At 43.3% G+C, this 72,089-nt stretch overlaps 1 protein-coding gene and 1 pseudogene across 1 annotated transcript; both read right to left on the bottom strand.

The window, feature by feature from the left end:
• Window positions 1–5,561: 5,561 nt before the first annotated feature.
• LOC122659194 lies at window positions 5,562–6,994 on the bottom strand. Its single transcript, XM_043854332.1, has 2 exons — window positions 6,255–6,994; window positions 5,562–5,712 (listed from the first exon to the last, which is right to left on the bottom strand). The coding sequence occupies exons 1-2, from the start codon at window positions 6,992–6,994 to the stop codon at window positions 5,562–5,564; spliced, it is 891 nt and encodes a 296-aa protein (XP_043710267.1).
• Window positions 6,995–17,623: 10,629 nt separating this feature from the next.
• On the bottom strand, window positions 17,624–25,719 carry LOC122659912 (annotated as a pseudogene).
• Between the last annotated feature and the right edge of the window lie 46,370 nt (window positions 25,720–72,089).

Genomic DNA, 72,089 nt, shown 5'->3' with positions numbered 1-72,089 from the left:
AGATACCTTGATGTGCTTGAATACTTGAATAAACTCACCATGGCTTCCTCTTCTAAATCTCCATATCTTGTCATCAACATAGGAACTTAGACTAGGAAGCTTTAAACTAAAACTATTACAACCATTAAACTAGACTTATGAAATCAAAACTAAGAACTTGAAATCAAAACTAAGAACTTAAGCCAAAAAATAGGAAAAGAAGAGAAAATTTCACTAAGTGAATGAAATAAAAATTACACTAAAAAACTGAATTAAAATTGAACTAGAAACTAACTAAAAACTGAACTAAAACTACTAACTAACTCCTTACAACCCGTAGGGTAAGGGGTATTTATAAGAGGAAGAGAGGAGAAGAGAGAAGAGGGAAGTGTAGGAGAAATATTCCCTAAGAAAAGAGAATATTCTCTTCTCCTTCCTCCTTTACAATGCCTTGAATCCTAAGAAAAAGAAAAAAATAGAAAGAAGAAGAAGAGAAGATTGTTTACATAGACTTTCTATTTCTAGAAAAGTAAACTTCCAATTCTAACAAGTGCTTCATTTTCTTTGTAGATATCTTCTCCAAGCAATAAAATCAAAGCATCTTTGATTGTTCAACTTTCCATAGGTGAGAGAATATCTTTCAAAATAAATCTATCCCAAATAGAATTTCAGAAGTGCCCTTGAGAAGTTGGAGGAGAGAGAGAGTAAGGGTGATGACTAGGATTCCTTCAAGAATAAATAAAATATCCATTCTGTCTTTCAGAAAACGTGGAGCATGGGGTACTTATATAGTCCTCACCATTGTGTTCCTTACGAAAAATCACCCAAAATAGACCCAAATTTCGTCCAATTTGGAGTTCGGGAGCCCAAGATATCTCAAGTTGAAGTTGGACTGTCCAGAGCCCTCCAAATGGAATCTTTCGGGTACAGGAAATATAACTTCTGGTTATTGCGTTAAGGCTCCTAGAATCCGAACTTTCGCTTCACTTTATCTCCGGCCGACTGTCAATAATTGCAAATAAACCCCTACAGACCATTTTCACGCCGTTACGGAAACGGCCGTAACTTCTTCGCTTCAACTCGGAATCAAGTGTCGTTTGAACCGTTACAAAGCTGACTCGATGGGCTACCCATCCAAGCCATTAACACCTTTAAACAGCTTAAAAACATTTCCTTAGCATCATCTCTTCCATTTTCACAAGAAATCACCTACAACCTGAAAAGCACAAGAAAGCACCGAGTAACTCTGTCCAATGTGATAAAATGTATGCTTTATGCCCTAAGATTTCACACATAAATGTGCTCATCAGATGAGATGTGGAGCGGCTTGGATTCCATGCCACCAGACCTCGTCTAAAATAGGTTATACCACAAGCAAAATTGTTATATTGGTCTAGACACACCAGCAAGATCTGTTTGCAGCACCCTAGCGGATGGAGGCTGGTAACCGTAATACACGTGCGTAGATTTTGGATCCCGGGATCTGAGGAAAGGATCTCCCTTTTTTGAAGGGTTTCCTAATCCGAGCGCAGAGGGACCACCTTATAAAGACAAAAAGCCATCTGGTGGATCCAAGAAAGGATCGGAGAAAGTAGGCTGGGGAGAGAAACTTGAATAAATAGGGGTCCTTGTACCCATGTAGTTCAATTCGAGTATTCCATTAATAGAGAAATCAAGAAACCCTAAAGAGTGATCTTCGTTTTCCATAATCGTTTCTAGTCTGATCCTACTTTTAAGGTTGCAGTGTTTGAGGAACTCCCTCGAGCACATTTTGTGAAACATTACTCAACTCATTTTTTAAGCAAACCGACTTTATGGTTTTTTGAAAAATAAATAAACACGCTAAGTTTGTTTTGACTCGGGTAAAAATACTGAGTTTAATTTAACTTGGATGATCTATGACCCAGTCTCATCATTTTTAACCTTGACCTACTTTACATGACTCTTGACCGGATTTTCAAAAAATTTGACTCGATTTGGATGACTCGCCTAAGTCAAAACCCAGTTTTCCAACTATGAAATGTTGTACTGAAAATCCCTCAGCCAGCGTGGTGTGGCTGGAATAAAACATGACACCCTTGCAAAGTTCTGGCGGCTTAGAGTTCTACTCGTGCCCCGGTACTCCGAGGACTTCTCAAGGATAACAGACCAAATGACCTTGACAATGGACTGGAATTGCACTTCAAATTACTTGATGTGAACAATCTATAGTGCAAATCGTAAGGGTGCATAAAGCAAAAACAAGAAAAACCTTAAGTTCACACCATCATAAAAGGAAAAGAAAACAGTACAAAGAAAATAAAGATAAGTAAAATGCAGGTTTGTTGTGTGATTGATTGATGCCCTCTTCCTTGCTCCTCCTGCTTATTTTATATGGTAAGGATAACCATAAGGAACGGTTTCCTTGATTACCGGCCACAACCGCGCCATGTTCAGGCTAACATACCTTCCCAGCCCAAATTACTGAAAACCACCAATGGTAACCGTCTATCATCTTAGCCGATGAAACCAACCTTGACCGAAAAGCACCATGATGCCTCGGTCAACCCACTTGGTCGGGGTGCCCTGTGGCCAAGTGCCCTCACTTGACCGTGAAGTAGTGGAGTAAAATTTGGACGTAAACAATGACCCTCCCGAGTTGGGAGTTCGATTCAAGGAGCCCTCGAAACTCGTGCCTGCTCCAATTTTGCTCAAAATATCTTCTACTGTGCCGTAGTCTAATGTGATTGTAACCGCTAAAAATTGCTAGCTTGGGCATGTAGCCCAATCTTGTTCTGGCACTCTCGCCTTTTGGGTTATCCTCGCTGTTTCCCAAGGCAATCATCATTCCTCCTTCGAGTTTCAAAAATGAAACCCTTCTTAAACCACTTGGCATTCCTGGTTGCGTGATAACCTTTCACCTTCCCTCTCATTCTCTCTTCTTCCTTAGACCATCGCACTTTCCAGCCTAATCCTCTACAACTTGTAGGAAGATGACTCCAAAGGAAGACATCGGCGACTCCCAAATGGCCGCTGATAAGCTCTAGCCAAAACGTGCCGACTTGCACCCTATCGTGAACCTGGAAGTACTCATTCCGTGTTTTGGAAACTTCATGCTGAGTCTAATCTTTCAAGATCCCTCAACCACTCAGTTCATCAAGAACTTCCCCTCTCACCCAGACAACCGTCTTTTGTTCCATCAGGGTATCCCAATCACTCTGAAATACAAGCCTGTCGCTGTGAAGTGACACTGGGCTGGCATGTACACTGAATGGAATGACTGGGTGAAGAGAATTCTGCTGCTAAAGAGAAAGTCTAGAAGGAGCTTGGCATTTATGATGCCATTCTCATGTCCACCGTCCACTATCCCTGTGATGGTGACCTTCTCCATGCTGCTCTTCATTTCTGGTCCCGTTCGACCAACTATTTCCATTTTAGTTTCGGGGTGATGAGCCCAACTCTTCTGGACGTGGGAATACTCCTGGGCCTAAAATCTGCCGGAGAAGAGATCAACGATAGCTTTGATTGTTCTAGGGTAGATTGCGATTTGAACCTTACGAAGAATGCCAGCTACACTTCCTATCTCATTCAGTTCCAGAAGCAAAGCGGCCCAGTGAACAAACAAGAGTATGTAGGCTTCCTGCTTTCCTGGATCTATCGCTGCCTTATCTGTACTCGGGCCGACAAGATCACCAAGGCTTACCTCGGCCTTGCAAATACCCTGGCCGCTGGCCAACTTGTAAATCTTATTGCGTTTATACTCTCCTCTCTATATAGAGGATGTAATGGCCTTGTTGAGTTTGGCTTCGCCCATGATGGAGGCCCACTTTAGGTTCTGCAGTTCTGGCTGAACGCCTATTTTCCAAAGTTCAGTCCTTCCTCGCTGGCCAAAAATTTTCCAGCCATTGGCTTTAAGTTACTTCGCCCGCCATTGTTACGTTCTCCCACAGATTGTTTTCATTTCTTCTTTTGTCTCAAGGATACTCGCCCTTCAACCTCTTTTACCCCATTTCACTCATCTAAGAGTTTGCTTGACTGGCTGGGTGAAGCCATTGCTGATCCGATCGCGCATGGGGATCTTTGGGGCTCCTTTCTAACATGCCGAGACCTCCATTACAGGGTGTTTCTTGAGCATAACAAGAATAACATGTGTAGCACGAAGTCGTACAATCCTCAATTTCTGGCCCGTCAATTTGGTCTTACACAAGCCATTCCAGTCCCCTGTTACTTTTCAATTTCTGAAGGTGGCCCTGACCGGCACCTCTTAAAGGATTATGATAGTATTGGAGATGTGACTCTCCTGAGCGGCATAGCCCTTTCCGCTTTTCGGCCATGCTATTTCTCTCCTTTGCCTGCTACTACTGAAAGCTTTGATGCCTGATGGACCCAATACTACTTTCGGTCCAGTGATGATGATGCTGAGGCCTGGGAGGACTGCCAATCTTCTACCTCTGGCCAAGTCGACTCCAAGAGTTCAGGTCTTCCATCAAAATCAAAAAATGGCCGGTAACAAGTGAAGGTAATGCCTCTTTCATGTCCTTCAGATTACTACTAAGTATAAGATCCTTTCCTAACTGCCTTATACCTTTGTCGATTGGCCTCTTGCTGCAAATGTACTAACCTTGACCATGGATTCTGAGAGTGAAGAAAAAGACGAGAAAGGAAAAGAGAAAGTGAATGAAAAAAAAATAGCAACCCCTCAAACGGCTTTGCTGGGGAACGGTCAGCAAGAAGGCCGACAATGAAGAAGCCATTGATAGTGAGGACCACATCCCACTAAAAGCTGTGATGAAGCGCCGCTTGCTACTCAGGCATGACTCTTAGCCGAGTCAGACGAAGGTGAAAAAGTAGCAAGACGAAGAGGTCGATAAAGCCATCTTATCCAACCTTTCTCGGTCGAGTTCAAGCAAGTCCACGTCCTCAACCCTCAAATCTGGTGTGCAGAAGGATCCTCCTGTGCCAGCTGCCCCACTCTCACCTCCTGTCAAGCAAAGCTTCAGTACGGCCTCCCCTGCGAAGTCTATTGGGGAAAAAAGTCTGCTTGCCCCTAGAGAGTTTTCTTTTCCAGTCGCTCCTCACTCTTCTTTGGCAGGATAGATCTGAGTGTGGCCTCCCCTATGAAAAGTGTTGGGGAGCAAAGCCTAATGAAGCTATCTCTACCAGCGTCAGGGCTGACTGTCGCTGTTGAATCCATTATCCACCTTGCTGTGGTCGCACCCAGCACTGTCAAGCCATCTTCCTCCAATGAAATAGAAACTATGATTCCGCAGATAGCCCAAGCCTCAGAGAACCAGTCACCCTAGTTGCTTCCAATCCGGGAGGAAGAAGAAGGTGAAGCCATGCCTCCAACGAGGATCGCCTCACAGGTACCTCTTTTGTCCTTGTCTTCATCTTGGCAGTAGGACTGGAGCAATCCTAACTTTTAAAATTTGTTGTAGGAAGAGAAAGAAGATGATCTGGTAACCCTACTGTTAAACTCCCTGGATGACCTCCTTGCTATGGGTTCTCCTGCCGCCCTCACTGCTAAAGAAGTTGAACTTACACCACCAGGCATGCCTAAGGTTGTGGTGGCGTGGAGAACCTTGGGCGAAAGCAGCATCCTCTCAGTTGAGCAAATCCTTGCCCAGAATAAGGCCAAAACCATGATCGACGCTCTCTAAACCATCATACCCAATCCAAGCTCCAGCCTCGAACAACACATCATGGCTCAAAGCTACATGGAACTCCTGCACCTGATGGTCAATAGCGTGCCCCCTGCATTTCAGGCATTAAAGGACAAAGGGAAAAACTCCAGGCTGAAGGCTGAGAAAAATGCATAACTCATAACCCTCACGACCGAGTTGCGTGGATACCGTCAAGAGTTGACAGGGCTCGAGGCTGAGTTGGCCAATTTGGAGCGCCGAAGAAAGGTTGTGTCAGAAAAACTAGAGTGGGTCAAGGGTGCTCTAGCCACCGAAATCTCCTTGGCCACTACCAAAAAGAAAGTATACCACACCATCCTGGCAACAGAAGAGAAACTCTGGCGCCAGGTAACCTTTGCCCGATAGGAGATAGCCAGGGTTGAGAAGCTGCTGGAGCAAGTCCAGGGAGACCTGGAAGGCAAACCTGGGACCGTATGATGTCATTGAGAGCTCACTCTTTTGCTTGGCCGATCTACCATGATCTGGCTCTTGGTACTTGTTATCTTGTGGTGGCCGATTCTGTCTCAGCTTGAACAATCTTCTTTTTTATTTTTCCTACGTGGCCGATTCTCGGCCTTAGGTCATTTTGTTGCCTCCCACATTGTTGGGTGGTACCTTTTTAAGTACTTGCCGTTCAATGGCCTTAATTGCACTTGGCCATCCACTGTTCTCAAATGATACGCCCTACCCTTCAAGACCTGATGCACAACAAATGGCCCTTCCCAGGTGGGCGACCATTTCCCAAATCTTGGATCCTTGCATCCGATAGGTAATATGGCTTTCAATACCAGGTTTGACTCAGCGAATGCCTTAGACCTGACCTTCTTGTCATAGGCCTTAGCCACTTTGACCTTTTGAGCCTGAACCCGGTTGAGGGCCAACAAACGCTCTTCCTTTAAATAAAGTTCAGCCATTATGGAATCCTCATATTGATTGGGGATCATCTTGTATTGCCTTGCCACCCGTAGAAATTTTATGGTCAATTCCATAGGCAAAATGGCATCATGACCAAAAGTTAGCGCATAGGGGGTAGTCCCTATTGCTATCCTCTTTGAGGTCCTAAAAGCCCAAAGAACCTTTGACAACATCTCTGCCCAAGACCTTAGATTATCATTAATGACCTTGGATAAATTCGCCTTAATAACCTTGTTGCTTGCCTCGGCCTGATCGTTGCCTTGCACATAATAAGGAGTCGAGAAGGTGATGGTCATACTATACTCCTGAGAAAATTGAGATACTTCTCCCCCAGAGAAGACTAACCCATTATTGCAAGGAAGGGTCTCAAGCAGACCGAAATGGTGTATTATCTTGCGCTTCACAAACCTTATCACATCAGTCTGGCTAACTGACTTCATTGGCACGGCTTTCACCCATTTGGTAAAGTAGTCAGTTGCCACGATAACGAATACGTGCCCCTAAACCGATGGGGGAGTAACCTTTCCAATCAAGTCAAGAGCCCATCCTCTGAACGGCTATGGCTTAACGATGAGATGGAGCAGTGTCGCAGGCACTCCTTGCATGGGCGCATGCCTTTGACAAGCTTGGCACCCCTTCGCATACCTGATGTAATCCTATAGAATAGTTGGCCAATAATAACCGTGGCGCCTAAGCAGCCATCTCATCTTAATTCCAGCTTGGTGGGAGCCACAAATCCCCATGTGTGCTTCGGCCATAACAAGCAGAGACTCATTCAGACCTAGGCATTTGAGAAGGAGATCGTCCTAGCTGCGTTTAAATAATTCTTCTCCCAATAACAGATAATTCAATGCATGATACCTCATCTTCCAGTCTACTTTGGCATCAGGGTTCTGGAGGAAGTGAATGACCAGAGACCTCCAATCTGGTCGAACCTCATCCAAATACCCTACCTCAAACGCTTCATCCTCCAAAACGGATGAGAAAGTCTTTCTTTGGATGATGAACACTTTTTCCACCTCGCCTTTTGAAAATGAAAAGCTTGAAGCAGCTTGGGCTAGGCCGTTTGCCACACTGTTCTCTGCTCGTGGAATATGCTTGACCGTGGTGTCATCGAACTTGCTCAAACATTGCTGAGCCAAAGATAAATATGGAAGCAAAGTTTGGCTTTCACAATGGTATTCTTTGGCCAAATGCCTAATGACTAACTGGGAATCGCCGATGATTTTGACATTCCAGACTCTCATTGCACTGACGGTCTTAAGGCCAATTATCAAGGCTTCATACTCGGCCTAATTATTTGTGCATGGAAAACAAAGCTGGAAGGTGAGGTGGGTCTCAACGCCAGCGGGGAATACCAGCGCTATCCCTGCCCCTGCTGAGGCGTTAGTCCTAGAGCCATCAAAGAATAATTTTCAGGGTGTCTCTGCGACGGCGTTCACTCCCTCACTTACGCCTACCTCCCCTAACTCTAGTGGGGGATGCACTGCGAGGTAGTCGGCTAAGGCCTAACGTTTGACCAATTTTTGGGGAACATACTGAAGTGAAAACTTTGTTAAGGCCATCATCCAATTTCCTATCCGCCCCCTTATAATCGGCCTAGAGAGCATATACTTGATGACATCTGCTTGACAAAGAACTAACACCCTCGTGGGTAACAAATAGTACCTAAGTTTGGTACAGGCGACATACAATGCCAGCAAAACTTCTCAATGGGCACGTACTTCCTTTCCACATCGGTCAAGGCACGGCTTAAATAATAAATAGCCTGTTCAAAACCGATCTCATTGTCCTGAGCGAGTAGACTGCCGATCGACTCAGTTGAGGCCGAGATATACAACTTGAGTGGCACTCCTTTCCATGGTGGCATCAATACAGGGGGTTGGTCAAATAGCATTTAAGCTCCTCAAAAGCCAGCTGGTGCTCAGCCCCCAACGAAATTCGTCAGTTGACTGAAGTCATAACAACAGAGATAACATCCTGACCCGACCAGTGGAGTTGGAGATAAACCTCCTAAGAAAGTTGATCCGCCCCAAGAACTTCTGAAGCTCCTTCTTGTTCCTGAGAGCTGACGTCTGCATGATTACCTTAGTCTTATTCTTATCGACCTTAATTCCTTTCTGGTGAATGAGGAAACCGAGGAAATTCCCTGCTGACACCCCAAAAGCACACTTAAGGAGATTCATCTAAAAGGTCCTCCGGAGGTGCTCGAGGCGCTCCCCTTGACTTATAGACTTGACCACGACATCATCGATATATACCTTCAAGAAAAGGCCAATCATGTCGTGGAAAATGAGGTTCATTCCCCTTTGGTAGGTGGCCCCAGTGTTCTTCAAATCAAAGGGCATCATAACCCACTCGAACGTCTCAAGGGCCCCGGGATATCTAAAGGCCGTTTTGGACACATCCTCTTCGGCAATGAATATTTGATTGTACCCTGAGTGACCATCCATAAATGATAGAATTTGGTGTTGCGGCCGAATCGACCATCATATCTACCATCAGCATTGGATACTCATCCTTGGGTGTCGCAGTATTCAGGTCTCGGAAGTCTATACAGACCCTCAACTTCCCATTCTTCTTAAGGACGGGGACGACGTTCGCTAGCCACTAGACATAGCGAATTGGCCGAATAAACCCTGCCTTAAGAAGCCTCTCAATCTCGTCCTTAATTTTTTCTACCACCTCAGGCGCCCTGCGCCTAGGGAGTTGCTTGACCGGTTTACATCCTTCCAGGATGGGTAAGCGATGCTCTACAAGACTCCGGTCTAATCCAGAAAATTCGGTATAATCCCAAGCAAAACAATCTTTATATTCCATTAAAAGGTTTACAATTGATGCCCGAAACCCTGGATCGAGTAAGCCACTAACAAACGTCGCCCTCTTGACATCCCCAGAGCCTAAATCAATCTCCTGGAGTGGATCTTGGACCTCGGCTAGCGTCTCCTCCATCTTGGGTGGCGCCGGCCGGAGGTGCTTCAATTCCAAACCTTGACTTGGGCCCTCACCATTTATAGAGCACTAGCCATATGGGCCGAAGCCGGAACCAAGCATTGTTCCAGATTGTAGAGGCTCAGCCTTTTTATATATCTACTGCTATGCCTTCCTTCTTAGATCTCCTATCCATCAAACTTCACTTTGCAGTGCAAGCCCGTCAATGCCTGACGGCCTAACGATCCCAGAAAGGGCGTACCTCAACTGTTCAGCATCCTCGGCCATTGTCTAGGACGTTGCCATTGACATCGGTCTTCCGTCCTGGTCCTGACCAAAGAACGTAATGGGGGTAATCTCTCCACCATAAAGCCTAGTTCTGCGTGATTCGCGTTGATGAGGAAAGGCCTGCTGTCGGTACTCACCCACTCAATCTTTCGTTTGTCATTCCAGAAGACCAACACCTAATGGAGAGACGATGGGATGCAGCTGTTGGCGTGGATCCAATCTCACCCCAATAAAGCATTATAGTTAGCATCGGCATCCATGACAAAGAAAACGGTTAAGGACTCTTTTCCCCCAATCCTGAGATTAATCGGGAGTATGCCTTTTGTTTTGAAAGCCCCGCCCAAAAATTTGGTAACTGAGACGTCTGCCGACAAGAGCTCAGCCTCGTCATGGCCCAGACGCTTTAACATCCTTGAGGGGAGTATATTTACCGTGGCTCTATTATCAACCAAAACTCGCGAAATAGACTTACCGTTCATCTGGACGTTGATGTACAAAGGCTTCAAATGTTGTGTCATCTCTTTGCTTGGCTTCTCAAAACTCACGCTCCACTGGGTGGACTGCTGCCCCTTGGCCAAAGGTCCTGGGTCCGTCACGCCGACCGTCAACAAACCATGAGAAGCGGGGCCTTCGACTATGCTTTCAGGGTCAACACCCATAATCAGAGGACCACCGTCCTCTTCCTCAAACTCCTCATCAACGATATCCACCACCTCACAACTTGACTGGTACATTTGTGGTAGAACGTAAACCATGTTGGTCTGGGCCTTGAACGGGATTGGGGTCTTAACCGGAATCGTACCGATCATCATGGTTTGGATGTATCGTTGAAGCTCTGAATCATCGGTGTGCTCCTGCTCTGAATAATTGGATGTCCCTTTCCTGGGGGAAGAGGACCCGGACTCAGTCAACCCCTTCTCTTCTCCTGCCAAGGCAAGACAACCCAAGGCCAGCTGTTGATCTACTTCAAAATGTACCTCAGATTCTTTGCCCCGTTCTGGGGCCACAGGCTTTGTCTCGGCCAACACCTTCTCCTTCCCCTTTGAAGGGGGCTTGACTGTCTGTTGGCTGCTTCCTTTGCCGGCCTCAGGATGGCCCACGGAGAGCGAGGCCCCTTCATGGTCATCCCTCTCCCTCGGAGCCCTGTGTGTCTGTCACCTCCGCTCTTCCTTGGATGGGAAGGCTTCTATGCGACCGGGCGGTTCTTCAAACTGGCGACGCGCTGCTGCTTGCTACCTTTGCCATCTGCGTTTCTGGGTTCTGGTCATCCTCCTCCCTTGATTGAAAGGGAACTTTGGATGTCTCACCACATTCTAATGATAGTCCCTCTTAGTATTTGATCGGGGAGTCACCATCCTAGGTGGATAGGGAGTGAAAAACCTTCTTGGTGAGCCCTCTCGTGCCACCTACTTTGGTATGGTGATAGCAAATTGCAAATCCGTTGGCACCACTGCTGACGGCCTTGCCACACGGTCCTTAGTTGATGACAGTGGCCACTGCCTTCCTTTCGGTCGCTGGTTGGTCGGGCGGTGTGACCTCTTTAACGGTAACCGGCCTTCGCATCCTGCTCCTGTTGTTGGTAGGGACTCTCGCCCGACTGCTCATGTTAGACCAAGTGGTGGGATACCTGCCTGACGACTTAGTCGTAGGCTCCCGCAGCCCGTGCTTAGCCTCACCGCTTGGCTAATTGTCCACCGAAGGAGCGCTTGACTCCGGCCTAAGGCTTATTCTCGTACAACTTCTTATAATGCACACAAACCCCCCATTGGAACCATTGGTCTGGCAGTGGGTCAATGGCCTCCGGGCCGACTCCTTTCTTCTTCTCCTCGGACAAATGCTGGAGATGCTTCAACGTGACTAACGGCTCCTTCCTCTTGAGTAGGCGCAGCTTTGATAGGTGATGAGCACATTTATGTGTGAAATCTTAAGGCATAAAGCATACATTTTACCACATTGGATAGAGTTACTCGGTGTTTTCTTGTGCTTTTCAGGGTTTAGGTGAATTATTATGAAAATGGAGGAGATGATGCTAAGGAGATATTTTTAAGCTTTTTCAAGGTGTTAATAGTATGGATGCATAGCCTATCGAGTCAGTTTATAGCGGTTCAAACGACACTTGATTCCGAGTTGAAACGAAGAAGTTATAACCGTTTTCGTAACGACGCGCGAAAATGGTGTACAGGGGGTTTATTTAAAATTATTAACAGTCGGACGGGGACAAAGTGAAGCGGAAGTTCGGATTCTAGGGGCCTTAACAAAATTATCAGAAGTTACTTTACTGTACCCGAAAGATTCCATTTGGAAGGCTCGACAGTCCAACTTCAACTTGAGATATCTTGGGCTCCCCTAACTCCGAATTGGACAAAATTTGGGTCTATTTTGGGTGATTTTTTGCAAGGAACACAATGGTGAGGCCTATATAAGCACCCCATGCTCCACGTTTTCTGAAAGATAGAATGGGTATTTTATTTATTCTTGAAGGAATCCTAGTCATCACCCTTACTCTCTCTCTCCTCCAACTTCTCAAGGGCACTTCTGGAATTCTACTTGGGATAGATTTATATTTTTTCATCTATGGAAGGTTGAAAAATCAAAGATGCTTTGATTTTATTGCTTGGAGAAGATATCTACAAAGAAAAGGAAGCACTTGTTAGAATTGGAAGTTTATTTTTCTAGAAATAGAAGGTCTATGTAAACAATATTCTCTTCTTCTTCTTTTTTTTTTTTTTTTTTCTTAGGATTCAAGGCATTGTAAAAGAGGAAAGAGAAGAGAATGTTCTCTTTTCTTAGGGAATATTTCTTCTACACCTCTATCTTCTCTCTTCTCTCTTCTCCTCTCTTCCACCTATAAATACCCCCTACCTCTCTTGTAAAAATTGCTCATTCACTTAGTGAAATTTCTTCACTTCTTCTCCTTCTAATTTGTGATTTTTGGCTTTTCTAAGTTCTAGTTTGCTTTTAAGATTTTTAGTTAATGGTTATAATAGGTTTAGTTTATGCTTTAATTTCAATTTAAGTCTTCAATTGGATTGTAAGTTCTTAATTCTAGTTTAGGTTTTAAGCCTTCCAGTCTAAGTTCTTAAGTTGATGACAAGACTTGAAGATTTAGAAGAGGAGGCCATGGTAAGTTTATGCAAGTATTCAAGTTTTTCATTCATGCAAGCACATCCAGTTTTACTATCTAAACTCTCAATCTCATTCTCCATCTCATGCAAGCACATCCAGGTTTTACTATCTAAACTCTCAATCTCATTCTCCATCTCCTCTATCTCTCTCTATCTTCTTCTTCTTCCCCCTCTATTTCTTTTATTTTAATTTTATATGGTTGTGGTTTATGGATGCATTTTTATTCCCTTATTCTTTTTATATGGTTAGTATGTATGGCTGCATTTTTATTCCTTTCAATTCGCTTTAGTTTGATAGGTTAGATGCTCATGTGTTAGGACGCCGATTTAATCCCTTAATTTTGTTAGATGCTTATGAGTTAGGATGCATTGATTTTCGTTAGTTTAATTAGTTTAATTTAACACTTTAATTTGGTTCACTTTGCATTACTTTTAAGTTAGTTAAATAGAGTGGCGTATATTTCCTCGTGTTCGACCCGTAGCTACGATTGACCCGTACGCTTGCGGTTTTATTTTAACTCAAACAACAGGTTATCATCCACCATGTTAACCGATGGGAAAGGGTCCTCATCCACCAGCATGACGCCTTTCCCCTTGTCTGGGAACTTCAGGCGCCTGTCATTAATAGCTTTCTGCAATGCCATACACAAATCGATACAGCCATTAGTATTATGAGTAAAAGAATTGTGCCACTTACAATACCTTTCACCCTTGATCTCCCCGATTGAAGGTATATGATGTCCTTCTGATAGCTTGATCTGCTTGTCCTTAAGGAGATGGTCAAAAATCGACTTGGCCTTGGATATGTCGTAAGAATATTGGGTCCTACTATCTAGATTCCTGGCCGGAGTCGGCTTTGGCAGTGGGCTTGCCCCTATGCATTTGCCCATGGGAGACAAAGCCTTGCACATGTAGGGCTTCCCCGAGACGATTTCGGTGATGCTAACCTCGCATTCCTCATCGGCCTTAAAATCCAAAAAGTTAACTGAACTGGGAGTAGTAGCCCCCATAATTGCCAAAGCCGGTTGCTTATAGTAAGTTCCTAAGGACGAGGCCCTTCGGTCTTCCTCCTCCTTGAGGGGCAACTCGTAGCTGGTTGCTTGGTATATAAGTTGACTGAGGTCTGGGATTTCTTGACTAGCAAAATGCTTCCACAGTTCGAAGGAAAGCCCGCCGAGAGCCATCTTAGCGTATTCTGGCTCTTGTAAAATAGTTGGGCACTTGTATCGTGCCAACTTGAATCTATTGACAAACTTAACAACTTATTCGTCCGACAATTGGCACATACTTGCCAAATCCACTATGGAGACGAGGGGGTCAATCCGGTAAAACTGAGCATGGAACTGATCCTCCATCTCACACCAAGTTTGGATCGAATCAGCCGGTAGGTTGATGTACCAAGTGAATGCTGATCCGGTCAGAGAGTTTGGGAACAACCTAAGTTTCATGACTACGTTAGCCCCGAAGTTCCCACACTGGACAACAAACCTTGCTATGTGCTTGACGGTGGACATATTGTCCTCTCCCGAGAACATAGCAAACTCTAGAATCTTCTGATTATACCCAAAATCCAACTGGTTGTAATGCTCAGGGTAAGGCTTCCTATACACCGTCCGAGTAATAGGCCGAAACAGGGATTAATTTGCTCTTGGATCAACTGGGTCAAATCTACCTGATTAACAAGTACCTGATTGGCTTGATCCGCAAACAACGGTTGCCTCTACCGAACCTTTGCTTACCCCTCATTGGGAGGTGGGGGAAAGTGACCGGTATATGGCCATTCTGGCTTTGGCATATTCATCCTGGGCACCGTCGGCCTTTGATAAAAACTCATACTCGTGTGCCCAAGGTGCTCTCCTCCAACAGCCTGGGGACCTGCTGTTGGACCAATCATGGTGACCGGCACAGTCGGATTCCAGATCTGCAACGCTAGAGCAGTAACCCCATTCTGAGGGGGTGACATCCTAACTGTCGCGCACTTGGACGTGCTGGCTAGCTAGATAAACTACCGGCTTAACTGAAAACGCTGGGGTAAAACCCCTGAGTGGTTGGCAGACCGATTCCAGTCCCTATCGCACTGCCAACTTGAACGGCTGGGGTCTGGCCTATACATAGTTGGGTAATTTGAGGCGGCTGCTGTTGGGCCAGAAACAACGTAAACAACTCTTCGAACCGGGCCTAGGTGCCATTGTAGGGCTGGGCCATGGATGCCACGATGGTTTTCATGTCTTCTATCCCAGTTTCTAGGCACCCTTGTGTCTCGATGACCGTGCGGGCCTACCCCTGCAACAGCGCAGCCACGAAAGGGGGCACAGCAGCATCCAACTGTTGCTCACCCTGGGTGACTAGCTGATCAACATTACCACCATCAGACTCATCAGTGTTGCTATCCTCGTTGCGTTAACTCACTCTGGTATTCACCATTACTATCGAGTGTCCCACCGGGCATGCCAAAAATGTTGTATTGAAAATCTTGCAGCCAGCGTGGTGTGGCTGGAATAAAACAAGACACCCTCGCAAAGTTGTGGCGGCTTAGAGTTCTACTCATAGCCCAGTACTCCGAGGACTTCTCAAGGATAACAGGCCAAATGACCTTGACAATGGACTGGAATTGCACTTCAAATTACTTGACGTGAACAATCTACAGTACAAATCATAAGGGTGCATAAAGTAAAAACAAGAAAAACCTTAAGTTCACACCATCATGAAAGGAAAAGAAAACAGTACAAGGAAAATAAAGATAAGTAAAATGCAGGTTTGTTGTGTGATTGATTGATGCCCTCTTCCTTGCTCCTCCTGCTTATTTTATATGGTAAGGATAATCGTAAGGAACGGTTTCCTTGATTATCGGCCACATCCGTGCCATGTTAAGGCTAACACACCTTCCTAGCCCAGACTGCTGAAAACCACCAATGGTAACTGTCTATCGTCTTAGCCGATGAAACCAACCTTGACCGAAAAGCGCCATGATGCCTCAGTCAACCCACTTGGTCAGAGTGCCTTGTGGCCGAGTGCCCTCACTTGACCGTGAAGTAGTGGAGCGAAATCTGGGTGTAAACAGATAAATAGTTGATTTATTACATAACATAAAAATATAGACAATAAACTATAAAATAATACGGAGAAAATTTGCCATCACCACACTATCTTAGGGTTCACAAACCCCTATAGGGTTTTAGCATGTTCCTCAAAATACTCTCCAGATTGACCCTCCTACGCGCATCTGAAGCACCACGGTGAATAGATTCCCATTCTCTGTGGCTTTCACCTATAGCACGAATATAGCACCAAGGTTATTCTGGTTTTCTCACTTCTTAGAGAACTGACATTCATTCGCTGCATTTTAAGGTCGGAGCTCCCTTGGTTGAGTAATGTCAAGTTGCCGAAACTAAGCATTTATGGGATTTGTATTGTTTGCCAAATGACAATTGACTTGGTCTAGAACCAGAACCCCTTGTCAAATTAATTGTGGCTTGGATGTTCTAATCAGTGAGTCCCACATATGGGAGGTACATCACTACAGCTCATGGTAGTCCAAACTAAGCTTTCCTTAGTTTCTAACTTCTATCTTAATAAGTCGCTCACATTAATAGACTTTTTTAGTTCTTTTTAATTCCATTAATTATTCAAATTCAAAATTTTAAAAGCCTGAACATGCAGGCCCGATATATATTCTAACTGTTGGATAGGAGATTATGCAGATTGTTCCCTTGTCAAATTTCAAAGTGAAACTTAATAGGAATTTTTTTAAGCTATTCAAATCTTTTTCAAAATTGACCTGTAATGTGGGTTAATGCTTTTGGGCTTAAATCTTACAATATTAATCAAGAAGTACATTTTTTTTAACCCAAATATTATCTGGGATCTGGGGAAGCCCCTAAAGCTTTATTAAAAATAGAAATATAAACAAAATACAAGGGGGGGGGGGGGAGGGGGGACATAACCCGCCTTACCCTTGCCCAACGAGACAAAAGGAACACTCTCACAACTCATGCCTTTCCAAAATCCAGAAACCCAAACCCCAATCAAGAAAAAAACAACTAATATCGGAAAACTGGTAAATCAGCCTTATCTTCTCTGAGGATGCGGGAAAGATCAGCAGGAAGCTCCCTTTGCGACCGGAATGATGTACTACGTTCTGACTTGCAGGCTAGGTTTGCAAGAAAATCAGCAGCGTGGTTACTCTCTCTATATGAAAAAATCATGTTCGCTTCCAGGCTATCAATCAAATGAATAGCTTCTTGGAACCAAAACGATCTCATAGAGATAAGCTGAACAATGGTTTTGGAATCCGAGTTAAAATGGCAAAACGTGTGGCCCATGTTTAGCACACATGCGAAGGCCATCCACGAGAGCTCTCAACTCTGCTCCGGTATTGGAACAAACGCCACAGGAATTAGCAAAAGCCATAAGAGAATTACCGTTCTAGACACGGATAATGCCACCACCTCCACTCAAACCCGGATTTCCTTTAGTTTTGGCATTTTGTTTTTGCTGATGGCATTGCCGAAGGTGGGGAAAACATTTTGCACGTTCTGGGGCGTGGCTTTGGCCCTTTGATTTGTTTTTCAGTTCTTTTTTTTCCTTAATATATATGATCTTTTAGCAAAAAAAGAATAATAACAATGCTCATGGTTTCATAGTATAAACCTTCACTACATTAATGTATCTGTCACTTACAAAATTAGACATTGCTTACAAGGGCATACTTTGCCTTACTGCATCTCAACCAATAATCTCAGTAGAAATTATTTCCGTAACTTGCCTCTTATCTACATTCGAGTGCGTACTAAATGGACTCCCTTGACCTTCCAAGGGAGTGACATTTCCATCCATACCAGAGGAACTGGTTGATGCCCGCTCTTGGTCTTCTTCTCCAAAAGGATTGCAATACCTGTCTGTAATGGAGGGACTTGTAGGTGGACTTGGTGCAATAGATATGGGTGAAGCTTCAATGCTTGATGCAATTCCAGTAATTTTTTTGTGATTTTTAGTTACTCTAGAGTCATGAGAGGAAGGATCCATTTCATCATATTTTTTTGCCATCTCAACAATTCTTTTCAGTTCAGAAGTGTTAGGATCATCACGTCTGATGATGTTCTCATAGTTACGAAAGAAAATAAGTAAGAATATGAAGAGGGCTAGCAGTGAAACAGCTCCAGTGATGATGAACAATCCCCCAAAACTATCTAGTGTAAGACTAGATGAAGAAACCTTGGTACTAAGGTCTGGACAATTGTGCTACCCAAACCATGCTTGCTCAATCCGCGACATTTTTACTCCTTCAGTTACATTTAATACTGCCCTCGAAACATCAGATGCCAGTGGAGAACCATTTGGAAAAGCCTATAAGAAATACAAATAGAAGGAATTCACCCACACAAATACTTACAATAGGAGGGGTGAAGGAGAAAGAGAGAGAGAGAGAGGACTTACGAAGCCGAATCCATCAGCCTTATATGTAGGTCCAACCATTGTGTACTTGTCACAGTATTTTGAAAGAAAGAGTTTCATGTCAGGGATCTCATCAAAAGCAGCAGCTATACCACCATTATCACTCCCTTTAGATAAAGCTTCATCCAGTTCTTCTAAACTTGCATAGGTTCTAATCTTGGACACATTAAATCTCATTTGCTTTAGCATCTCAAACACAAATGAATCTTGTTTGTACCCCACAAAAGCCCCATTTCTTATGAGCTCTTTTACATCTGTGACAGTGGGTTGAAGCTGTTGAACTGTCAGCATGGAAGTTAGGCTTGCTGTGTAACTTGATGTGAGGATGAGCACAACAAAAACCCATATGATAACAACAAACCCCGCCAAGTTGCAGAAGACCTCTTCTGTAGCCATCGAATAAACTTTTATTAGTATTAGTCCACTACTACCAAGTGGATTTTTTGTAGAAAATATCTATAAAACAAGAGAAGAGGAAGAGTATTTACTATGTGCAAAAACCATTGTTGAGAAGACAAACCAGAAGATCATTCCAAGCTGATTTATAGGTGAACCCCTAAAATCATTGTTTACTCTTTGTTTGAGAACCCAGATGACAAAGCCTGTGAAGATGAAGAAAGCCAGAGTAGTAAACCATAGATCCCAATTTAAAGGCTTCAAGAAAACCCACAGATTCTTTCTCTGATCTTCTTTGATGGGAACTATCATTGTTACCCCAGACTCTGTGAATGGCATTGTAAAATCGACATAGATGGACCGATTGGCTCTGATAGTTACATCACCAACCACTGCATCATATTTCTGTCATAAAACAATAATTATGCACCTTATAATGGTGAAACTGAAAAGGACCACAACTAATTGTCAGAATATAAATCTAAACTTACTTGGAGATAATTTTGGTAGATCAAATCATTGTATGTCCCGGCACTTGTACCATCAGACTTCATGAATGGAATAAACTCATAAGGAAGAGCATATGGCAGTTCCCCAATTACAGTATTAAAAACATCAATGCAGTACCCCGTGACAATTGGGGCATTTGTAGTAGGATCTATTGCTACCGTCACAAATTCAGTAAATTCTTGCCCAACAGGAACTCCAATCTTCAATTTCTTCCCATTTGTAGGGATTACCCAACCCTTAGGCACAGTAGTAGAATTTCCTGGCCATAGGATATCACCGAGATTGGAATTCAAAGACGAGTAAAATTTTGTATCAACTGCATTCAGTTCGCGTAAAATTCCATTTCTTGGGGTCCAGAACCCAATCTCCCTTCCTCCACCACCTATTACATTGAGTAATCGGAATACCGATGATTGTAGTTGTCCATCAACAAGGCTAAATTCTCCACTTGAGCCTGTAAATTTTGTCTCAAAGATTGCCTGGAGAAGTTTAGGACCTATTGTAGAGATTCCAAGAGTTGAAATGCCTGTTAGTCCATCAACAACTTGTGGGTGCTGGAAGTGGGTATTCTCTGCCCCAACTTTCTCAGCTGCCATTGCTAGTGCCCAAACAGTATCATATGCCCACAGTCCAAAAGTGTTGAGGGTAGCTATTTCCTGTTAAGGATTGTAATATCCCACACTTCATTAGATTCTCCAATTGGAGTTTATATAGAGATTACAAGGAGTGAGAGAGCTCACTGGTTTTACAAGGAAAGTGTTCAAAGAATGTTGGGTTACCATTACAAAGAATATTGGGTTTCCATATCTTGAGGATTCTTGCATATCAGTCCATATTATGTGTAGAGATCCATAGCTTGCATATCAAGGCATATCACATGTGTAAAAAATGGAAAGAGAGGCACGGTTTGCATTATACACTCAATACACCCCCTCAAGGTGGAGATTCAGGGACTCGAATCTTCAGCTTGTCCCTTAAAAATCGAAATCGAGCAGTGCCAAGTGCCTTCGTGAGTGTGTCAGCCAATTGGTCCTTGGTTGAGATAATTGCACTTGCAGCTGATTCTTGGCCACACGATCACGGACGAAGTGGAAATCCATTTCCACATGCTTGGTTCTTGCGTGGAACACTGGATTGGCCGATAAGTAAGTGGCCCCTATATTATCACACCATAAAATGGGTGGACCAGAGATCGGATATCCAAGTTCACCAAGAAGTGATTCTAGCCATATCAACTTGGCCGACGCATCAGCCAAGGCCTTGTACTCGGCCTCTGTAGAGGAGCGTGCCACTGTCTTTTGCTTACGGGAGGTCCAAGAGACCAAATTCAGACCAAGAAAAATAACAAATCCCCCTGTAGACTTATGGTCTAGGCTATCCCCAGCCCAATCCGCATAAGAAAAAGCTTGCAAGGATCGGCTAGGGGACCGTTCAATTAACAAACCATGAGATTGAGTGCTTTTCAAGCAGCGTAAAATACGCTTCACCAATTGCCAATAAGAAGAGGTGGATGCATGCATGTATTGATAGGCACGATTAACTGCAAACGCCACGTTGGGTCTGGTAAGTGTCACATACTGCAAGGGACCTACAACAGAACGATACTCAGTAGGATTAGGGTGAGGAGCACCCCCTGCATCCGATGACGTCTTAGTGCTAGCCATGGGTGTGGTCACTGGTTTACAGTCAGTCATGCCAGTGCGACGTAGGAGATCCAAAATATAACGAGACTGTGAGAGATGCAGACCCTGGAGTGTGGAGTGGCCTGAACACCAAGGAAAAAATGAAGATCGCCGAGATCCTTGATGGAGAACTCATCAGATAGACGCTCTAATAAAGAGGTGATCAATGAGGAATCACTGCTGGTAACTAAAATATCATCAACATATATCAAAATATAAGTCACATGATTACCATCTCGGTGAATAAAAAGTGACGTATCTGCCCTGGACCCATGAAATCCAAGGAGAAGAAGAAAATCAGATAACCTTCGAAACCATGCTCTAGGCGCCTGTTTAAGGCCATAGAGGGATCTGTGTAGGCGACAGACATAGTCTGGGTGATTGGAATCAATGAACCTTGGCGGTTGGGACATAAAGACCTCCTCTTCCAACTGCCCATGAAGAAATGCATTGCTAACGTCTAACTGACGCATAGACCAGCCTTGAGAGACCGCAATAGAGAGGACACAACGAATGGTTGTGGGCTAGATCACAGGACTGAATGTCTCACCATAGTCAAGGGCATGCTGTTGATGGAAGCCCTTGGCGACTAGGCGAGCCTTATATCGTTCTAAGGAGCCATCCGCTTTCCATTTAACCCTGTAAACCCACCTGCACCCAATAAGATTCATGTTTGGCTTGGGTGGCACCAAGGACCAAGTCCCATTCCGGATCAAAGCATTATATTCATCAGCCATGGCAGAACGCCACTCTGCAACCTTGGATGCTTGTGAAAAACAACTTGGTTCAACAATATCATTAGTAACATGTAGCGCATGAGGCAGCGATGGCACCAAGGCGGGTGCAGTAGTGGCGGCATAGAGATTACTAAGAAGGCGTGTTCTCCTGGGTGGAGATGGTGGTGTGTCCAAAGGTGAGGGGGAAGCCATGGGTGATGGTGTAACCGTAGGTGAGGGCGAATTACGCATAGGTAAAGGTGATGGTGAAGGACTAACTTCACTAGGTAGAGGTGCAGTGGGTGTACGTAAGGGTGAGGGCACACCCGTAGTAGAGGGACGGCTCAAAGGAGAGAGCCGAATAGGGGCAGTACCCCAAGCAGAAGATGGTGAAGCAACTGAGCCAGGAAAAGGACCCAAAATAGACTTAGAAAATGGAAAGGAATGCTCATCAAAGCGAACATGACATGCAATGTACATCCTAGTGGAGGGTATGTGAAGACAACGGTAACTAGCATGAGAAGGGCTATAGTCGAGAAAGACACACGGCAAGGAACGATAATCCATCTTATGCCTGTTATATGGTCTTAAATATGGGATACATAAGCAACCAAAAACCTTTAAAAAATTATAATCCGGTAATTTGTGATAAACAAGTTGGAAAGGAGACACCCCATTGGAGACCGCGGAGGGCATTCTATTAATTAGATACACCGCGGTTTCAAAAGCGAAATTCCAAAAATGTTGGGGAACCGACCCATGGGCAAGAAGGGAAAGCCCTGTTTCAACAATGTGTCTGTGATGACGCTCAACAGACCCTTGCTGCTCATGGGTATGTGGTGCCAAAACCCTATGTTGAATACCAAGTCTGGTAAAAAATGTGGGAAGAGTCCGAAATTCTCCTCCCCAGTTTGTTTGAATTGCTTTAATTTTCCTATCAAAATGGCGTTCAACTAGGGCCTGAAATTGTTGAAAAATACTATAAACCTCTGATTTGGCGCATAAGGGGATAAAACCATATAAATTTTGTCGCATCATCCACAAAAATAATATAAAACCTATGACCAGATAAAGACGGAGTGGGTGAGGGACCCCACACATCACTGTAAATTAAATCTAATGGAAATAAACTACGACTGTCCATAACAGGTAAAGAAAGTCTACTGCCTTTGCCTAACTGACAAGCCGTACAAATAGTACTAAGACGTGAAAAATACGATAAATTATTTATTTTAAGCATTTGATGGAGTAAGCGCTCATGCGGGTGCCCTAATCGACGATGCCAGATGTCAACAGAAGAACGAACTGCAGAATGAACAGAAGGAGGACTAGGAGAAAGGAGTTCATAGAGACCCCCTTTACTCGGTCCTGACAGTAGTGTGGCCTTGGTGACCTGATCCTTCACAAGAAAATGAGATGGATAAAAAACAAAATAAATATTATTATCCTGGCAGAACTGCTAAACAAATAGAAGACATTTAGAGATAGGGGGAACATGGAGAACATTAGTTAAATGCAAACTACGATTGGAAAGAGATGGAAGAGAAGAATAACCCAGATGAGAGATGGGTAAGCCCTTAGCGATACCAACATATAACTGATCTTGTCCTGTGTCTTCATCGAACTGTGAGAGGGATTGAATATCAGGCTTCACATGGTGTGAAGCCCCTGTATCCGGGTACCAAGGTAAGGCCGTGGAAGGGTGGGGTGTGGGTGATATGGGTTGGTTGGGTGAAGGATAGGAGGGATAACATCTATCAGTGGAATGGTTTGTTTTGCGACAAGTTGCACACCAAAAAAGCCCAAAAGAATTACCACCATTAGGACCACCACGACCGCGACCACCGCTACCATGACCCCGACGTCCACCATGACCCCCACGTTGCGAGGTGGGAGGGGTAGAATCTGAATCAGAGCCCATTCGTTGGGCTGTGTTGGCTGTAGGAGTAGTCGGTGGAGGAGAGTCTGCAATACTAAGCTTGTTCAAGGTTGAACTCTGAAGGAATTTGTGACTTAGTAACATGGCATGAAGATCATCATAAAGAACTGGGTCTGTCCGGGTAAGCAGAGAAGAGACCATGGCACCAAACTCGGGTTTTAGACCACGGTATATATGAAGGTTGAAAGCACTCGGACAAACAACATGACCTGCTGCAGCAAGCTCTTCGGCAATGGTCTTGGCACGCTTTAAAAAATCCACAACAAGTTCATCAGGCTTCTGACTTAATTCTTGTAAGGCCATGGTCAAGGACATGATCCAGCTTTCGGATGGAGAAGAGAATGCAGTCGATAGTGTGTCCTAAATAGCATGGCTAGTGCGCTTACCAAGGACAAGAGGAAACACCTCCTCCGAAAGAGAAGCAAGTAAAAGGTTACGAATCATTGAATCTTGACAATGCCAGTGAGCACTCTCGGTTGGATCATCAGGGCAAGGAGAGGAGCCATCATGATGGCCGAACAAAGTTAGGCCATCAAGGAACGGCTCAACCTGGTTCTGCCAAAATAAATAGTTCTTGGAAGTAAGTTTAATGGATATGTAGTGGTGGGCATTGGGAAAAGGGGAAAGAGAAGTAGCATTAGAGATCGGTTGAGGAGTGGCCAAAGGAGCCACGGTTGAGGAGGAGGAGACACCGTCCCCCATTGAGAGAAGATGATCCTAGGAAAAGAAAAGAAAAACTTGTTTGAGTTAGGCTCTTGATACCATGTTAAGGATTGTAATATCCCACACTTCATTAGATTCTCCAATTGGAGTTTATATAGAGATTACAAGGAGTGAGAGAGCTCACAGGTTTTACAAGGAAAGTGTTCAAAGAATATTGGGTTTCCATATCTTGAGGATTCTTGCATATCAGTCCATATTATGTGTAGAGATCCATGGCTTGCATATCAAGGCATATCACATGTGTAAAAAATGGAAAGAGAGGCACGGTTGGCATTATACACTCAATATTTCCATATCAGGGTTTTCCTTGTGGAATTTCTGTGTCCATCTGATGTTAAAATTCTTAAGTTTATCAGACATGGGCACATAAGGCTCAACACACAGTACACCTTGCATAGAATGAACAACTGAGGCATCCATGGAATTCAATTGATTAGATAGCCCATTTGTGATAATCCAGGCATATTATTTATTCATCATTCCAACATCTTTTGCTTTAAGAAAGAAACGAGAAGCAAGGGAGTATGACAAGTGAACAACAAATACTCTAGTTTGCATTGTCATCAACTTGTAGAGCTCTGAAAGAATTCGATCATCGGTGGCTAAAGGAGAAAGGACACTTCTATAGGGGACACGAGTCTCAATTGCGGTGAAGGCATCAACCAAATAAGGTACAATTCCATTACCATAATCAGTATTCTCATATATCAGTACAACTTCCTTCCATCTGAAGGCTTGGACAATGGAAGCAATTGCTTTTACCTGAGAGGAGTCACTAAGGGAAGCCCTAACAACATAAGGAGTTTGAACTGAAGAAAGAGATGGACTTGTTGCAGAGAAAGAGATAATGTGCACATGAGCTTGGTCTCCAAGATCAATCACAAAATCGGCCTGGGATGATGTTTGTGGCCCAATAATTGCTTGTACTTCTATGTTCTTTATAAGGTCAAGAGCTACATCAATAAAGAACTTCATTTATATATCTCCTGATTTCCAACATATTCACTCTCAAATTAAATAAATTTGCACTCCTATCATTATACAAGACAAGGAAATTTTACCATAGCAGAAGGGAAAGACTAAAAATACAAAAAGGCAAATAGTAGAGGAAAGATAGAGAGATATTAGTTACCCACAGAAGCAGCACGGACCACACTGTTCTTGGAATCCCTGGTGTGGAAAACCAGTCTTGTTTTGTAGAAACTGTGAGCGGCATAGAAATCAGACAAAGCTATGGAGATGCAACTCAACCCAATTCTCCCAATCAGTTTATTGAAATTAAGAACCACCCCAACATTGAAGGGTATGGTTGTATTTTGAGCCACACCAAATTTGCCAATGAAGAGACTCAGAGAGAATATCAAGATGAAAGGCAAAAGAACTTGGACTGAGTACTTCATCTCTAATAGGACGGTACACTCTCTCCCTCTTTTTCCTCACATGTGATATTGGTTTTGCCAGATGTGATATGGAGTGCTACCCAAGCATTCTCAAGATCTCTGGAATCCATCGTACATGGTAACTGTGATCACATGTGATATGGAGTGGTGCCCAAGCATTCTCAAGATCTCTGGGATTGGTTCTACATGGAAATTATGTATTCCAATTGTAATGTAATATTTACTTCCATTTCTGTTTAGTGAGATATCTTAACCACTGTACCCATTAAATATTCTCCATTGGAAAATCAATGAAACATGGCATAATATTGCAACTCAACATGGTAATCAGAGCCTAAAACACTCCAATGAGTTTTCTTCCTAGGCATTCTTTTTTTTCTCTAATGGGGGACAAACTCTCTACTTCCTCAACCATGGCTCCCTCTACAGCCACTGGTCTTGCTTCTTTCGCTTCCCCCCCTTCCCTAATGCCCACCATTATATCTCAATAAAGCTAACTTCCAAGAACTATTTGTTTTGGCAAAGTCAAGTTGAACTGTTCCTTGCTGGCCAAGATCTGTTTGGCCACCTTGACGGGTCCACTCCATGTCCCACTGATCCAACTGAGAGTGCTCAATGGCATCGTCAAGACTCCATGATTCACAGCTTGCTCTTGGCCTCACTATCTGAAGAAGTTTTCCCACTCGTTCTCGGCAAGAAGACCAGTCGTGCCATCTGGGAGACATTATTCACTGCTTTCTCCTCTCCTTCTGAAAGCCGTATAATGTCTCTCACGATGGCCACGCAAGATTGTTTGAGTTAAAATAATACTGCAAGTGTACGGGTCAATCTTAGCTTGGGTCGAACACGAGAAGATATACGCGACCCTATTTTACTCACTTTAAAGTAATGCAAAGTGAACCAAAATTAATTAAAGTACTAAATTAAACTAATGATGATTAAACTAACACGTCCTAACTCACAAACATCTAACGAATTAAATTGGCATGAATTAAATTGGCGTCCTAACACATATCCATCTAACCTATCAAACTAATACGGATTGGAAAGGATAAATTGCAGCCACACACCATAACCACACAAAAAAAAAAACAAAAGAAGAAGAAGGATAATGAGATAAAAGAAGAGAGAATGAGATAGAAGAGAGGGAGAATGAGATTAAGAGTTTAGAGAGTAGAAACCTGGATGTGCTTGACACGGACTGAAATTGCTTGCATGAATGTAATTGAAGAGCTTGAATACTTGAACAAACCTTGCATGGCTTCCTCTTCTAAATCTCCAAGTCTTGTCATCAACTTAGGAACTTAAACCAGAAAGCTTGAAACTAAACTAGAATTATTACAACCATATTGAAGACATGAATTGAAAGCATGAATCAAAAGCATTACAACCATAAAATAAAAATCATAAAAGCAAACTAGAACTTAGATAGCCAAAAACTAGAAGAAGAAAAGAGGAAATTTCACTAATAAATTGAACTAAAAACTGAATTAAAACTAAACTAAAATTAACTTAAAAACTGAACTAGAACTAACTTGTTACAACCCAAAGGGCAAGGGGTATTTATAGGGGGGAGGGAGAAGAGAGAAGAGGGAAGTGGTAGGAGAAATATTTCCTAACAAAAGAGAATATTCTCTTCTCCTTCCTCCTTTACATTGGCTTGAATCCCAAGAAAAAAGATAAAAAAAATAGAAAGAGGGAGAGAAAAGAATCCTAGATACATAAACCTTCTATTTATTGAAAAGTAACTTTCTAATTCTGACTTGTGCTTCCTTTTCTTTGTAGGTGTCTTCTCCAAGCAATGAGATCAAGGCATCTTTGACTTTTCAACCTTCCATAGATGAGAGAATATTTTTCAAATTAAATCTATCCATAGTCAAATCCCAAAAGTGCCCTTGAAAAGTTAGAGGAGAGAGAGAGAAAGGGTGATGACTAGGATTCCACTCACAATTAATGAAATGTCAAATCTATCCTTCAAAAAACGTGGAGCATGGGATGCTTATATGGGCCTCATTGTTGTATTCCTTATGAAAAATCACCCAAAATAGACCCAAATTTAGTCCAATTTTGAATTCGGTAGCCCAAGATATCTCAAGTTGAAGTTGGACTGCTCAAGAGCCTTCCAAATGGAATCTTTCGGCTGATAGAAAAATAACTTCTAATAATTGTGCTAAGGCCCCTGGAATCCAAACTTTTGCTTTACTTTGTCCCCAGCCGATTGTCAATAATTACAAATAAACCCCTATCCACGAAAACGGCCGTAACTTCTTCATTTCAACTCGGAATCAAGTGTCGTTGAACCATTGCGAAGCTGACTCGACGGGTTACACATCTATACTATTAACACCTCAAAATTATGCTAAGGGGCCCACTGTACTCAAGTTCAAATTTGACTAATTGGCGTGATTCTTTCAGTGCTCAATCCAAACTTGATTTTCTCGACTCCTGGCGCTTTCGGCTATTCTTAGCATCGTTTACTCCATTTTCACAAGAATTCACCTAAAACCTGAAAAGCACAAGAAGCACCGAAGTAACTTTATCCAATGTGGTAAAATGTATGCTTTATGCCCTAAGATTTCACACATAAATGTGCTCATCAAATTCCCCTACACTTGAACGTTACTTGTCCTCAAGTAAAGCACATGAAAAACTAACCTAGAATGCAGAAAATCCTAACTCACTTTCGTAGGAATCACGGTTGCACTTAGCATGTGCAACAAGCCTTTGAACCCCTAGGTTACCCCTAGTGGACGAGTTTTGTCTCGTGGGTGTTTGCAATGAATATACACCCAAAATTCAATTGTAAATGAATGCTGCAAATTTTAATCATGGCATAAGTAGGACAGTGCATATAATCCCAAAAAGTGATCAACTAAAGATCAAGGTGCCAAAGGTTCCCCCACACTTGAATTTTATGACCCCACATCAATTCAAGTAACAAGCATGCATCAAGGTCAAGGGATCTCCTCATATTTTCTGAACACTACTCACCTTCAAGTAAATTACTCATAGCATCGATGGAACCAAAGACTTAGGCTTTGAGTATTGTTTACCATACTTTCTTTCCAAGCATTAAGACAAAAGCTTTTTTCTTTCTCAACAACAAACTCTATTTCTAGTCCACTATTGTTCTCTGAATGACATGGTGGAGCATACACCAGACACCCAAATACTTGGTAGCTTCGCTTTTTGCATATATCCATAATGACTTTGAGACATTGATGCAAGAGTTTTTTGAATTTCCTTCCAAGGAATTTCGATCAAGTCACCCTGCTTCATGAGGCACAGTGCCTTGTCTAGTCCCAAGGAATTCCACTTTCATTTCTTTCTTTTTTTTTTTCACTTTCATTCACTTTCATGCCTTGCCTTGCCACAAACAAATTGGTCTCAACTACTAGCCAAAAGATTAAAGGGTCCATTAAACACATAGAGGAATCTAGCCATCAAATGAAATAATGCTCATATTTTCCAATTCAGTCCCTCTCATCGGATGCAAACCAATTACCGTACTTGAAAAGGGATTTCTTTATTATTTCGCATGCTAGGGCACCTAATTCCCTCTCTCTCTCGCTTCGTAATCAAAGAGACTTATGCACATAACCAAACTATCGCCACAATCAAAATTTATCAAATAAGCAAGCTCACACACCCCCACACACACTTAATTCATGCAATATCCTCAATGCATGCAGAAAATAAAGAAGAAGGACAAGAGAGGAGATGAAGGGGCTTACCAGATATAATCAAAAAGAGGATCATGAAGAGTCATGAGCTCTACAACAAGTACTTGAGGCATCAAAAGAAATCTCAATCCATGGCCGACAAATGTAGAAAGGGCTTCAGAACCAGAAAACACTCGACCATGAATTTTAGTAAAGCGAGAAATAATATAGAAGCTAAGCACAACTGAGAAATATCCAATAGAAAAATCTATCCTCATGGGACAATGGAAAATGAAGGCAATAAAACTCATGCCATAAATCCTCCCCTTCTCTCCCGTTTGCAATGTAGAACACATGTCATGTTTAGAAAAACCAACCAAAAATGAATCACAGTAAGCATAAAAAAGATCATGAATGTCAGTAACCTCATCAAAATAATCATAAAAAATGGGAGGTTTACTCAAATCAATCCTAGCAATACAACTATCCGCCCTTTGCATAACTTGGTTTTCCAAATAAGGATCGCGATAAAATGCTTGAAGAGCATCAGGACTAACATTGTCCTCCTCAATAAAATCATTAAACCTAGGAGGTTTGGAGAAATCAACATGTGGGACAATTGAATCCTCAAAATGACAATCATCTGGGTGGTCAAAAGAGAGAGGGGGAGATTGAATTTCTAGGGTTTCTATGCTATCATAAAAATCTGATTCTGAATCAGTGGAAACACTAGGCTCACTAAGACCAAAAATTTTAGGTAAAAGTTGGACGTCCCTAGGTAGCTCATCAAACTCCGCTTCACTAACATATTTAGGAGACTTAATCTCAACAAATAAATCATCATGAAAATCATCATGTTGGGGTTGACTCTCGTTAACCTCAAACTCGGGTGGTGGACTTTCAACATCAATAGGCGGGGGATGGGGTGGTTCATTCGAAACTGGAATCTGGTAACAGAGATTAGGTTCAGGCTGACTAGGTAATTTACCCATTTCCTCCCCTTGCAAGATTGTGACAATCTAGGTGAGTTGCTTCTCTATAAGGGCAAGCCTGTTCTCCATCTCACTCATGCTTGCGGAATTCATTGGAGGGTTGGGCATTAGAGGACCAAACTGATCATGACATTGGAAATTGGGTGGTCCAGCTTGGTTATTCCATTGATCCCACGAGAAATCGGGGTGATCACTCCACCCCTAATTGTGAGTGCCAAAAGAATTGTACTGAAATAGAGGACTCATATTCTCATCGCCAACGCTACCCCCATAAAGATTAGGGCATCCTTCCACAACATGGTTAGTCTGGGGATGTGACCAATCAAAATTTCTCGAAAGCCCATAGTTGGGTTGGGGAGCAAAATTGTACAGGGGTGGTGCAAAATTGTTCTCTAACTCACTACTTTTGGCTTCCCTAGCCTGTTTAAACATTTCCCCCAAAGTCATGGTTGCCTTAGCATAGTTCCATCTTTCCCCCAAAGTCATAGGTGGAAGTGTATCTCCTATTATTCTAAACTAACCCCCTATCCCAAATTGAGGTCTCCCTTAGAAAAATTAAAGAAAAATAAAAGACTAGAAAAAAATTCACTAAAAACATGAGGGAATAAATAGACAGTTGGTGCATTGCCCTCAAAAATCGAAACAATGATTCCAAAGCTGTAAGGTTGCCATATAGGTTGACAGCAAGGGAACCCGTATAGTCTTCAAGAGCCACCTACGGGCAACTCCAATTGGATTCTAATGTAGAGTGAAGAACTACTATACGTTTCTGTTTCCAAGGCACTCACTATGTCGCTTTCCTGTTATCAAAGTTGGTCACCTCCAAAGATAAGTCATATGCCATTCCACTCAACCAAGTCAAGATGCAGTGTCATAGGTAACTTAATCCTATGAGGGACACCAAAAGAGGTTGAGTTTGAGCATAAGAAGGACTTTAGATTGGGTGCACAGTCTTTGAAACAGAAGAGAAACAAGATGAGGTTTTCAAAAACTGATATTTTTTGTTTTTTAGAAGAAAAGGTAAAATAAAATAAAGCACTTCGAATTACTAAAAAATCAGAAAAATAAAGTGGACAATAATCTCCCAACAACGGCGCCAAAAACTTGTTTGAGTTAAAATAATATTGCAAGCGTACGGGTCGATCGTAGCTCGAACACAAGGAGATATACGCCACCCTATTTTACTCACTTTAAAGTAATGCAAAGTGAACCAAAATTAATTAAAGTACTAAATTAAACTAATGATGATTAAACTAACACATCCTAACTCACAAGCATCTAACGAATTAAAATGGCATCCTAACACATATCCATCTAACCTATCAAACTAACGCGGATTGGAAAGGATAAATTGCAGCCACACACCATAACCACATACAAAAAAAAAACAAAAAAAGAAGAAGGAGAATGAGATAAAAGAAGAGAGGGAGAATGAGATTAAGAGTTTAGAGAGTAGAAACCTGGATTTGCTTGACACGGACTGAAATTGCTTGCATGAATGTAATTGAAGAGCTTGAATACTTGAACAAACCTTGCATGGCTTCCTCTTCTAAATCTCCAAGTCTTATCATCAACTTAGGAACTTAAACCAGAAAGCTTGAAACTAAACTAGAATTATTACAACCATATTGAAGACATGAATTGAAAGCATGAATCACAAGCATTACAACCATAAAATAAAAATCATAAAACCAAACTAGAACTTAGTTAGCCAAAAACTAGAAGAAGAAAAGAGGAAATTTCACTAATAAATTGAACTAAAAACTAAATTAAAACTAAACTAAAATTAACTTAAAAACTGAACTAGAACTAACTTGTTACAACCCAAAGGGCAAGGGGTATTTATAGGGGGAAGGGAGAAGAGAGAAGAGGGAAGTGGTAGGAGAAATATTTCCTAAGAAAAGAGAATATTCTCTTCTCCTTCCTCCTTTACATTGGCTTGAATCCCAAGAAAAAAGATAAAAAAAATAGAAAGAGGGAGAGAAAAGAATCCTAGATACATAAACCTTCTATTTATTAAAAAGTAACTTTCTAATTCTAACTTGTGCTTCCTTTTCTTTGTAGGTGTCTTCTCCAAGAAATGAGATCAAGGCATCTTTGACTTTTCAACCTTCCATAGATGAGAGAATATTTTTCAAATTAAATCTATCCATAGTCAAATCCCAAAAGTGCCCTTGAAAAGTTGGAGGAGAGAGAGAGCAATGGTGAAGACTAGGATTTCACTCACAATTAATGAAATATCAAATCTGTTCTTCAAAAAACGTGGAGCATGGGATGCTTATATGGGTCTCACTGTTGTATTCCTTACGAGAAATCACCCAAACTAGACCCAAATTTCGTCCAATTTTGAATTCGGGAGCCCAAGATATCTCAAGTTGAAGTTGGACTGCTCCAGAGCCTTCCAATTGGAATCTTTCGTCTGACAGAAAGATAACTTCTAATAATTATGCTAAGGCCCCTGGAATCTGAACTTTCTCTTTACTTTGTCCCCGACCGACTATCAATAATTACAAATAAACCCCTATCCACAAAAACGGCTGTAACTTCTTCGTTTCAACTCAGAATCAAGTGCCGTTTGAACCGTTGCGAAGCTTACTCGACGGGCTACGCATCTATACTATTAACACCTCAAAATTATGCTAAGAGGCCCACTGTACTCACGTTCAAATTTGACTAATTGGTATGATTCTTTCAGTGCTCAATCCAAACTTGATTTTCTCGACTCCTGGGCGCTTCCGGCTATTCTTAGCATCTTTTGCTCCATTTTCACAAGAATTCACCTAAAACCTAAAAAGCATAAGAAAGCACCAAAGTAACTCTATCCAATGTGGTAAAATGTATGCTTTATACCCTAAGATTTCACACATAAATGTGCTCATCAAAGATCTTACCCAAAAACCCGATGAATCTATCTCAGATTTCTTAAAACGTGCAAAGACCATTACCGAGGAACTTGCTGCAACCGGCCACATGCTTCGTCCGACTGCATTTGATCTTCACATTTTTAGGGGATTGAGACCGGAGTTTGAAGCCATGGTCTCATCCCTCCTTACTCGGACTGATCCGATTCTCTATGATGACCTTAACGCCATGGTACTTAGCCATGAGTTCCTCCATGGCTCATCTATGAAAAAGCTTGCTCTTACTGATCCTCCTGCTCCGACTGGCACTCCTACTGCTAACAATGTCCAACGATCTGGCACCAGCTCGGAATCTAGTACTCCCATCGCTCAATGTGGGGGTCGTGGTGGTGGTTGTTGGGATTGTGGCCGTGGTGGCTGTGGTCGTGGTGCTCCTTTTGGTGGTTATTCGACTGGGCATTTTTGGTGTGCTATTTGTCGTCGTACGAACCATTCAACAGACCGTTGCTATTTTCGCCCACAAAATGGTAACTTTAATCCATCTCTTCCCTACCATCCACCTAACCCACCTCCCATGGTTCACTACACCCATCCAAACCAATCGCCCTCTTATTTTCATCACCCCAACCCACCCCTATTACCCACACCCCACCCTTCCATCACTCTACCATGGTACCCTGACACTGGGGCTTCACATCATGTGACTCCTGACATCCAATCTTTATCTCAATATGATGACTACACTGGCCAGGATCAACTACACGTTGGCAATGGTAAGGGCTTACTTATATCACACATTGGTTATTCTTCTATTCCCTCTTTTTCTAATCGTTCCTTTCATTTAAATAATGTTCTTCATGTTCCATCTATTTCTAAATGTCTTCTCTTTGTTCAAAAATTTTGCAGTGATAATAATGCTTATTTTGAATTTTACCCATCTCACTTTCTTGTGAAGGATCAGGTCACCAAGTCAACTCTATTGTCCGGACCGAGTATGGGAGGTTTTTATGAACTCCTTCCTACTGGCCCACCTTTTGCTTCTTCCGCCGTTCGATCTTCAATTGATATCTGGCATCGCTGTTTAGGACACCCGCATGAGCGCCTACTCCATCAAATGCTTAGACAAAATAACTTACCATATTTTTCTTCTCGCAATAATGGTGTTTGTACGACTTGCCAATTAGGCAAGGCCAATAGACTTTCTTTGCAAGTTACAAATAGTCGTAGTTTATTTCCCTTGGACTTGATTTATAGTGATGTGTAGCGACCCTCTCCCACACCCTCTTTATCTGGACATAGGTTTTACATTATTTTTGTGGATGATGCGACTAAATTTATTTGGTTTTATTCCCTAGTCCGTAAATTAGAAGTTTTTAATATTTTTTCACAATTTAAAGCATTGGTTGAATGTCATTTTGACAAAAAATTAAGGCTGTTCAAACCGATTTGGGTGGCGAGTTTTGTACTCTCCCTGCTTTTTTTGCTAAGCTTGGCATTAACCATAGAATTTCTTCACCTCATACGCATGAGTAGCAAGGGGCAGTAGAACGCCGTCACAAACATATTGTTGAAACGGGATTATCCCTTCTTGCTTAAGGGTCTGTTCCTCGCCACTATCGGAATTTTGCCTTTGAAACAGCGATGTATTTAATAAATAGGATGCCCTCTTCGGTTTCTCATGGGGTTTCTCCTTTTCAACTTGTTTATCACAAAGAACCAGATTACACATTTTTAAAAGTTTTTGGTTTTTTATGTTTTCCATGCTTACGACCATATAATAAGCACAAGATGAATTTTCACTCTTTGCCGTGTGTCTTTCTCGACTATGGCTCGTCTCATACTGGCTATCGTTGCCTTCACATTCCTTCCAATAGGATCTACATTGCGCGACATTTTCACTTTGATGAACAGCCATTCCCTTTTTCCACCTCTATATTGGGACCTCCCCCTGGTTCCCCATCTATCTCATCTGGACCTTAGGGTTCTGCCCCAATCAGGCTCTCTCCGTTGAGCCATCCCCCTCCCACGGGTGTGCCCTCACCCTTGCCAACGCCTGCTGCTCCCATGCCACGTGTGGCCAGTCCCATGTTCACCCCTATCCACCCTGTGGTTACCTCCCCCACACCCTTGGCCTCCCCATCCCCTTCACCCGCGGCACAAACACCTTCACCACCCAGGCGTACTCGCCTGCTTAGTGAACTCTATGCCACTACTACTGCTGCCACATCCCCACCATTGGATCCACCTGTCAGGCTGCCCACTTGTCGTCCTACTGGTCTAAGTGTTACTACTGATGTTGTTGAGCCTAGTTATTTTTCGCAGGCTTTGAAAGTGCCCGAATGGCGCAAAGCTATGGCTATTGAATTCAATGCCTTGATTCAGAATGGTACTTGGTCTTTGGTCCCACGATAGCCTCATATGAACCTTATAGGGTGTAAGTGGATTTATTGCATCAAACACATGGCGGATGGCTCTCTGGAGTGCTACAATGCGCGCCTTGTTGCGAAAGGTTTTCACCAATAGCACGGCATCGACTATGATGAAACTTTTAGTCTGGTTGTTAAATCAAATACCATTCGCTATGTTCTCTCTATTGCCGTCTCTCAAGGGTGGTCCGTACGGTAGTTGGATGTTAGTAATACGTTCCTTTATGGCCGTTTGGACGAAGAAGTGTATATGTCACAACCACCAGTGTTCACTGACTCTAATCATCCAGGTTATGTGTGCCATCTCCATCATTCCATTTATGGTCTCAAATAGGCCCCAAGAGCCTAGTTTTGTCGGTTTTTTACTTTTTGATCCTTCTTGGATTTCGTGGTTCTCGAATGGACACATCCCTTTTTATTCAGAATGAGGGTGCGCATGTTTGCTATATCCTTATATATGTTGATGATATTTTGGTAACAGGTAGCAGCCCTTCTATGATCTCTTCTCTGTTACAGCAGTTGACAGGTGAATTCTCCATTAAGGACCTTAGTGCTGTCCACTTTTTCCTAGGGGTTCAGGCTACCCCACATCCCAAGGGGCTGCACCTCTTACAGTCTCGACATACCTCTGACCTTTTGGTGCACACAAATATGGCAAACTGCAAACCTGTGAGCATCCTATGGCTACCACTAAGGTGGCATCATCTGCAGGGGGTGCCCCTCACCCTGATCCCACCGAATACAAATCCGTGGTTGGTGCACTACAGTATGTGACCCTCACTAGACCAGATGTTTCTTTCGCAGTTAATCGGGCCAGTCAGTTCAAGCATGCACCCACTTCAGGCCATTGGCAACTGGTCAAGCGTATACTGCGCTATTTGAAGCACACTCATAGTCATGGGCTACTTATTGAACGGTCTCCTTCCCGATCCTTGCAGGCTTTTTCTGATGCAGATTGGGTAGGGGACATTGGTGATCACAAGTCTACAGGTGGTTTTGCCATTTTTCTAGGCCCTAATCTGGTGTCTTGGACTTCTCACAAGCAGAAAACTGTGGCCTGATCCTCAACTGAGGCCGAATACAAGGCACTGGCTGATGCCTCTGCTGAATTAATCTGGATCGAGTCGTTACTTGGTGAACTCGGCTACCCTTTATCTGGTGATCCTATTTTGTGGTGTGACAACATTAGGGCAACCTACCTTTCGGCAAACCCGGTGTTCCACTCCTGCACGAAGCACGTTGAGATTGATTCCCACTTCGTTCGTGATCGTGTCGCCAAGAAATAGCTCCAGGTTCAGTTTATCTCCACTAAGGATCAATTGGCTGACACCCACACTAAACCACTTGGCACTACCCAGTTCTAGTTCTTATGAGACAAGCTAAAGATTTGGGTTCCCGATTATCCACCTTGAGGGGGTGTAATAGGATGGTACACTCTCTCCCTCTTTTTCCTCTCATGTGATATTGGTTTTGTCACATGTGATATGGAGTGCTACCCAAGTATTCTCAAGATCTCTGGAATCCATCCTACATGGTAACTGTGATCACATGTGATATGGAGTGGTGCCCAAGCATTCTCAAGATCTCTGGGATCGGTTCTACATGGAAATTATGTATTCCAATTGTATTGTAATATTTACTTCCATTTCTGTTTAGTGAGATATCTCAACCACTGTAGCCATTATATATTCACCATTGGAAAATCAATGAAACATGGCATAATATTGCAACTCAACAATCTCTAACCTCAAAAGGACTGTTAAGCAATACACTTCCCCTTTATAGGAATTTGATAGTGTTGCTAGAGGAAAAGATTGTTGGAATATAAACTATGAAGAAATTTTGAATTCTAACGATCCAAAGAATGTGTATGGGCCTTTAAGTCAATGTTCAAGCTGTTCTATTTGAACAATCTAACAGATTTGAAGCCTCTCAAGGAAAATTAAACCAAGTAGTACAATTAATAAAAGGCAATGCTAAACTTGTTTGTCGTGTAAGAAATATGTTGAAAAGTCTTTCATGACAATACTGTTATTTGCTGCATTTTCAATTAGTCATGGTATTTGGGGTCCATGCAATCAATAAGATTGCAACGCTTCTACATACCAACATGTTCAATTCCTTCTTTCTAGGAAAATGCAAGTGTTACCAGAATCAGGTAAAACCCGATCCACGCACCCACTCGGGGCTGAAATGGGGCCCATGCCCATTAGGGTTTGGGGGGCCAGTAGGTGGTCCCTCCCTTTATATAGGAAGATGGAGGTAGCCATATACGTGAGCAGCCTCTCTTCCCTAACTCACTCTCATCTCTTTGTCTCTCTCCCTCTTTGATTACATCAATGAGTAGGGATTCCATCTTGTTCCCTTGGATTTAGAGTGTGGAATCTCCATTAGAGAAACCTAATGTGTTCGAGTATCGTTGTTAAGCTTGTGACATCAGAGTTCGTGCGTGTTAATGTGATATATTTCCTTGAATTTATGATTCCCCAATAAAGGAATATATATAAAGATTACAAAATGGCAGATATACAAGGAAACAAATAAGATAGAGGATACATGGAATATTGGGTTACACATTGACAAAGATTTGACGGTGAGACTTCTATTCAAAGGTAAGATCCATATCGCATGTGATCATAGCTTCAAGTTGAGATAGAGGTCATATCGCATGTGATAGAGATTACCAAAAATATAAGATTAGGTTGTACATGGAATGTACAACCGATGATAGAGATTATATCGTCAATACACCCCCTCAAGGTGGAGAATCGGGCAACCGAATCTTCAGCTTATCTCATAAGAAATCAAAACGAGTAGTAGACAAAGCTTTGGTAAATGTGTCAGCTAGTTGATCGTGAGTAGAGATGAACTGAGCTTAGAGTTGTTTCTTGGCCACACGATCATGGACAAAATGAAAGTGAACCTCGGCGTGTTTGGTGCGGGCATGAAACACCAGGTTGGCGGAGAGATAAGTGGCACCAATATTGTCGCACCACAACACAGGAGGGCTAGGAAGAGGAAAGATGAGTTCCTTAAATAGGGATTCCAACCAAATCAATTCCGCAGACCATCAGCCAAGGCCTTGTACTCGGTCTCAGTGGAGGAGAGTGCAATAGTGTGTTGCTTTTGCGATGTCCACGAAATTAAGTTCGGCCCGAGAAAGATTGCAAAACCACCTGTGGATTTACGATCACTACCATCACTAGCCCAATCCGCACCAGAGAAAGCATGTAATCGACGAGAAGGTGACCGCTCCAGGAGAAGACCATGAGTGGAAGTGCTCTTAAGGTAGCGCAAGATCCGTTTCACAAGTTGTCAATGATTCTTGGTAAGTGCATGCATGTACTGACATGAACGGTTGATCGAAAAAGCCACATTAGGTCGAGTGAGGGTGACATATTGGAACGCCCCAACCATAGAGTGATATTCTATGGAATTATCATGCAAAGCACCCCCTGAGTCCGAATCTTTGACTGTGGACATAGGCGTTTTGACCTTTTTACAATCAACCATACCGGTGCACCATAGTAGATCTGATATGTAATGGGACTGAGAGAGAAGGAGTCCACGAGAATGCACTTTAACCTCAATGCCCAAGAAAAAGTGAAGGGGACCCAAATCTTTAATGGAGAACTCGGTGGACAGTTGACAAAGGAGAACAGGAACCACAGAGGCATCACTGCTGGTCACCAATATATCATCCACATAAATTAAAACATAATAGACAAGAGAACTACTGCGTCAGACAAACAAAGAAGTGTCTGTTTTGGATCCAATATAAACCAAGTTGAATAAGAAACATTGAGAGATGATGAAACCATGCCTGAGGGGCCTACTTAAGACCATAGAGAGAGCGATGAAGTCTGCAGACATGAGATGGATGGTTAGAATCAACAAAACCCTGTGGTTGGGTCATATATACCTCTTCTTGTAACAGGCCATGGAGAAAAGCATTATGGACATCCAGTTGCCAAACCGGCCAGCCCTGAGACACCGCAATGGATAGTACACAGCGGATGGTAGTGGGTTTGACAATGGGACTAAAAATCTTACTATAATTGATCCCAAACTATTGGTGAAAGCCTTTGGCTACCAATCGAGCCTTGTAACGCTCAAGGGACCCATCCGCATTGCGCTTGATATGATAGACCCATTTGCAACCTACCAAATTCATATCAGGGGTCTTGGGAATAAGAGACCAGGTGCCATTACGAACCAAAGCATTGAACTCTTCAACCATTGCAGCTCACCACTCAAGTACCTTGGATGCCTGCATAAAACAAGTGGGCTCCATAGGAATAATGTCAGTAGTATGGGCGTGGGGTTTGGTACGTTGGCAAAGTTGGATAGGGTGAGTGGATGGATGCGTCGGTTGGGATGGGGGAGGTACAGTAGGTGGGTAAAGATCACTGAGGAGTCAGGTACGCAGGGGAGGAGAAGGAGAGCCATGGGTAATGGTGAGAGTTGGTTGGGAGTAGCAGGTGGTGAGGAGTACACTGGTGAGATGGGAGGGAAGGCTGGTAAGGGCATTGGAGGGGTGGCAGGGGGAATGAGGAACTTGTAAAGGGACCGAAGCCCAAGGAGACAAGGAGGGGGAGGGAGTGGGGAGCGGTCCTAAGATGGAAGCAGCAAAGGGAAATTTTTCCTCATTGAAGCGAACGTGCCGAGCAATGACAAAATGATTGGTTTGCAAATTGAGGCACCGGTATCCCATATTAGAAGCACTATAGCCTAAGAAAACACACGGGGAAGAACAAAAAATCCATTTTATTCTTATTCTAGGGACGAAGGTAGGGAAAACATAAACAACCAAAGACTTTTAGAAATCTATAATCAGGGAGCCTATGAAAAACAAGTTGAAACAGGGATACCCCGAGGGAGACAGAAGATGGCATTCTATTGATTAAGTAAACGGTAGTTTCAAAAGCAAAGTGCCTAGGAACAGACCCATTAGCAAGAAGGGACAGGCCAATCTCAACAATGTGGCGATGATGCTATTCAACCGTCCATTGTTCTACATGGGTGTAGGGGGCAGACAAACGGTGACTAATGCCAAGTTTCTGGTGGGAGGTTGCAAAATTCACCACCCCAATCTGTTTTACACATTTAATTTTCCTACCAAATTGTCGTTCAACAAGAGATAGAAAAATAGAGAAAACAGAAAATACTTCAGATTTACGCACATGGGGGTAAAACCAAATAAATTTAGTATTATCGTCCACAAAGATTGCATAATACCGATGACCATCCAAAGACGAGGTAGAAGAAGGGCCCCAAACATCACTAAAAATAAGGTCCAATGGAAAAATACTTTTACTAAAATTTTGATGCAAAGTTAACCGACTGGATTTGCCTAACTGGCAAGGAGAACACAAATTACTAATACGGGAAGAAAAACTAGGTAAATCATTGACATTTATTATATGCCTAAGAAGACACTCATGGGGGTACCCTAATTGATGATGCCAAAGATCCAAGGAGGTGCGAACAACAACATTAGCAGAAGGAGAGTTGGGGGATTGGAATTCATAGAGGCCCCCTTTACTTGGTCCAGACAGCAGAGTTGACTTGGTGACCTAATCCTTCACAAGAAAGTGAGATGGGTGAAATTCAAAAAATACATGATTATCACAAGCAAATTGCTGAACATAGAGAAGTTGTTTGTTAATGGTGGGAACACGAAGCACATTATTTAAATAAAAAGTTTTAGAAAAATGAGAAGGAAGAGAGGTGGAACCAAGATGTGTAATGGGTAAGCCCTTACCATTGCCAACCTGTAATTATTCTGTACTAGTGTAATCATCATATTGGGATAAATCTTGAAGGTCTGGGGTACCATGGTGAGAAGTACCAGTGTCAGGATACCAGGGTAGGGGTGGGGCATGGTGAGGGGTGGGAAGCAATGGAGGTTAAGGGTTAAAATAAGATGGGGGTAGCGGTGGGGTAGGTGTAGTGGGCCAAAGGGTGATGGGAATTATTGTACTGTGGAGGGGACTATTGGTAACCCTGTTTCAGGCGAAGAAAGCATCATTCAATCGAGTGGTTTGTTTGGCCACAATATGTACAGTAGAATCGGCAAGAAGACTATCTAGGAGTACCACCAGAGAAGGCACCATGCCCTCGACCACCAGGACACCTACCATGGAAACCTCTGCCATCACGGTTTGCTTGAGGAGAACCAGATGCAGAGGATGTGGTGGAGCGTTGCACAGAGTTGGCGGTCGGAGAGATCTCAGTTGCAGAGCACTCTGAAAGTAATAGTTTCTTGAGGGAGGAGCCATGAAGGAATTCATGGTTCAGTAACATGGCGTGAAGATCGTCATAAGGTGTAAGGTATAGCATCAATCTGAGTCAAGAGAGAATCAACAATGGAGCGAAAATCAAGCTTGAGGCCACGAAAAATGTGGAGATTGAACGCACTAGGGCGTAAGTGGTGACTGGCAGCATTTAGTTCACTAGAGATGGACTTAGCGCATTGGAGGAACTGAGAGACAATTTCCTCTGGTTTCTGAGTCAGGTCTTGCATAGCCATGGTGAGAGCCATCAGACGGCTCTCAGAGGGAGAAGAGAACGCAGTGCACAAAGATTGCCAGATGTCCAGACTCATGGATTTCCCAATAACGAGGGGAAAAACTTCTTCAATGAGGGAGAAGATGAGGAGGCTCTGAATCAGAGAGTCCTGGAGACGCCAGGTAGCAGCAGCAGTAGAGTCGGTTGCCAAAGGAGAGTGCCCCAAGGTAATCGAAGAGGTCCTGGCCGATCAAAAAAGGCTCAGTTTGAGTCTTCCAAAACAGAAAATTCATGGAGGTGAGCATGATAGAGATGTAGTGATGAGCATGGTGGAGAGAAGGAGACACACCAATCGGAGGAGTGTCCTGACCAAGAGAGGAGATGACGGTGGAGCTGGAGTCGTCCTGCATGGTGAAGGAATAAAAATATTTTTAAAAGAATGAAACTCGTTGGATGATAGGGCTCTGTATACCATGTTAATGTGATATATTTCCTTGAATTTATGATTCCTCAATAGAGGAATATATATACAGATTACAAGATGGCAAATATACAAGGAAACAAATAAGATAGAGGATACATGGAATATTGGGTTACATATTGACAGAGATTTGATGGTGAGACTTCCATTCAAAGGTAAGATCCGTATCGCATGTAATCATAGCATCCAAGTTGGGATAGAGGCCATATCGCATGTGATAGAGATTACCAACAATACAAGATTGGGTTGTACATGTCATGGAATGTACGGATCGACTCGTAGAGCAACCGGATCCTTCCGCTGCGTTGAAAATCAACATCGATGTAATTCTAAACCCGAGAGATATTTCAGTTAAATATTGGCATTAGAGCCTATGTTCTTGGTTGTACTGCCCGTCATCGTCGCAAATCACCGCACATCGTCGTGCTTTGGCCGCAGCCATGCCATGCTAAACCATTATCATTTTTTTTTAATCTTTTTCTTTCTGGTTCGGGTGGAGATAGATGACAATCACTGTGCCGTTGCTTGGGTCGTGGGGGTATTCTGTGGATGGCCAATCAATGTGGCATGCACAGCCACAGGCTGCTACTCCCTCTGAAGCCCACAGCCTAGAGACCACAGTTTTTTTTGGTGCGCATGGCACCTCTGGTCGAACCACTGCTGGCCTTCCTTGCTGCATGTGCGCTCTCCATTGGCCACTTTCTTATGCCCATGATGGCCATGCCTTGTTGGCATTCTCTATTGTTTGTTTGTTTTTTTGCGGCTGCGCAGCTTCTGGTTATATGGATCTGCAGTTTTTTTTTTTCAAAAAAAACAAAGGGGCAAATCCAATTATGGTGATTTGGGCCTGTCGGCCATTAATGGCTGAAACCTTTTTTTGTTTTTTTTTTTTTTCCTTTAACCACAACTCACACACACACAGGGGGCAGCAATAGCAAGCCACGGCTTGCGGCTGCTGCGCCTGTATGCAACCTTTACGTGCGTGGCTATTGCCGCTGCTGCCGCGTTTTGTTTTATTGAGCGCATGGCCTTATGTTAGCTGCTGTCCGGGTGTTAGAAAGCACACTCTGTTGACGCTGCCACTGATGCCGATCCCCTTGTTATTATTCAACAATTAAAAAAAAATATTGGGACTTAATTAGGGTTCTTGAGGAAGAAGATGGGTGAAGGGATTCTTCCTCTTCACCCATATCCGTACTCAACCCTAATGGGCTATTTTTTTAAGATCAATTTTTTTAAAATTATAATATTTGAGATTATAAATTGCCCTTGAGATTTTATTTTTGCTTTAATGTGTTTGCAAATTTAAATTTACAGTTTTTATTCGTGATACTTGGTTGGTGATCGTGTCGTTAATCGGTCAAAAATAAAACCCGAAATTAATCTAGCAAGTAGCAAGTAAGGGGTTGATCTACGGAGAACTGGAAGGCTAAATTACTAAGATGATTAGATAAAAGTGATGAAAATTAAAATGCAATAAATCTGATTTTAAACTACGAACAAAAGAAACGAATCTAAACTAACAACGATATGCAAATACGGGAGAAGACTATCTTTAGGGTTCAAATCCCCAATGGAATTGTTATTCAATTTGGTTGCATGCTTCAGTTTATTATAACCACAGACCTAATAATACCACAGAATGTAGGGTTCCTCCTAGGTATGGACTATCTTGACGAGTACTATTGTCCTTCACTTATAGGGCTTGGCACGCTTAGTTTGTTCCTCTATAATCCATCATCGGTACAACCACATAAGAACAGAATACCATTGCTTGAATGAAAAATAATGAATCATAGAAACAAAACTTTCAATTAAATATATCAATTAAAATCATCCAAATAGGAATGGGGTCTCAATATCAGACAATCAAAATGCAAACCAGAATTTTAAATAATAAACACCATTAGTTCATCTACACCAAAAGATAGAAAGAACTTAGTCGATCATGGTGCTAAGAGACAGGGGGCAGCAATGGTGACGATTATCCATGGAGATGTGCTTGGCGATCCCTACAAATTGTTGCCTAGGAAGAAAACGTTTGAAGAAGATGATGGAGATGCTCTGCTGGTTCAGTAATGGTGCTAATTTTATTAATAATTTTCATAATCGAATCCTCTCTGGTTTCAACAGATTTCAATATATATATCTCTAAGGGACACCGAGAGAGTGAGATCGTGCCAGATTAGAAAGTAGAGATATAAGAGGAAAGAGAGAGAATACTGGAATAGAATTAGGAAAGGTGGGACCGTGAGGAATTTGAGAGGGAGAGGGAGAGGGAGAGAGAGAGAGAGAGAAGATATAGAATTGAAATAAGAGAGATAGAACCGTAGTGGGATGAGATCGAGAGAGAGAGAGAGAGAGAGAGAGAGAGAGAGATTGAAGAGATAATTTAATCTAAATGATAAATTTGATCAAAATTCTATTTTTGAAAATATCTCTCCATCTTGGCCCCGGATGGACCCAATCCGAGAATTAAAGTTATTCCAATTAATATTTCGGACGATATGAACCCAATATCGGATATCTTCTAAAAATTTTTCAATTTTTTTAAATTATGATTATGCCCTTGAGTCTTCAGTGAAACTTCTTCCCATCTTGCCCTTGATCACATGTGAGTCGATTCATGGGTAGGCTGGTGCCTAGATTGCATCAAATCCTTCCTTGGTTCTGGGCTCGAGCTTGCATTTCAACTCATTTTTCGGCCCATTACTCTTTTCTGGCCCAAAAAGAATAATCACATGTATGGGCTTCAAAACTGATGCGTACTTTTAATGCAACACGTTCATCTTGCTCAAAATTCATCTCTCTTCGTAACCATGAAAAGAAACTAGACCACTTTACGTGTAAATCTAAAGATACAATGCCCGATAGTCCAGGATAGCATGAAATCGCATAAAATGACCTAAACCTGAAAATAACAGAAAATACCCAAGGTAGCTCCATTCTAAGCAGATAAAAATGTAGAATTAAATGGAATAATTTCACACATAAATGTGCTCATCAAATACCCCCACACTTAGATTTTGCTAGTCCTCGAGCTAAAATAAAATAAAGAAAACAAAAATCCTAACTCACTTTCGTAGGAATCACGGTTGCACTTAGCATGTGCAACAAGCCTTTAAACCCCTAGTGGATGAGTTTTGTCCCGTGAGTGTTTGCAGGGAATATACACACAAAATTTATGATGGCAAGTTTAAATTTTGACAATGGGTAAGAAGCACACACCAAATCCAAAACTAAGATGTTCTACTTAAGATCAAGAAGACAAAGGTACCCCCACACTTAAGCTCTTAATACCCAATATTGATTCTAGCAACAGGTACACATCCTAATGAGGGAATCTCTCCATTTCTTTCAAACACCACCTTACTTAAGGTAAGACCACTCATGACGTCATGGGCACCAAGGACTTTAGGCTTCGGAGCATTTTCGACCATACAATTGTACCAAGGCAATGACATTTCTTCCTTCTCTTTTTTTTTTTTTTTTCACAATGAACTCCATTTGCTACTCCACTACTGTTCCTCAAGGCCATGCAGGGTCACTACACAAAACACCCGAGCTACTAGGTAGCTTTTCTTCTTACATATATCCACAAGGATAGTGATGCTAGAGTTCTTTTTCAGAATTTTCACCCCAAGGACTGTCAATCAAGTCACCTCGCTTCCTGAGGCGGAGTGCCCTATCTAGCTCTAAGGAATTCAATCTTACTTTTATTTATTTATTTTTTCTTTTTCTCCTTTTTTTTTTTTTTGTCATGCCAAAATTAAACTTGGTCTCAGCTCCTAAGCAAAAGCTCAAAGAAACACAAGACAACCAGGTGGTTTGTCCCTTCAGACAAGATGGGGCTCTTATTGTCTAAGTCAAAACCCACCTTAGGACACGTACTAGCTATTGTCCTCTCAACAGGGTTTTCATTACTTTAGATTAGGGTTCCTAAGTCTCTCTCTCCCGCGCTTTGCATCAAAGTAATAGCGAGACATGTAAAACCTACCAAAAGCCAAAAATAAAAATTTGCCAATCAGTCTCACACCCCCCCTCCTCACATTTAAAGTATGCAGTGTCCTCAATGCATGCAGAAAAATAAAAACAAGGATAAAGGAAGGAGTGTACCAGAAATCAACAATATACGGTAGAACAGTGCATTCAACAATCAGTGCAGCTACATAAAAAAAAATAAAAGCAAACAAACACAAAAAGAAACAAAAGTACTAAAGAAAAAATAGTGGGTTGCCTCCCAAAGAGTGCTAAGTTTAGAGTCTTCAGCCAGACTTAGAATGACTCATGGAGGGTCAAGGATCAAATCATACCAAGGAGCCGGTTTAGAAGAAGATTGGAGAGATGTAACCAAAGGGGGGAGCGGCTCAAACCTAACTGTCCAAGGTGGCCATTCTAAGAGGGTGAGGAATCTAGCAAAGTATGCACCTCTTTAGTGTATGCCTCAGACTCATCTCCAAGCATAACATAGTGCTACAAAGGGTCATCAACAAGCACGAGAGAAGTGTGATCAACCACAACTTCGTCTAATAAATCCAATGCAAAGCACTTTTCTTCTCTAAAGGAACCTAAGGATGCATTAAAGAATTTGAGCCTAAGTTTCTTATTCCCAAAAAAGATGTCCATGGCACCCGATCTATAATTTATGCAAGCATGTGCAGTAGCTAAGAAGGGGTGCCTTAAAATGATAGGGGGAAGCTTGGCTGTGGTGGCTGTATCCATATCCAGGATAAGGAAAGTACAATTCTTCCACCTTCATTAAAACATCTTCTAACAATCCACGAGGTGTTTTGATAGAACGATCAGCCAACTGAAGGATAACCTCAGTGGGTTTCAAATCTCCTAAACCAAATCTGTCATAGACTGAATTAGGTAAAATATTCATACTAGCCCCTAAATCAAGTAGTGCCCTACTTATGGAGAGATCTCCAATGATGCAAGAGATAAGAGGTGCACCTGGATCCTTAAGCTTAGGGGATAGGTGGCTGAAAATTACAGAGCTAACTTATTCAGTCAAATGGACGGTCTAAGGGATTTGGTTTCTCAACGTACGCTTTTGGGTGTAGAGGTCTTTTAAAAATTTAGCGTAAGCAGGAACTTGCTTCATAGTATCCAAGAGGGGGAGATTGATGCGAACTTGTTGGAACAAGTCGATCATCTCTTGCATCTTTTCACCCTGTTTACCCTGAAGGGGGTAAGATGGTGTCCGAAGGGCTTGGGGAAAAGGGACCTTTGGAATGTAAGAATCATGTGATGGTCCCTCCATAATAGGAATGTGCAGCCCCTTCCTTGGGAACTGATGAGTGGGTTTCACAAGTGTTGTTTCAGTAATGGAATCATGTGTGTCTACATCACCACTGGATTTCTCTCGGTTGACTTAGCCTCTCCCTGACCTTAAGAACTAGTGGGCAGCGTCCCATTAGTGGCTAAGGGTGCATCAGGTTTTTCCACCCTTGTGCCACTCCTCAGGACTGTGACTGACTGGACTTGCTCTTTCCCTGGACCCATTTGACTATTTGGGTTACCTATTGGCTGACTTGGCAATTGGCCAGCCTCCCTCCTACTTATAGCATCGGCTAGCTGACTCAGTTGGTTCTCTAGCTTATTAATGGACTGAGTATGTGAGTGAAGCAGCTATGTGTTCTGCTCGAGTCCACTTAATGCTTTTAGCACCTTTTCCTCAAAGGATTGATTCTGTTGGGGTTGAGGATATGGTGGTTTTCCACCCATATAGGCATTGGTTTTAACATTAAATGATGGCCTATATGGTGAGTTTGGAGGGTTATTAGGTACTGAGTTTCTCTATAAAAAGTTTGGGTGGTTTCGCCATCCCGGGTTATAAGTATTGGAAAAGGGATCATTACCCGGTGTATGAAAACTTTAAGCCATTTGCACCTATTCTTGAACAAACTCAGGGTATTGTGTAGCCAAAGGGCAGTTTGTCACATAGTGACTAGGGCTAGCACATAAAGCACAGGCTTTAGTCTGATTGGGTGGAGGGAAACTCATTGGGAAAGGGGACATAGAATGCTATCCTACAGACATCAGATAGTCCAATTTCTTAGACATCATATCAACCTTAGCAATCCTCTCTACAGTTGGATTGATCTCATAGAGACCACCCTTCTTTGGTTGCCCTACATGTGGAATCTCAGTCCGAGAGGCCGAAGCATGATGTTGGGAATTCTCACTAAGGGTTTCGAAAAGATCCCATGCTTCCGTCTCATTCTTGTGCATAAATGTTTCACCACAAGAGGAGTCTACCATCTGCCTATATCGGTCATGGAGGCCGTCATAAAAGCACTGGACTAACTGCCATTTCGGGACAGCATGGTGGGGGCACTTCCTAAGTAATTCCTTGAGTCTCTCCCACGCTTTATGAAATTGTTTGCCCTCTAATTGGGAGAAACTAGTAAGGCTCTTCTAAGGCTATTAGTCCGGCCAATGGGGAAATTTTTTTTTAAAATTCCTGCTGCATCCTCGCCTAGGGAATGAAGCCAATGTTTGGCTTTGTCCTTTAAGGAAAATGGGAATGGGAGTAACTTTAGGGCATCTTCAGAGAAGTTTTGGATTTTGACTATAGAGCACACCTCTAAGAACTCATCAAGATGCTTGTAAGGCTCCTCATTAGCAAGTCCATAATAGGATGGTAACATCTGTATGATACTGGACTTGATATATTGAGCGGCCTGAATGACAGGCAACTGAATACAAGACACAGGGGTATAGGCAGTTGGAGTGAAGTGCTTACTCAGCGGCCTTCCTGGCTGGTATTCATCACCCATTTTATTATTATCCTTATCCTTAGGTTTAGCTACAGATCGCTCTATTTCTAGGTCAAGGGAAGTCAGGTTGGGGTGTAAAGAACGTCGACCATGCATAAAACAAAACAGGTTAAACGTGCTAATTAAACAAAAATTAAAACTAGAAAATTAAAACGTGATAACCAATAGAAAAAAACACTTAATAAAAATAAAAATCAGAACTAAAAAGTAAAAAAATAACTAATTTAAAACTAACGAAAATACTTGCCTGGTGTTACTAGTTGCGCAATTCCACGTGCTACCCCCGATGAACTATTACACATATGATCTTAAGGGGCTGGGGAAATTAAAATTAAACCTAAACACCCAATCTAATGCTAGAATTAAAAAAATTACATAAAATAACCCTAATTACATAAAGTCTAGGAATTAAAAGTAAACCAAACGGACAGCTTGTCCTTACTCGATCTACTCGGCTTCCTGCACAAACAAAGAGAATGTTAGGTATACTAAAATTAACCTAATAAAGAGATTAAATATAAAAATAAAAATTCTGGAATTAAAAAATTAAAACTAAAACAAAGTAACACAAAATAACTCAATCAATCTTAGCAACCGTGCTTCGGTTCCCCGACAACGATGCCAAAATTGGATCGTATCGTTAATTGGTCAAAAATAAAACCCTAAATTAATCTAGCAAGTGGCAAGTAAGGGGTCGATCTATGGGGAACTGGAAGGCTAAATTACTAAGATGATTAGATGAAAGTAATGAAAATTAAATTGCAATAAATCTGATTTTAAACTACGAACAAAAGAAAACAAATCTAAGCTAACAACGATATGCAAATATGGGAGAAGACTACCTTTAGGGTTCGAATCCCTAATGGAATTGTTATTCACTATGGTTGCATACTTTGGTTTATTATAACCACAGGCCTAATAACACCACAGAATGTAGGGTTTCTCCTAGGTATGGACTATCTTGACGAATACTGTTTGCTATCGAAAAATGTCGGTCCAGTTCCGGCCGGGCCAAAGAACCAAGGTTGGACGGCCAGGTAGTGAACCGTGGGTGGATGGGTTGCTTGAGACGTGACGTCGTCCCATCACCCAAGGATTGAGCCGCGTGGCAGAGAGGCAGGAGGCGCTAACCAGGAGCAATGTCACTCAAGGGAAATGAGAGTGCAGGGCAGAAGTGGACCCCACCGTGGCCTTGGCAGTTGGGGCCAGTATAGGCTTGGTGGGACACGTGGCGATTACTAATTGGGACTAGGAAGTATAGACTGAGAAAGGAGGATTTGGTGGGGAGCAACCACACGAACTGATAGGAAGAGGGACTTATCCTATATAAGGAGGTCGACTGATCTAAGAAAGGACACACAAACATACCTGACAAGATCAGCAGCTTTATTTTTACTTCATTTTACATTGTTATTTGTCTTTTCTTTATCATTTGCTGGTTTCTGTCGTTTTCTTGGACTGAGAGGATGTACGATCATGTTCTTGGAGTGACGCAGGTGTATGCACAAAGTCCACGTTCATATCTGGTATGATCAAATAGTACATTTATTACTTCAATCTTATTTATCCTTGTTTATGTCCAGTGGTTCTTTCTTTTGGCAATCTGATAATGCATTCAGGTTGCGACCTACGTTGTTGGCTTAACCCAAAAGACCTTAGAGCTACTCAGGCAAGAGGGAGACCAACTTACCTGGTTAGGAGTCAGATCAGGCTACTTTCAGCATCGTTTGAGCCTACGCAAAGGTTCTGGCACGCCCGCGCTATTTGCATCACGTGCATTTTCCCCTGTGTGTGAGTTATTGCAATTTTTCTCACCAACATTTTAGCACGCCCGGTGGGACCCTCATAAGCCAACGACTGTTATGGTCAAACAAAAGAGGGGGCCTGGACGTCCTCGTAGTCAAAAGGAAATCATGGTGGATGAAGAAATGGAAAACCCCACGACAGTCGAATTTGCAGACCAGGCCAAGGATGAACCATGTGGTCCACATGGTAACAATGCCAGTCATGACTCAGCGCACCGACTGGCAGTTGTGGTGCACGATGCTGTGGATCCCCTCGCAGATAGTATACAGCAGCTTGTGGACATCTTCAGACCCATTTTCGATGATTTACACATCATGATGGCCACAATTGATAAGTCGGTCGCCAGCCAACAGACCCAGTTTGAGGAGTTCCGGGAAACCCTTCTCGCCCTAAAGCAGCAAGCCACAGCAGGGGTAAGGCCGCATGTGATGGTCGCACCACCTGATGGAACTGCTGCACAGACCGAGGGTGGAGAACTCGAATTAGGCCAAATGAGCTCACCCTTACAGGCCGTATACGGCGGTAGCTCGAGCCAGAACCCTATCATTGGGGATCGGCCTAGGGTTAGTTTACCACAAACAACCTTCGTCAACCCCCTATACTAGGCTACCTCACCCGATGCTGTTAACCCCATAGGGAGTTATGTGGTCAATAGCGGGGGCACCAGTTATGCAATCGCTTTAGGGGCAGGTGGAATCCCCACAATGACTACCCCCATGGGAATACAGTGGTCGACTGCCACGAGTACTGCACAGGAAGGGGCCACTAGAACCGGACCAAGTCCCAATAATACGATCGCCACAGGGGCAAATGCTATCCCTCTAGGGGGTACCCCCCATAGGGCGAAGTAATACTGGCACCAATATCCCAGGGTATAGGGCTACGGGGATAAGTATCAGGGAGAATGGCCTCAGATTCGAACAGAGGCCAGAGGCGTACTCAGGCGTCTAACCCGACCTGACCTATCATGGTAGCCTATGGTTAACCAACGCGGTAGGACATGCCGCGGCACAAGGGGCACCAGTGGTTATTGACCGAGGGGAGCTAACTAGGATTATCCAAGACAACATTAACCCTATTTACAGGATGACCCCACGTCTTGCTCATAGGAAGCCTTACTCGGAGTATTTTGATGCAGCAGATCTAGGGAAAAACAATAAAATCCTGAAGTTCACCAAGTTCTCAGGTGAGAACAAGGTGTCTACCATTGAGCACATAGCTCGCTTCACAGTGCAGTGTGGAAACCTAGGCGGGATAGAGGCAGCCAAGCTTAGGCTGTTCCCCAATTCCTTGACAGGTTCGGCCTTTACTTGGTACTTTAATTTGCTCGCCGATTCTGTGCAGAGCTGGCAGGAGATGGAGGAACTGTTCCACACTCAGTTCTATCGCACTAAGCCTGAGGTTACCATAGAGGATTTGGCCAAAATAAGCCAAGAACCAGGGGAAACTGTTGAGGGGTTCATCTCCCGATTTAAAATGGCCAAGTATAAGTGCCCAATCGCCCTGCCCGAGGGAGAGTATGCAAAAATGGCCTTAGGAGGTTTAGGTTTCGAGCTCCGAAAAAGATTTGCTGGCCAACACTTTACTAATCTCGGTTAGTTGGTACTACAGGCCGCACCCTATGAACAACTCCTGAAAGAGGAAAGCCAACGAAAAGCGGCCTCGATTGGGACTTATTATAAAGATACCACTGGCCATGCTTTCCCACTCGTGGGGAGTAGTGACTAAAAATAGGTAGACTACTTAGCGTTTGAGGTAGGCGCCGCCAAAATAGCGGAGGGCAAGCCCTACATATGTAAGGCCTTAACCAGGCCGACTGACCAGGCCAAATAGGCCGAACAGTCAAAAACTGCGCCCCAAAGGACCTTCGACTCGAAAGTAACATACTCCTTTGACATTTCAAAGGCAGAATTGATTTTCGATCAGCTACTCAAGGATAAGCAGATCAAATTGCCACCAAGGCACCAAATACCGCCCAACCACGAATTGAAAGACGAAAAGTATTGTAAGTGGCACAATACTCGTACTCATACTACTACTAACTGCATGGTTTTGTGGAATGCCTTGCAGAAAGCAATTACAGGTGGACGTCTCTAGTTCCCAGGGAAGGAGAAGGGCGTTATGATGGTAGATGAAGACCCTTTTCCAGTGAACATGGTCAGTGCTGATTTCTTGAAGTTGGCAGGACCAAGAGGAAATGTGGTACCGGCCTGGGACTTCGGGGAGAGGAGTGAACAAGCCCGGCTAAATTCCCCTAGGCGACCACATGGATCTTAGTTGAACCCTTGGGTAGCTCAATTCTAGAGTTAGGCTAATAACGGTCGTGCGATGGATAATTCGAAGGTGATTACAGGCCAAACAGCACGAAGGGGGGCCCGAGGATTGGTAACCCCGTCAGAACAGCCTAGCGCACCCGTTATGGGCCGGTCCAGTAACATGTCTACTCAGGCCGAAGATCGATTCACGATGCCCAGAGGTGGAGGACGAAGCAAACTATCGGTCGCGTATACCCGCTGTGAACCCAACCCCTCAGGGGAGTCTAATGAATGGGGAGAATAGAGGATCACTATGCCCAGACTGAACGAGGTGCAAAAATTCCACCAGAATGTTTGCCCTAATTACAGTCAACCTATAGAGGATCGTCGATGGGGGGACCCCGATAAGGTCAGACAAGACCCTGCTCAGCCAAAGCAAATGGCCTACTTCTGAAGCCAAAAGGAGGCTAAGCACGACACCCAAGCGGGGCATGAAGATAGGTTCCTTTCATGCGTCTTACACTTCCAAGCCTCAGCCAAAGATCGGCTTGGGAGGGTTTCAGTACGACGGCGTTTGTCATACGATCAATGCAGACCAGACGATACTCAGGGGGAATATTCAGGATGGCCGATCCCTCAGCATCATGAAGGATACAGGCTGAGGATGATCCGTCGAAAGGTGGATGGAGAAAACTGGAAGGTTGCAAGGCATCTAAAGTTCTCGGCTAACCTTGACCCAGCAAGTATGACCAGGATGCAAAAAAGAAGATGGCAACGAAAGATGGCTGCTAGAAGGCGTAACCAGGGGATCTCTACAAATGATAGCCATGAGGATACGGTCTCCCAAGATCAGGATGGTCAAGGCGCGAGTTCCATAAACCAAAGTCAAACAATTAGAGAACCTTCAAAGGACCAAGGGCCAGAGGTCGTGAGTTGAGAAGGGGCAGTTTCGGAACCAGACATGTCAGAGTACAAGACCGAGGATAGTGACCCAGACATTTTCGGAGACTTAGTGACAGGTGCCAGCCCTAGGGTTGACAGTACGGATGCCGGTGACCCACTTCAGTCCCTGAAGATCGACTTTGGAGAGCTTCTAAGGAATCAAGCCACAAGGAACCGGACCACCAAGATCCGAAGGACAATGTCCAAACGATCATCACAAAAGAGATAAAGTACACTTTTGACAACCTCGTACCACGTGGGAGGGTTACCGACATATTTGAGGATCCAACCAGAGAAATGGCCCAACACCTGCAACCGCTCAATATCCAGTCTCACATGGACGACAAGCCGGTGGCCAGGGTTCTGGTCGACAATGGGGTGGTGGTGAACATCATGCCCTCAAGAATGATGAAGCGCTTAGGCAAGGATGAAACTGACCTTTGACAAACTTCTTGGATCAACTAGACCTAGAGAGTCCTCCGAAAGGTGAAAATCAAACGTTTCATAGCTTTGTCACAAACTTCCTAGGCCACTAAGGATTAATTCATGCACTCGTCCTTGTCCCTACCAATTCCTAGTACTCGGCATAAAGGAGGGAAGATTGAGTGGTAATGGCCAAAAATAGGCCATTCATGGTTGACGCCAGCCATACTGAAGTTATTTTGTACGACGGGTACATCGGCCCCATCCGGTTCACTATAGTAGATGAACATGGGAGACCTACATCCTTAGTTACTTCATCAACGGTTTTGGAAGAGGTATTTCAATTGAAAGGACCTCAGACAAAAGCTCTGCCAAACATCGGAGACAGGTGGAGGAGGACTAACCAAGATGATCTATGAAGACAGACCGAATGGTTGTTACAGACATACTGCACCGACAAGCTATGGCAGGCCTGAAGCAAAGAGTGTCTCATGAAGCAAACGTGGTGGTCGAAGTCTTAGCCAGGGAAGAAGTTGTGAATGGCCTGGAAGTCAGGCTGCAGGATCTGCCACCTACACCACCTAAGATGGAAGAAACCCTAGCAAAAGTCCAGGATCCATCAGTCAAAGTTAATTTAGGAAAGGCCGAAGATCAGTGGCCTATTTATGTTAGTGGTTTACTCCCACCTGTGGTAAGGGAGGAAATTGTAAGTTTATTAAGAAAATTTAAAGATTGCTTTGCTTGGGACTACTCTGAGATGCCTGGTCTAGACCAGAAATTGGTTGAACACTAGTTGCCCATCAAGGATAATAGCAGACTGGTAAAATAATTGCCCAGGCGGCTTCATCAGGACACCCAGATATGTAGAGTGGGTGTCTATCATAGTACCGGTCATAAAAAAGAATGAGAAACTAAGGGTATGTATTGACTTTAGAGACCTAAACAAAGCTACTCCCAAGGATGAATACCCAATGCTGGTGGCCGATATGTTGGTGGACGCGCCTGCAAAAAATTGGCTAATGTCTTTCATGGACGGCCATGCGGGGTACAACCAGATATTCATAACGAAAGAGGACGTCCCAAAGACGGCCTTCCATTGCCTCGGGGCACTGGGGACGTACAAGTGGGTGGTTATACCATTCGGAATGAAGAACGTCGGTGCAACTTACCAGAGAGGTATGAATACCATATTCCACGATATGATTGGTACTTTTATGGAGGTCTACATCGACGATGTGGTGGTCAAGTCGAAGCACGAGCAGGAGCACCTCGACCACCTGAGGAGGGTGTTTTCTAGGATGAGGACGCATGGCCTGAAGATGAACCCACTGAAATGTGCCTTTGGGGTAGCAACCGACAACTTCCTCAGCTTCTTGGTCCATCAAAAGGGGATAGAGGTAGACAAAAACAAGGCCAAGGCCATCCAGGAGGCTAGGCCGCCTACAAATAAAAAGGAGTTGTAGAAGTTCTTAGGACAGGTGAACTTCCTCCGGTGCTTCATATCCAACTCTACAGGCCGAACGAAAATTTTCTCCCCCTTAATAAAACTGAAGGCCGGCGAAGTCTGTAGGTGGGACAACCTTCACCAAAAAGCGTTTGATCAAATTAAAGCCTACTTGACTAGGCTTCCTGTCCTATTGCCTCCAAGAAAGGGAGTACCCTTGAAGCTATAAGTGTCAGCGGCAGAAAGTTTGATAGGGAGCTTATTGGCACAAGACAATGAGGCCGAAAATGAATAGGCTATTTTTTTACCTCAGTCAAGCTTTAACCGAGGTAGAACAGAGGTACACGGCCATTGAGAAACTCTTTCTGGCGTTATTTTTCTCTTGCACCAAGTTGCGGTACTACCTTTTGCTGACCACAGTGAATGTGATTTGTCAGACTGACATAATTAAGTACATGCTTACGTGGCCCATTTCTAGGGGAAGGATAGGAAAGTGGACCCTGGCCCTGACCGAGTTCGCCCTACAAGATATACCCCAAAAAGCGGTCAAGGGGCAAGCTTTATCGAATTTCCTCATGGACTACCCTCCTATTGAGAGAGGGAAGGGCACGACAGAGGTGCCACACGTCGGTCTAACACCTTGGAAACTTTTCTTCGATGGGTCCAAGACCAAACAGGCTGCAAGGCAGGGGTTGTGCTGCAGTCACTAGAAGGAACGAAAACTCAAGTGGCTTTTCAGCTTGACTTCCCTTGTTCCAACAACCTGGCTGAGTATGAAGCCCTCATACTTGGGAGCAGCTTGCTGCTCGGTCTGAAGGCTGATGCCGTGGAAATCATTGGAGACTCACAATTGGTTATCAAAAAGCTGGTAGGCGAATACCGGTGTGAGAGCGAACACTTGGTCAAATATCATGCGCTGGCCAAGAAGCTGATCGATGGGTTCCAGGACGTGGTCGTTCGCCACATCCTACGGTCAAGGAACTAGGTTGTGAACCGCTTGGCTCAGGCGGCATCCGGCATTGAATATCCAGAGGGCAGCTTAGAGAGGACTATTGTCATCAAGAGGCAGACGTGGCCTTCCATCCTTGAAACCAACCAAGTAGAAGTCAATCAGGTCGAGGACATACAGCCCGATTGGCGAACTCCAATCTCCCAGTACTTGAGTAACCCTGGACCAGAGTTTGACAGAAGGATCAAGGACAGGGCCACAGGATACGTACTAATTGGGGGAGATCTCTACAAGAAGGGAAGAGACGATCTTTTACTCAGATGCATTAACTTGAATGAGGCCACGTTGATTATGGCCGAGGTTCATGAAGGCATGTGTGGAGCGCATTAGGCTGGGCCTAAGATTAGATGGCTGATTCGACACCATGGGTATTATTGGCCGATGGTGGCAGCAGACTGCGTTAGATACGCCAAGGGTTATTGGGCATATCAAGCCCAAGGTCTAGTACAGCGGTTGCCAGCAGCAGAGTTTAACCCAATAATCAAACCATGGCCATTCAGGGGATGGGCCATGGATTTGATAAGGAAAATTACTCCCCCGGCCACACAGGGGCATTACATCATCATCGTGGCCACCGATTACCTTACGAAGTTGGTCAAAGCAATGCTAATGAAGGCAGTTACTCAGGTAAACATCATCCAATTCCTCAAGAGCCACATCATCCATAGATTCGGGCTCCCAGAGACCATCACTTGTGATAATGGGACCGTTTTCACAGGGGACGAGGTTATAGCTTTTGCATCTGAGTTGGGGATACCATTTACTCATTCCACTCCATACTATGCACAAGGCAATGGGTAGGTCGAGGCTAGCAACAAGATATTAAAAGGTTGCCTGGCCAAGGTGGTGGATGATAACCCGCGGAGGTGGGTAAACATGCTCTTTGAGGTTTTGTGGGCGTTCAGGACATCATAGTGGACTAGCATGACCACCACACCCTTCGCCCTGACATACGGGCACGGCGTGGTGCTTCCCATGGAGATCAATGTGAAGTCAACACGAGTGGCGTACTAGCAGGGACTCACACCAACGGCCTACGGCGAGGCAATGCTGGCCGAATTGGATGACTTGGATGAAGAACGACTGGCCACACTTGATAGGATACAAGTACAAAAAAAGAAGGTTATAGTAATCTACAATAGGAGGGTCAACCTTAAGCATTTCCAGGAGGGGGACCTCGTCTTGAAGGTCGTGCCTCCAATCGACTCAAGGGACCCCAGGTTGGGAAAGTGGCCCCCAATGTGGGAAGGCCCGATAATAGTCTGCTAGGTGCTCCAAGGTAGCGCCTATAGGCTGAGAGACCTGGATGGAAGTGTCCAGATAAGGTCCATAAATAGAAAATTCCTTAAGACCTTCCATCCTACAATTTGGGATTTGGGGTGAGCGATAGGACGACAAGGGGCAAGATGGAGCACCCAAAGTAAGACCGAGAGATAAAAGAAACAAGTTCAATTCACAAAGAAGGGGAGAGAAACATGACCCAAACAGGCCGAAGCAAAAAGGAAAAAGCAAACAAACCAAACTATCAGTGTATGGACTCCCAGGATGATACTAAAAGGGGGGGGGGGGGGGGGAAGGCACGCATGCCTACTTAAAGAAATTATATGGCAAGGACTTTTGAATTTCGGTCCATTATTTCTCCATTGCTGACAGATGTTCGTTGGTGATGACCAGATTGGCTTGACGAGTTGGTTTCATCGACCTCTGCTGCTTGGCGATAGTTTTGACAGAGTTGGCCTCGAGTGTCACGGCCTGGGAACCAATTAGTTTCTTTTCAACTTCATGGGCCAGAGTGGCCCTGTCAGCCCAAAGGGCCGCGAGTTGGGTTTCCAGGCCCTGAATGTTATGATCAACTCGGGCCAGTCTATCTTACCCTTCCTTTACCTCGGTCAGGATTGCTTGAAGGTCATCACAAATTTTCCTGACCTTTTCATCTAGAGTGTTCCCTTCTTTGAGATCGTCCTCCAAAGCCTTCACATTTTTTAGGGCAAGAGGGGCTGAGGTTATCACATTGAACATGAATGCGACAGCATGGTCCAGCCATTCCTTGATAGGGATAGGAAGGTCAGACGAGGATAGTAGCGTCCGGAGCCACTTTGGCGATAGCAGTCAGGTTCCCAGCACCAACGGCCTCGCGAAAAGGGGTCTACAGGAAGGAAAATAGGAGGGATTTGGCTTGTGCTACTTGGGCTGAGACGGACGTAAGCCCAGAGCCCGAGGGATCATTGGCATATTTTTCATCGTCAGAGGAACCAAGGTCAGCCAGGAGGGCTTCCAAACTGACAACCTAGAAAAGAGAATGCATTAGCCAAAGGCGGTGTAGAGGTTTCAAAGGGCATTCGATCTAGAAACACGTACCGAGGGAGTTTCCACGGAGGCAAGGTGACTCGGGGCAATGGGAGGATCTGGCTCGTGAAGAGGAGTCCTGGACTTGGGGGGTTCGGGCACATCGCCACCACTGGACACATCGTCACCAGATCCCTCTTCGGTCTCGATCTCGCCTTCAAGAGAACCATATTTTGGAGAGGAGGATTCGGACTTGGAGGAGTTGGTGAGCACTACTTGAGAAGACTTGGTAGGGACAGCCTGCTTCATACATGTACTGGACCGAGTGCAGTCCTTCATAAGTACCGGGGGAAGGGTCACCGGAGGAGATGAGTCGGCCACCTCAAGATGAGGTCGAGAGGAGGTTGAGGGAGTTGCCACGAAGACACGAGGCCTAGAAGATCCAGCCTTTCCTTTCTGGATCACACTTGGGATAGGGGCCTTGCCCAGGCTAGCTTTCAGAGGGTTGGCACCTTTGATCTTTTTACCCACTGGAAGAGTCTCCTCGGACTCAGCATCGTCCGACGATGACCCATGGTCACTTTGGGCTATCTGAACTGAAGGAACAGGTCGGGCTAAGGATTTGGCTGCAACGACAGGATGATCGGTTAGCAAAACAGCCAAGAATGGCATAATGAAAGAGATAGCGTGGGATGCTTACCAGGAGGCTGTTTAGAGGACGGCGCTTTCTTCTACTTGGGGGCAGCAGTCTTGTGTCCGACAGTACCTGAGGATGAGGGGAGAAGCTTATTACCCTCTTGACGCATCCGAGGCTGGAGAAGCAAAGAGAAATATGAGCCCTACCAGGATGAAAATTCCTCAGATGCTACAGGCTTGTGGGCGAAGAACTGGAGTTTGAACTGGGAGAGGACTAGGGCATTCATGGCCAAGGCTTGAACTATCTCGGTCACGTCTAAATACACCAACTGCTCCAGCTCGTAATCAATGATTGAGTAGTAATTGGGGCAGGGGATGGCCTGACAGAAGTCGAACTGGCACACACAGTAGTGGGGATTGTACATCTCAAAGCCACAGGAGTTGTTTCCAGATGGCTCTAGGGTAACCCTGATGTGGAGATCCTGGCAGACCAAGAACTTTCCCCATAAAACAGGGGCAGACATGGGATGATCAATGGCCAGCGAGAGCAATGAGGGAATTGCTTCCAGTGAATGAAAAGGAGTAAAAAACTTGCCCTTTGGATGGGGCTCAAAAGAGAAGAAGAAATTGTAATACTCTTCTAGGGTCCTCAAGTCATGGTGAGGGGAGGAGGCGAATAAATAACTGGCCACAGTCTGCACTGAAAGCGTGATGGCACGGCATCGGCATACAAATCTTGGAAATAGGCACGAAGCCACATTTGGAGTAGCCAGAAATGGCCACTATCGTATGCAAAATCGGACTTAACAATATCATGATAGCCCCGAAAGAGAGCAGCCAGGGCAAAAGAGGCTAGGTCAAGCGAACTGCCTTGGACCAAGGCATTGGCTAGACGCAGGTAGGTCTTGGAGATCTTGTTCGAACGAACACAGGCTAGGTAACGGCAGATCCAAAATAGGAAAAAGGCCGTGAGTTCTTGGGCTGAGACTGGACCATGGGTTTCACGATAGGTCTGCAGGTAGAAGCTGTAACTCACAGCCTTTGTAAGTTCAAGGCCGTGATCCATCTTAACCGCTTGGGCATTTGTCAAGCCCGACATTGCGTCGTTGAACTCTTCCCCTTCAGCCTTAAGGCCAGTTAGGGCTCCTACATCCAAGAGAGTTGGGTTTGCCATACCAAAGCGGAAGTGGAAGGAGTTCAAGGATCGTGACCAAAATTGAAAAGTAGCTTGGAGCAAGGGACGGTCAAGAGGAATAGAGGTGGTTGAGAGCTGAACGGCTTGTAGAACGCCGAGAGTGGTCAGAAGTTCAGAACAATAGTAGACCACATGGACTACCCAAGTCTTCCAGTCAGGGAGGTAATAGGGCCATAGACGCCCAAAGGCCTTGTCCCCGAGTTTGAGGGGGAGCCTCTGATTGGAAGAAGAGCTCTTTTGTCTCATACTTAGGGAAATTGGAGAGGCCAACAGGGTGAGAAGAGAAAGTAGGGCCTAGCTTGAAATACGGAGGTTCAGGGGAAGGGATCTGTACCTTGACCTGGATGGAGGAAGATAGGAGCGAGCATTTTTACGTAGCACGGTCTCCACCTCTTGGGCCACTGAGGGTTCAGCGGATTTCTTAACCATGGCGACGCTAGCCGAAAAAGTTGTTGAGAGTAGAAGGAGGAAGGTGCTTGATAAGAAGAAGGGAAAAGGGTTTGAGGAGTCTCGTTAAGGAGCAAGATTTTAAGTGCAAGAAGTGGGACTTGAGGCACCATTTATTGAAGCGGCGGGAGTTTTTGAAATTCAAAAGCTATCGGACTGATTTAAGTCAGGTAACTGCTTAAGAAGATGAAGAGGCAGAGGTAGTTTGGCATGGAAAATTAGCCAGGGGCAGTCGCCGTTTCAGTCTCCTCAGTCAACACAACCTCCAAATGAGCTTGAGCCACGTGGCGCCGCTCAGGGAGGTTGTGAGGGGCATTGTTTGCTATCGAAAACCATTGGTCCAGGTCAGGCCGGGCCAAAGAACCAGGGTTGGATGGCCAGGCGATGAACCGTGGGTGGATGGGTTGCTTGAGATGTGACGTCGTCCCATCACCCAAGGATTGAGCCATGTGGCAGAGAAGCAGGAGGTGCTAACCAAGAGCAACGTCACTCAAGAGACATGAGAGTGTAGGGCAGAAGTGGACCCCACCATGGCCTTGGCAGTTGGGGCTAGTATAGGCTTGGTGGGACACATGGCGATTACTGACTGGGATTGGGAAGTATGGACCGAGAAAGGAGGATTTGGTGGGGAGCAACCACGCGGACTGATAGGAAGAGGGACTTATCCTATATAAGGAGATCGACCAGATCTAGGAAAGGATACACAAACATACCTGACAAGATCAGTAGCTTTATTTTTACTTTATTGTGCATTGTTATTTGTCTTTTCTTTATCATTTGCTGGTTTCTATCCTTTTCTTGGACTAAGAGGATGTACGATCATGTTCTTGGAGTGACGCAGGTGTATGCACAAAGTCCACGTTCATATCTGGTATGATCAAATAGTACATTTATTATTTCAGTCTTATTTATCCTTGTTTGTGTCCAGTGGTTCTTTCTTTTGGCAATCTGATAGTGCGTTCAAGTTGCGACCTACGTTGTTGGCTTAACCCAAAAGACCTTAGAGCTACTCAGGCAAGAGGGGGACCAACTTGCCTGGTTAGGAGTCAAATCAGGCTGCTTTCGGCCTCGTTTGAGCCTGCGCAAAGGTTCTGGCACTCCCACGCTATTTGCACCACATGCATTTTCCCCTGTGTGTGAGTTGTTATGATTTTTCTCGCCATCATGTACTATCGTCCTTCACTTATAGGGCTTGGTACACTTAGTTCATTTAGCTATAATCCATCGTCGGTACAACCACATAAGAACAGAATACCATTGCTTGAATGAAAAATAATGAATCACAAAAATAGAATTTTCCAACTAAATATATCAATTAAAATCATCCAAATAGGGATGGGGTCTCAACATCAAGCAATCAAGAATGCAAACTAGAATTTTAAATAACAAACACCATTAGTTCATCTACACCTAAAGATAGAAAGAACTTAGCTGATCATGCTGCTAAGAGACAGGGGGCAGGAATGGTGATGATGATCCATGGAGATGTGCTTGGCGATCTCTGCAAGTTGCTGCCCAGGAAGAAAACGTTGGAAGAAGATGATGGAGACGCTCTACTGGTTCAGTAATGGTGCTAATTTCCATAATTGAATTCTCTCTGGCTTCGACAGATTTCAATATATATATATATATATATATATATATATCCAAGGAAGGGAAACCAAGAGAGAGAGAGACCGTGAGGGATTTGAAAGTAGAGATATAAGAGGAAAGAGAGAGAAAAGTGGAATGGAATTAGGAAAGGTGGGACCGTAAGGGATTTGAGGGGAGAGAGAAAGAGAGAAGATAGAATTGAAATAGGAGAGATAGATGATGAGCACATTTATGTGTGAAATCTTAGGGCATAAAGCATACATTTTACCACATTGGACAGAGTTACTCGGTGCTTTCTTGTGCTTTTCAGGGTTTAGGTGAAATATTGTGAAAATGGAGGAGATGATGCTAAGGAGTTGTTTTTAAGCTTTTTCAAGGTGTTAATAGTATGGATGCATAGCCCATCAAGTCAGCTTCGCAACGGTTCAAACGACACTTGATTTCGAGTTCAAACGAAGAAGTTATGGCCGTTTCCGTAACGACGTGCGAAAATGGTGTATAGGGGTTTATTTATAATTATTGATAGTCGGACGGGGACAAAGTGAAGCGGAAGTTCGGATTTCAGGGGCCTACACACAATTATCAGAAGTTACTTTACTGTACCCGAAAGATTCCATTTGGAAGGCTCTGGACAGTCCAATTTCAACTTGAGATATCTTGGGCTCCCCAACTCCGAATTTGACAAAATTTGGGTCTATTTTGGGTGATTTTTCACAAGGAACACAATGATGAGGCCTATATAAGCACCCCATGCTCCACATTTTCTGAAGGATAGAATGGGTATTTTATTTATTCTTAAAGGAATCCTAATCATCACCCTTACTCTCTCTCTCTCCTCCAACTTCTCAAGGGCACTTCTGGAATTCTACTTGGGATAGATTTATATTTTCTCATCTATGGAAGGTTGAAAAATCAAAGATGCTTTGATTTTATTGCTTGGAGAAGATATCTACAAAGAAAAGGAAGCACTTGTTAGAATTGGAAGTTTATTTTTCTAGAAATAGAAAGTCTATGTAAACAATCTTCTCTTCTTCTTCTTTCTTTTTTTTTCTTTTTTCTTAGGATTCAAGGCATTGTAAAAGAGGAAAGAGAAGAGAATATTCTCTTTTCTTAGGGAATATTTCTCCTACACTTCCATCTTCTCTCTTCTCCTCTCTTCCACCTATAAATACCCCCTACCTCTCTTGTAGAAATTGCTCATTCACTTAGTGAAATTTCTTCTCTTCTTCTCCTTCTAATTTGTGATTTTTGGCTTTTCTAAGTTCTAGTTTGCTTTTATGATTTTTAATTAATGGTTATAATAGGTTTAGTTTATGCTTTAATTTCAATTTAAGTCTTCAATTAGGTTGTAATTTATTAATTCTAGTTTAGGTTTTAAGCCTTCTAGTCTAAGTTCTTAAGTTGATGACAAGACTTGAAGATTTAGAAGAGGAGGCCGTGGTAAGTTTATGCAAGTATTCGATCAAGCTTTTCATTTACATTCATGCAAGCACATCCAGGTTTTACTATCTAAACTCTCAATCTCATTCTCCATCTCCTCTATCTCTCTCTATCTTCTTCTTCTTCCCCCTCCATTTCTTTTATTTTAATTTTATATGGTTGTGGTTTATGGATGCATTTTTTTTCCCTTTTTTCTTTTTATGTGGTTAGTATGTGTGGTTGCATTTTTATTCCTTTCAATTCGCTTTACTTTGATAGGTTAAATGCTCATGTGTTAGGACGCCGATTTAATCCCTTAATTTTGTTAGATGCTTATGAGTTAGGATGCATTGATTTTCGTTAGTTTAATTTAACACTTTAATTTGGTTCATTTTGCATTACTTTTAAGTTAGTTAAATAGAGTGGCGTATATCTCCTCGTGTTCGACCCGTAGCTACAATTGACCCGTACGCTTACGGTTTTATTTTAACTCAAACAAGTTTTTGGCGCCGTTGCCGGGGAGATTATTGTCCATTTTATTTATCTGATTTTTAAGTAGTTCGAAGTGTTTTAGTTTATTATTTTCTCTTCTTTTTTTTGAAAAAAAAAAAAATCAATTTTTGAAAACCTCTTCTTGTTTCTCTTCTGTTTCAAATAGTGTGCGCCCAATCTAAAGTCCTTCATATGCTTTAACCCTCCATCTTTTGGTGTCCCTCATAGGATTAAGTTACCTATGACGCTACATCTTGACTTGGTTGGGTGGATTGACATGTGACTTATCTTTGGAGGTGACCACTCTTGATAACAGGAAAGCGATATAGTGAGAGTGTTGGAAACATAAACGTATAGTAGACCTCCATTCTACATCAGAATCTATATTGGAGTCGCATGTAGGTGGCTATAGAAGACTATACGGGTTCCCTTACTGTCAACCTATATGGCATCCTTATAGCTTTTGAACCATTGTTTCGATTTTTGAGGGATAGAGATGCACTATCTACCTTGGGCTCCCTCTTGTTTCTAGTTTTTTTTTTTTTTAAGTGTTTTATTTTTCTTTAATTTTTCTAAAGGAGACCTCATATCTGTTTAGGTGGCTAAGGTGTGGACTCGTGATTCAAATAATCGTCTTATTATAAGACCACCTTCTCTACCACCTTTGACCATGGGTGACCAACAACCCAAGACTCTTAAGGATAGGTTTTACCCCACCAGGGCTGCACAACCCTCATGCATTAGTCTGCCTGTTGTTATAGGGAATAACTATGAACTCAAGACCAACTTCATCAGCATGCTACCCCATTTCCATGGGATGGCTAATGAGGATGCATATCTCTTCCTTAGGGAATTTGAGGAGGTCTGTGTTCTAATTAATGTCAAGAATTTAACTGATGATGCAGTTAGGCTTAGGTTTATACCCTTTGCCCTGAAAGACCAGGCCAAGAAGTGTCTCTATGGACTGCCAACAAACTCCATTAATACATGGGATGAGTTCACCATTGTCTTTTTGAAAAAATTCTTCCCTCTTCACAAGACCAATAAGCTTAAAAGTGACATCCTCCAGTTCAGGCAGAAACCACATGAGTCCTTTTCTAAATTCATGGAAAGATTCAAGGACCTCCTCTTAGAATGCCCTCACCATGGTTTTGACTTGTGGCAGCTATGCCAAATTATTTATGAGGGTATTGATTATCAGACCAAGCAACTTGTAGAGTCTATGTCTTCAGCAGGCTTTACTTCGTTTTCTGAGGAGAATGATGCATGGACATTCTTAACCAACTTGGCTGATAAGACTAGGGAATGGGAATCTTCCCAAGAGACTGAAAGGACCACTAAGGGGTATCTCATTGAGGGTATGCCAGCTAAGGAGGCCAAACTTGACAGTCTCATAAAACGGTTGGAGTCTATAGTTCTTAAAGAGTCTATACCAGTTAATCCGGTCAACCAGGTCAACCATGTGTCGGTATGCAGTTGGTGCCAAACCCCTGGACACCTTTCTGAGGAATGCCCCAACACCTTGGTGGGAAATTTCAGCACTGAGAATGTAAGTGCTCTCTACCAAAATAACCTATATAGCAATATTTACAATCCAGGATGGAGAAATCACCCCAATTTCTCATGGAATCAAGGGAACCAAGCAGGCCCATCCAACTTTAACCATCAAGGCCAAGTTGGTGCCCAAAGGCCTAACTATGCACCACAAAGCCAAGGAATGTCTCCTAACCCCTTTCCCCCTCGTTCTCATCCAGGACCTTCTATTAATTCTGCTAGGCCTCCTCTCCTTGCACCTTATCAGCAACCCCCAGGGTTTACCAATATAGGAGAGGCAACAAGACTGAATGAGATGGACAACAAGATAGCTCTTCTCATGACAAGCCACAATAACATGGAAAAATAACTCACCCAGCTTGTCACAATCCTGCATGAGAGGAAAACAGGGAAGTTACCTAGCCAGCCTGAGCCAAATCCTAGGCATCAGGTTCATATTCAGCAAGGTACCCAAGCTCCTCCAACCAATGTTGCACAAGGCCAACAGCACCAAGGGCCCTCCAGACAGGTAAATGTTGTTTATGCTTTAAGGAGTGGCCGTGAGTATCAACAGGCTAGTGCACCTCAGTCTTTACCATCTCATACTCCTGTTGACTCTCCCCCTTCTGAAGAGGCCATTGAAGTGCCTACTGTTCCTAGTTCGTTTGATGAACCTAAAGATATACTAGATGATTTGGTTGAGGAAACCAAAGAGGATTCTATTGAGGAAGTTAAAAAGATCAACCCTGAAAGAATTTATACCCCACCTGCCCCTTTCCCAAATAGGTTGGTTAGCAAGAAGTCTCCTTCTGTGGAGAAGATATTAGATGTGTTCAAAAAGGTTCAGGTGAATATCCCCTTGTTGGATGCTATTGCCCAGATTCTCGCTTATGCTAAAGTCCTCAAAGACTTATGCACCCAAAAGCGGACCACCAATGTGCCCAAAAAGGCGTTCTTGGCTGCTAACGTTAGTTCTCTAATCTCACAGCCAGTAGCAGCCAAGCATAAGGATCCTAAAAGCCCCACCATCTCTTGCACTGTAGGCCATACTACTATTGATCATGCCTTATTGGACCTTGGTGCAAGTGTGAACCTCTTACCCTTTCATGTCTACCAACAACTGGGATTGGGAGAACTAAAACAGACCAAAATTACTCTTCAACTTGCAGATCGGTCGGTTAAAATTCCTAAGGGAATGATTGAGGATGTCCTGTTGAAGGTTGGGGAATTTATTTTTCCTGTGGATTTTATTATTTTAGATACCCAACCCACTGCCAACTTCAAGGATCAAATCCCAATCATATTGGGTAGACCATTCCTAGCTACCAGTAATGCTTTAATCAATTGCAGGAATGGTCTCATGAAATTATCTTTTGGCAATACTTCTGTTGACTTCAATGTGTTTAGGTTGGGCAAGCAGCCTGACATGGATGAAGAGATGCATATGCTTCAAGGATTTTCCGATGATATTGATATGTTCTTTGAGATTGATTTTCATTTTGGGATTTTAAGAATATATGCAAGAATTGGAGGGTGTTGATGATACTCCCTTATCTGAGGTCTGGAGCATCCAACCACCTTTGGAGCCCCTTGGACCCCTATCCACTTCCATTCTCAAATCCTCTATTATTGAGCCCCCCACATTAGAGTTGAAGGCATAGCCCTCCAACCTCAAGTATGCCTTCTTAGGACATGATCATACTCTTCCTGTTATTATTGCTTCTGATTTGACTTCTATTCAGGAAGAAGAGTTGATTAAGCTTCTAAAGGACCATAAGGAAGCTATAGGTTGGACCATGTCTGACATCAAAGGTATTAGCCCCTCCATTGTTCAACATCATATACATCTGATGGAGAGTTCCAAACCTTCTATGGAACCCCAAAGGAGGGCTAATCCTGTGATGAAAGAGGCAATCAAGAAAGAGATCCTAAAATGCTTGGATCATGGCATCATTTATCCTATTTCTGATAGCCAATGGGTGAGTCCTGTGCAGGTTGTGCCTAAGAAAGGAGGAGTCACTGTAGTTGAGAATGTCAATAATGAGTTGATTCTAACCCGTATCCAAACGGGATGGAGAGTGTGCATTGACTATAGGAAATTGAATGCGGTAACTTGGAAGGACCACTTCCCCTTGCCTTTTATTGATCAGATGTTAGAGAGACTAGCTGGTCATGAATATTATTATTTTCTTGATGATTATGCAGGCTATAACCAAATTCCTATTGCTCTAGAGGACCAACACAAGACTACTTTCACATGCCCTTATGGAACCTTTGCTTACCGGCGTATGCCTTTTGGGCTTTGCAATGCCCCTGTTACATTCCAAAGGTGCATGATGAGTATCTTTTCTGATATAGTAGAGCACTTCCTAGAGGTGTTTATGGATGATTTTTCTATTCACGGCTCTACTTTTTCTAATTGTTTGCATCATCTCTCTTTGGTTCTTAAAAGATGCATAGAAAAGAACTTGGTCTTGAATTGGGAGAAGTGCCACTTCATGGTAAAGCAAGGTATAGTTCTTGGCCACATTGTGTCCAAAGAAGGGATCAAGGTTGATAGATCTAAGGTGGACCTTATAGCCAATTTACCACCACCTAAGAGTGTGAAGGACATTAGATCTTTTCTTGGTCATGCAGGTTTTTATAGAAGATTCATCAAGGATTTTAGCCAGATAGCTAGACCTCTCACCTCTCTTTTGGCAAAGGACTACCCATTTGATTTCTCTTCTGAGTATCATGATAGTTTTGAGCAATTGAAAAGAGCTTTGACCTCAGCCCCTATTATTCAAGCTCCAACTTGGACAGTTTCATTTGAGCTTATGTGTGATGCCTCTGATTTTGCTATAGGGGTTGTTCTTGGGCAAAGAATCAATAAATTACCCCATGTGATTTATTATGTAAGTAGGACTCTTAATGATGCATAGCTTAATTATACCACCACTGAGAAAGAATTTTTAGCTGTTGTGTTTGCTTTAGAGAAGTTTAGGCCCTACCTGGTTGGATCACATGTGATTGTTTATACTGACCATGCAGCTATCAAATATCTTGTGCAGAAGAAAGATGCCAAGGCTTGCCTCATTAGGTGGGTTCTTTTGTTACAAGAATTTGATCTTGAAATTAGGGATAAGAAAGGGTGTGAAAATTTGGTTGTAGACCATCTATCCCGGCTGCCTAATTCCTTGACTGTTGATTCTCCAATCAACGAGAATTTTCCTGATGAGTATCTGATGGTAGTGTCTAGTGAACCTTGGTTTGCTGACATTGTTAATTATCTGGTTACGGGTGTGACACCTACACATTGGTCCACCCAAGATAAGGATCGTTTCTTTTCACAAGTTAAGTATTTCTTTTGGGATGATCCTTATCTTTTTAAGACCTGCCCGGATCAAGTAATCCGGAGATGTGTCCCTGATCATGAGCAACAATCTGTCTTATCTTTTTGCCATGATCAGGCTTGTGGAGGCCATTTTGGGCCTAATAAAACTGCGGCCAAAGTTTTACAGTGTGGATTTTATTGGCCTAGTCTGTTTAAATACGCTTTTACTTATTGCAGGGCATGTTCTTCATGCCAATCCTTAGGGCGTCTTACTAAGAGAAATAGGATGCCCCTCAACCCAATTCTAGTGGTTGAGGTGTTTGATGTATGGGGTATTGATTTCATGGGGCCTTTCCCTAACTCTTTTGGTAACCTGTACATATTACTTGCTGTGGACTATGTGTCCAAATGGATTGAGGCAGTTGCTTGTAAGACCAATGACCACAAGGTGGTTGTGAAATTTCTGAAGGAGAACATCTTCTCCCGTTTTGGTACTCCCCGGGCTATCATTAGTGATCGGGGCAAGCATTTTGTAATCGGCCTTTTGAGGCCCTCATGAAAAAATATGGTGTCATCCATAAGTTGGTCACACCCTACCATCCCCAGACCAGTGGCCAGGTTGAGGTTTCAAATAGGCAGATCAAGTAAATTCTTGAGAAAACCATCAACCCGAACCGCAAGGATTGGTCTAACCGGTTGGTAGATGCGTTGTGAGCCCATAGGACAGCCTTCAAGATCGATCTTAGTCAATCTCCATACCGTCTGGTGTATGGAAAGGCATGTCACTTACCTATAGAGATTGAGCACAAGGCATTTTGGGCTATCAAGAAGCTTAACTTTGACCTATGCACTGCAGGTGCCCATAGGAAACTCCAACTATCTGAGTTGGAAGATCTTAGGAATGAGGCATATGAGAATGCCCAGATTTACAAGGAAAAAATCAAGGCTTTCCATGATAGGCACATTTTGAGAAAATCTTTTGAGGTAGGCCAGAATGTTTTGTTGTACAATTCTCGTTTGCATATCTTTCCAGGTAAGCTGCGTTCTAGATGGGATGGCCCCTATATTGTTCAAAAAGTTTATCCTCATGGGGCTGTTGAAGTCCTCAATCCAAGTATAGGAGCTACTTTCAAGGTCAATGGCCAAATATTGAAGCCGTACATAGAGATGCCTACTCCTGTTGAAGAAGAGGTCATGGATCTCCATGAGCCTCTTTACCTTGACCCTTGATATCCTGGTATGTATCCCCTCCCTTGTCCTTATTCTTTCTTTTCTGCATGCATTGAGGACACTGCATGAATTAAGTGTGGGGGGGGTGTTGGACTTTAATTATGAATTTTATGAATTTTGATTGTGGCGATAGTTTTTGGTTATGTGCAAAAGTCTTTTCAATTTGCAAAGCGACAGTGAGAGGGAATTAGGTGCCCTCCTAGCATGCGAAATAATAAAAAAAATCCCTTTTCGAGGATGGTAGTTGGTTTGTATCCGGTGATGGGGATTGAGTTTGAAAATATGAGTGTTACTTCACGTGATGGTTAGATTCCTCTATGTGTTTATGGACCCCTTTGATCTTTTGGCTAGTAGTTGAGACCAATTTGTTTGTGGCAAGGCATGAAAGTGAAAGTGAATGAAAAAAAAAGAAAAAAGAAAAAAGAGAGAGAAACAGAAAGAAAAGTGGAATTCCTTGGGACTAGACAGGGCACTGTGCCTCATGAAGCAGGGTGACTTGATCGAAATTCCTTGGAAGGAAACTCAAAAAACTCTTGCATCAATGTCTCAAAGTCTCTATGGATATATGCAAAAAGCGAAGCTACTAAGTATTTGGGTGTCTGGTGTATGCTCCACCATGTCATTCAGA

This window comes from Telopea speciosissima, chromosome 4 (assembly GCF_018873765.1).
Source record: "Telopea speciosissima isolate NSW1024214 ecotype Mountain lineage chromosome 4, Tspe_v1, whole genome shotgun sequence".
Lineage (NCBI taxonomy): Eukaryota > Viridiplantae > Streptophyta > Magnoliopsida > Proteales > Proteaceae > Telopea > Telopea speciosissima.
Note: the sequence above shows the minus strand (reverse complement) of the source record. Positions and strands in the feature narration are given on the sequence as shown.

Coding starts and splice junctions, on each gene's coding strand:
- LOC122659194 (XM_043854332.1), bottom strand. CDS start 6,994: ATGAAGTCAGTTAGCCAGACTGATGTGATAAGGTTTGTGAAGCGCAAG. Junction 5,713..6,254: donor AACGGCAAGTACTTAAAAAG/GTACCACCCAAC, acceptor CCTGAAATGCAG/GGGGCACGCTATTGACCATC.